The sequence below is a fragment of the Vigna umbellata genome, chromosome 3 (assembly GCF_029865625.1).
Source record: "Vigna umbellata cultivar VRB3 chromosome 3, Vumbellata_1.0, whole genome shotgun sequence".
Lineage (NCBI taxonomy): Eukaryota > Viridiplantae > Streptophyta > Magnoliopsida > Fabales > Fabaceae > Vigna > Vigna umbellata.
This window is the reverse complement of record NC_142167.1, coordinates 55,629,618-55,701,706: the sequence shown is the minus strand read 5'-3', so window position 1 is coordinate 55,701,706 and position 72,089 is coordinate 55,629,618. Positions and strand designations below refer to the sequence as shown.

The following is a 72,089-nucleotide window of genomic DNA, read 5'->3' as shown; positions in this document are numbered from 1 at the left end:
GGCACGACAGCAAAGTTGCAACATTTGCGGGACGGCGGCAAGGGTTATGAAATTAAGTTTATTGTGGAGAGGATGATGAGGTGGCAGTAAAAGTTATCAAATTCCATGTCATTATTTAAAATTTATTTCCACGTCATAAGATCACACATATCAGTATCACCACATCAGCAGACTTTAACGCCGTTTAGGACAACTTAACAAATAGGGTAAAATTTGTTTAATTTTACAAATATTGTGATCCAATTGAGACAGTTTCAAATATGAGGACCCAACTGAGATTTCCACATAAACATGAGGACCGTCCGAGGCTTTAAACCTAAAAATTATTATAGTTCATTAAAGCATGGAAATTCAATTTTTCTATATATAAAATAAAAGAAGTTAATGCCTTAATATATAATAAGTCCAAACAATTTGTTAGTCCTACTTTCTTAATGTGAAGAATGTCAACTCTTCCTATAGAATTTCTGATTTATTTATATATATATATATATATATATATATATATATATATATATATATATATATAGTGTTATTATGGGTTCATAACCAACCGAACGATAAAAGTGTAGAAGAGTGTCTAAGTTATTTTAAGCTCATGGCCGATCGATGATACCTCCCAGACAAATGAACTGAGCGGACAAACAATTAACTGCTCGGTAAAAACAGCCGTTAGGGTAATCAATAGTAATAACTGCCGAGAATTTAATGAAAATAATTGTTATTTATTGACAATTAATAATGTCATTTATTGGTTATTAATGAATCAGACCTAACGGTAAGCTCATCGTAATTTATAAATATTTGTCTGACAAAGAGGACATATAACTTTTAACTCTGATAACTAAACTTCATTATAAGATTATTATGTAAAGTCACCGACTTGAGCGTATCTTCTGCAGACACCCTCCCCGAGGCTTGGACTTGAACAAAAAGAAGAGAAAAGACAGCGCAACTAGATAATGGAACGGACAACTTTGAATGTTATTTTATTAGGAATCTAATTTCCGCCGAAACATGTATTTAAAATATATTTTATACTTATAAAAATGTGTATATTTTATTGTGACCCGTGTCATTCTCGAAATCACACGTCCATGTGTTATGTCAGCACTTCAAGCATCCTTACGTCACGTCAAAGGATCACTGAGAAAATTGTGACTTAATTACGTCTAAGTTAAAAAATATAAAAACATTTTCTTTATAAAATAAAAGAAAAATGTGAAATCTCAAACGCTAACGAAGAGGAATTTGCAGTTTTTAAAATTCCACATCAGAAGATATTTATATACTCTTGAATAAATTCACGAAACTCAATCCAAAATGGAGGTACTTCACTATGATATAAACAATAATATTTGGACACACATATATTATAACAATTGGATTTATCTGGAACGTGAATAACGCAAGCACATCATACAATATAATAATTATTCCATGATTTCTAAAACAAAAAGAGCACGTCAACTTTGTAATACAAAAGTTTTTCACTTGCTTACCTAACGCCACCTAACGCTATCATGTGTCACCTATCAACTTTTTTAGTAGATTATTAATTGGTTGCTGCATGTGAAAGTTATGTTTTCTAACCTTGCCTTCTCATATATAAACACTTAACTCTATCAAATAAACACATTCCACTGCTGCATAGTGATGGCTAAAAACGATTTGAAGCTTTTGGGTGGGTGGTTCAGCCCTTATGCCGTAAGGGTGCAGATTGCCCTTAACCTGAAGGGTGTAGATTACGAGGTTATTGAAGAGACCTTGAATCCTAAAAGTGAACTTCTTCTTAAGTCCAATCCTGTGCACAAGAAAATCCCAGTTCTCCTCCATGCAGATAAAGCTATATGTGAATCTGCAATCATAGTCGAATACATCGATGAAGTTTGGACCCATGCTCCCCCCATCCTTCCACAAAATGCCTATGATCGAGCTAATGCCCGATTTTGGGTTGCTTACATCGATGACAAGGTATTCAAATATATATATGTGTGTGTGTTAGCTTTTTCTTTCTTTAAGTTGTATGAAAAAACTTAGTTATCATCATAAGCTATAAGGTTTCATGTGATTCTCATTGAATGAGTACTAACTGTTTGAACTGGGAGTAGTGGTTTTCGGCCTTGAAAGGTATTCTTATGGCTGAAGAGAATGATGAAGCAAAGGAGGCAAAGTTTAAGGAAGCAGAAGAAGTGTTTGAGAGGATGGAAGAAGTGATGAACAAGGGCAGTGAAGGAAAGGCCTTTTTCGGAGGAGACACCATTGGATTCATTGATATTGGTTTTGGAAGCTTTCTGAGTTGGATCAGAGTGTTGGAAAAGATGAATGCAAGAAAATTGATTGATGAAAACAAGCACCCTGGCTTGATCCGATGGACTGAAAATTTTGCTGCTCATCCTGCTGTCAATGGCCTTATACCAGACACTGACAAACTTATTGAAGTTGCCAAGGTTTTTAAGCAAACATTAAAGGCTCGTGCAGCTGCAAACTAAATGGAAATTTAGAAATTTTACTTGATTTTGGTTCTAACTTTATTGGCATGAACTTTAGTTTTAAATAAAACTAAAAAAAAAAGGTTTGGGTTTAAAAATAAAGAAGAGGTTACTGGATTTCTTTGTTCTTGAGTTTAAGGATGTCTTCCATCAGAGTGTTCCAATCTCACTTTGAGATTAGAAATTTAGCCTTTGGAAGGAAATTATGTGGAATCGATTTGTGTTGTTTTCTTGGTTTTTTATCTCTCTCGTGTATGCATGTCTTACGTTGTAGTAGTATAAAATAATGGAAAATAACTGTTGTCTTTCTGGAGTTTTCTTTCAATTTCAACGCTATTATTCTCTTGAAAGTTAAATTATATATTTTTTATTCCTTGGAGCTTTTCATTATTAAATTGTAACGTTGTATGCACTATCAATTTTATACTACTAAAATACTTCACGTGGTTTTTTTCTATATTACCACACACTTGTCCTCACTAAAGATACAAGTATTATATTATCTTTCCCTATTATGTTAAAATATAATATTGGTTACATTTCTTTTCCTTTTTTCAGATATGCAATTTTATTTTCTCTTTCATACGTAACACGAATATGCATTACTGGGTTTTTAATTATGCTAAAATGTTCTTAATTTAATATACCATATATCGTTCACTCACTTATTGCTTTCTAAGTCGTAATATTTCGTTTAAAATAATTTATTAAAATATAAATTATGAAATATATATATATATATATACATAATTTTAATAGTTAGAATTTTTGACTCATATATTATTTAACGTGTAAGAATTATTATCTTAGTTAAAATTATAAAATGGTTTATAAATATTATGTTTATGATTAATAACACAATTGTTACTAAGGGTAGAATTAGAACTATTAAGTTTGGAATGTGATTAATAACAAATATAAAATGAATATGTTGTACAGAATGTAACATTACTTACTATATTACTTACTATATAAGGTTTGTTTTCTCTTCATCTCATCAACAGAGGTAACTAAAACAGTCTCTAAGACTTTTTATATTTGGAAAATCATATATGATTAATTTCATCATCTATATATTTCCATGAAAAACTCAAATACACTCTTATCTTTTTTTTAACATGAATTAGATTACGTTAAAGATTAGTATATGATTGTGACATGTGGTCAAACATAATTAGTATATTTTTAAAATTTCATTCAGTTGGTATAATAGCAACCCATACTCTTTCATGTGGGTTTTTTTTTAAATTTTGAAATTCTGATTTCTTACACGTATCAACATTACATAAATATACATAAAACAGTTGCCAATTTTCTACCGATCAATCTTTTCTATAGAGTTAGTCATTTTTTTATCCTTGTCTTTAGTTTTTAGTTTAAGATACATGCATGGAGGATTTCTCGCATATGTTACTTGATCTCTTTATCTAGTTTCTTGTCGATCAGTGGTCCTAAATACATATCCTAATCATGATTTTATGATTTGTAGGCATTTCTAGAGTTCTCTAAGCTGAGACAAGGGTAGGGTGCTTTATAGAGCTGTTGTAGCTCTCCAAACAAGTAAAGGAAGCTAATTAGTTGTTTCTAAAGTTATAGTAACTTTAAATTATTTTGATATTTTTATATTTAAATGAACATGGTATTTTGTGGTGTTAAATGAATAACATGATGAATTTGAGTATGTGATAGCATAAATGAGTTTATTATGAGTTGAATTGTATGTGTTGTCAAAGATTTTGATACGTGGTTGGATTTATATTTGGTTAATATTGAGTTTTGAAGTTATATTGAGTAGAAAACTGAGGTAGCATTGTGAAGTGGAAAATATGTTGATTTTTATGTTGGTTTTGGTCTAAAAAGGGGGTTTTTATAGGAGAAAATTTGAGGCAATGGTTAAATGAGGGAAATTGTGGTTTTGGGTCTGTTTTATAGTCATTTAGAACTTGTCTAGGCTTTGAGTTAAGAGAAATCTGATGTAGATTTGATTAGTAGTTGATAGTTTGAGTTTTGTATGGTTTCTAGTTCATTTTAGGGGTTTTGACTAGTGAAATTCTAAAATAGATGGTCTGTGTTGAAGTAGAGGGTTTGGAAGTGAGTTTAGGCAATTGCTAGTAGTCAAGTTGGTTTAGTGCACCTTGTTTCTGGTCTTTTGAGCAAATATGTTGTTTGATGTTTATTTGGAGCTCATTTAGGATTTAGTTGGCCACTTAGAGTATTAGGAACGTGGTTTAAAGCAAGAGAGATGAAATACATGAGACTTTAGTTGTAGGTTGAGTAGTTGAACCTTGATTCCTGACCAAATCATCAAATTCATATCTAATTTAAGTTATAAACCTGTTTTTAAATCATTCCCAGTGTCTAGGATGTCATTTTGATCATTTGGATAGGTATGGGGGGCAACCGAAGATAATTTGGAGATTTTTGCCCTTCTGGTGTGGCACTCAACCGCAGCCAACGATTCTTGCACGCCAAAAAGTTGAGAGCTTTGGTGCTCAGCTAAAATAGAAAGGCGCTCAGGCGCCAGTTTTGCGCGAAAAATGGCGCTACGTGACAAGGATGTGCTGCTTAGCACCATGGTCTTTTACATACTCTCTTTGTTGTGACATTCTATTGCTTTAGTGGTTTCTCTTAAGGTTGGTAATTAAATCTTACTACAAACGACTTGTTGTTTATTTATGTGTGAAAAGTTTATGTTAACGTGATGTGCTTTGTGAGAGGAATTTCTTTGGAAATTTTTTGTGGTGGTTTAAAGTATTTAGGATGTTTGTTTAACTTTATATGAAATGTGATGTATGATTAATCTATATATCGCGTGGTTGTTTCTTTTAACATTAGCTTACCCTTGTGTGTTTTTTGTTTTTGTTGTTTGTGTATGTTTTGTTTCTTTTTGCAAATGGTGATAACATCTCAATGGAATAGGTTTTGGGAGGTGATGACGTAAATGTATGGTTGGGTAGAGTAGTTAGCTATTCAAATTTTATTTTGAAAGACTTTTTATAAATATTTATTTTATTTTCTCCTTTGGTGTTGTATATAAAGAATATATTTATAGTTATTTTAGATAACTCTATGTATGGGTTTGAATATTGTGATAGTTCATACCCTATTTAATATGAATATGTTACAATTTTGACATATGTTAAGATTAAATTTATTATTATTTTTATTTTTAGTATTAATATTATTATTATTATTTTATTTTTAGTATTATTATTATTACAATAATAATTTTTATCTTAAAGATTTAAGAAAACACGTTAAGTGAATTTTGAAACCGATTAACATATATTAATTTTAGTTAATATTATCATATATTAAATTTTATTATTATTATTATTATTATTATTATTATTATTTTCAACCTTAGATAACAAATTTAAAGAAATATGTTAATCGGATTTTTAAATATATTGAGATTTAGATTTTATTATTATTTACCACTCGCACTTCAATTTAAATAATAATAAATTATTATTATTATTATTTTATTATATTTATTTTTATTATTATTATTTTTATTATTTTTATTTTTATTTTTATTATTATGATTATTATGTTTTTTTTATTATTATTATAATTAATATTATTATTATTATTATCATTATTATTATTATTATTATCATTATTATTTTTTATTATTATTTTTATTTAATATATATATTTATTAGCATAGTTACTATCCTGGATTTTACAATAGAATAAAAACAGTGTTGGTGGGATTTCAAAATTTAATATCCGTGAATTTTATTCAGATTTCAAAATTTAGTGATAAATTTTTTAATAAAATTTTGAATAGGTTAATATTTTAAATTGAATTTTAAAATTTGGTTAATTTTATGAATTTTTTAATTTAATTTTGAAATTTTTTAAGCAGATTTCCAAATTGAGTAATTTTCTAAATTGGATTTTAATGAGTAAATGAACGGATGTGTACCGTTAAGAAGAATTAGTGGTAGGTAGCTGGAATAATTGTGGGAGAGAAAAAACAAATTACTCAAAAGAACAGTTAGTTTGGAGGTGTAGGAAGAAAACTTGAGGGAAGAAGTATCTATGGACTTTTCGTTTAATGGGTCTAATATACCATAGGACCCATAACAGCTACACACTGAAATAAAGGACGAAGGTTACCCAAACTTGTAATTTAAAACTTTTTTAAAGTAAATTTATTTATATATTAAATTGTATTTTTACTCTCCAATTTTTTTTTCAACATTTTTTTGAAACTTTTCACTATCTCTAAGGATGGAGAACCCAGAACAGACCAAAAGAGAAGGTGAAGACAAATCATGTAGAACTTACATTTTTTATCAGAAAAGAATATATATAAATAATACATCACTTGGATTGTTCCAATTATATACATCATGATATTTTTGTATCCAAGACATGCTTAGATTCAAAGTATTTTAAATTTTTTTACAAATACAAAAAATCACTTTTTTATAATTATTTTATTTATAAAAGTAGATTGTCAAGGGATTGATGCAAAAATTCATTTTCAATTCAATTTCTTTTCTTTTTCTAATATGCAATTTTATTTTCCCTTTCACAACACGTAACATCAATATATGCATTACCAGGTTTTTAATTTAATATACCATATATCCTTCACCCACTTTCTTTTTAAGTTGTAATCTTTCAATTAAAATAGTTTATTAAAATATAAATTATTAAATAATCACACACACACACACACACACACATATATATATATATATATATATATATATATATATATATATAAATTTTAATAATTGTTAAAACTTTTGGATTATATACATTATTGAAATTTGTAAGGATTATTATATGATTAAATAAAATTATAAAATGGTTTTTTAATATTATATTAACTAAGGGTATAATATTTATATGAAAAGTTGATATGCAGATATTTTATACTAATATTCTGATTTGATCAATGATCAAATTAAAATTATTAAAAATTTAGAACGTGACTCACAACAAATATAAAATAGGTTATGATCCTCAATTATTGAGAAAGTAATATTAATTATTGTATTAGAGTTTTTTTTCTCTTTATTTCAATAAATAAAGATAACAAAAAATAATGTCGACCTTCTATGCTTTGAAGATTATATACCTGTGGTTAATCTTATTACTCATAGTTTCTAATGAAAAACTCAAGTACATTTCTTTTGTCATACATTTTGGATTTGTATGGCTAAAAATACGTGACTAGACACACTTATTATATTTTAGAAATTTGTTCAATTGGTATCAAAGCAACCTATACTTTATTCATATGGTTTTTTTTTTTAAATTTTCAAATTTGAGTTTCTTAAGGATACTAGTGCAATGAAGGGTTTCCATTTTAGTTAATTTACATTCTTAGTAGGTCAGGTCCAATTTTGATTTTTACAAATTTTTTTAACTCGTTTAAATCTGTGATGAATCAGGTTTAACAACTCTAATAAATATCATGGGGTGTTGCTCCCTCCACTGTATCCTTAAGTTAAAAAGATTTTTACTTTTACCCTATTTTAAATAATTTGAAACCTTAATTTTACTTTTTCAGCACCCACCCACGGAACTCTCTTCCCTTTTCTCGCACTTCCATTCCTTTTTCTTCCTAGTTTTTTTTTGGTTTGAAAGCTTCCATTACTGCCGTCGTGTGGAGGAGCATCGAGGAGCGTCCAGAGCATCAACCAGCGTGAGGAAGTATACATCAAAAACAAACTCTAAAATAAAAAAAGTAACCTTTAAAAGGAGGTGACATCTTCAACGGATGTCAACATCTGTTTAATTAAAACGGATGTCGACATCCGTTTTTCCTTAAACGGATGTTGACATCCGTTGAAGGATGTTGACATCCGTTGAAAGATGTTGACATCCGTTGAAGGATGTCACGTTTAAAGGTTACGTTTTTTATTTTAGGGTTTTATTTCAAGGTTTATTCGAATACGGGGAAGCACGACACACACTGCACCACTCCACGCACTGCACCACGAGATCGATACTGCACCACGAGAGCGATACTGCACCACGAGAGGGAGACTGCTTGATAATTCTTTCCACCACCACCAACCTTTGCAACTTGTAGTATCTCACAACGACGAAAGAAAGAGAGGAAGAAATATAATGTTAAAATGAAAGAAAAGTATTTTACTCATTGACGGGACTAGAATAGGTTATTAGTGAAATAGGTTGTGAAGGGATAAAATTAAAAAATAATAACCCTAAAAATAAAATTTTACTGAAGGACAAAATAGTAAAGGAGAGGTGGAGAGAAAAAGGTGTGGTGGTGGAGGGAGCAACACCCAATATCATGCCATAATAAATATAATTATAAGCATAGTATATCACAAATATGCCATAATAAATATAATTATAAGCATAGTATATCACAAATATCCTTGAATGTAATATATGAAAAAAATAAATAATTATTTCACAATCAATTACCATTTTTACATTTTTTGTCCCACTACAACAAAAATACTTTAGTAAGCAATGAAAAATCACAATCACATATTAGTAAAAAATCATTGCCTAAACTTTAGCAAACGAATTATGAATGAATTTTTAGTCATGTTCTAAGTTATTAGGGACTATACTAAAGGCAAATATTATTTTTTTTAGACCACAAATTTTTTTAAATCGTGGCCTAAAATATATGAATACGTAACAATGAAAAAGTTTTTACCTAATATGACATTTGGCAACACTAAAAAAAATTTCTCTAAAATATGACAATAGATAACACTTTTACAACCACTCATAATGTCCACATTTACTTATAAATACAATACATTCTAAAATGGAGTACTCACTCAATTTCTTTCATTCTCATTTTATATACTCGTTATGGTTTTACTGACTCAAGTGTCAAAAATTTTTATGTAGGTATCTCTTGTTTGATCTATGATCAACTTTTATATATCATTTTTATTCTCGTAATTTTAATATATTTCTTTGTGTTGGATTTAATTCCCTCATCACGTTGAAATAGAAGCTTTGATATTTTTTTCTTATTATTTATTTATTACATTTAATTTGGTTTTACTACTTACATACAAAAGTTCAATTATATTTTTCAATTTTCAAAATATGATATTATAATTATTTTTCATTCAATTAATCTCAAAATCATTAAATTTTAATTCACATATAATATAATTTATACAAATGAAAAACGCAGTGACAGATTACAAAATTAACAATATCAATTTCAATAAAATATATACTCTTCTAAGGTTTATAGTTTGAAATAATAATTCGCAACGCTCAAAACAACAGCACCAGTGGTCTAGTGGTAGAATAGTACCCTGCCACGGTACAGACCCGGGTTCGATTCCCGGCTGGTGCACTCAATTGTTTTCTTACGTTTTAAATTTCCAGTTTATATGTTTATTCATTTAAACACTATTGCTCTGCTTGGTAAATAGTATATAAAATATATTTTATACATCAATAAGTGTCTGGATTTTTTAGTGACTCGTGTCATTCTCTAAATCACACATCTATGTGCCATGCCAGCACTTCTAGCATGCTTACGTCATGTCAAACCATCTTATTAAGAAAATTAGCTTGCTCACGTCATGTCAAACCATCTTATTAAGAAAATTAGCTTGCTCACGTCATGTCAAACGATCATATTAAGATAATTATGTGACTTAATTACGTCTAATTTAAAAATATAAAACCAATTTTTAAAGAATAAAAGAAAAATGTGCTTTTCCCTACACTTCACTAAGTTCATCCAACACCTCCTAATTCTTTTTTAGTTCCAACTGTTCTCCTCTCAGCATCAATCAGAATATTTTGGTTTTATAAAAAAGCTTACCCATCTTCAAAGCTTCCTCTGTCGCATGTCATGCTTGAAAGCTTACATCCCCTTTCTAAGCTGTGTTCACATGGGGTTAATTTACTGTTAACGATGATTGGGGAGCGAAGAAACGAAGTGAATGTCGTGTTCGTTTGATAAGAACTGCGCGGAAGGAATAGGAGGCAATTGCGAGACGGACACCTTTTTCGTCACCCGGGGGAAAGCGACGATTTGGAGGGGATTTAGACAAAATATCTCGTGTACCCCTCAAATATTTCCTAACTCCCCAAAATCCTTCACTCTCTCTCTGGCCCCACCACCCTTCTCTCTCTCTCACAACTCTCACACCAATCTCAATCTTCATCAACATTCCATATACTCACCATTTTTTTACTCAACCTTCCAAGCATATAGAAACAAGAAAAATTGAAAAAGCGAAAGCAGGTAGCTATTTGGTGTGTGAAGGAGAGATCTGAGTGAGAAGGTTTGTGAAAGGAAGGTGGTAGCAGAAGTGTTTTAATTATATTTTTTAAATTATTTTTAATAATTATTCCAAATTTTTAATTTTTAATAAACATTTTTACAATTAAATATAACATTAATAAATATAATTTTATATTACTTTAATACCTAGGGACATTTTGGTAATCTTTAATTTCTACTAATTAAATTAAATTTTTAAAATCGTCACATCAATCAAATTCTACACTAATTCTCACAAACTTCAACCCAAAATTCACTCTTAATTACCTTCAAATCTCCTCAAATAAACACACAAAAAAATCACCCTCAAATCCCCTCAAATCCACTCAATCACTCTCCCCCAATCACCTCCAACTAAACACACCCTAAAACACTCTTCTTTTTTCTCCATCCACATCTCAAGCTTTATGCGCATTCTTCTCGTGCTCCCCTCCTTTGTCGTTTTTCACCATTTTTTTTACGTTATGAGTGCTCTTCCTTCCCCCTCCTCACTGGTGTTAGTGTCGTTGTAGGTTGTTGTAGTAGGGTATCTTCTTCTCGCACATTTCACGTACATTAAGCTTCCTAGCGTCCAAGTTAGTAATTTTGATTTCGTTAGAGCTCTAGTATATAATGCATGATGTGTGATGCTATGATAGAATATATGTATGTGCTTGTTTTCTGGTGGATCTGCTTGAGCATCCTTTTTCGGGTTGATCTGTGCTAGGTTTTTTCCGCTTCATCGTTGTTGGACGGCGTTCAGAGGAGTCGCAGGCTTAACCGTAGTTGGAATTGCGGTTAACACCTGTCGCACTTGGAAGTGCGGATAAGTGTGGCCATCAGTTCGATTTGCAATCGTAGTTGGATCTACAGTTGGGTTTTCAAAGAATGACACTGTGGGTGATCCGTAGTTGGAACTGCGGCTGAGACTAACCGCACTTGGATCTGCAGTTAGTTGTCATCGCACATGGAGTTGCGGTTTGGTTTAGGTTATTATTTTTGGTTTTTTATTTTTTTATTACGTTAGTATATTTTATGTATTTTGAACATATTGTTTGTTTGTAAAATTTGATATTGATATATTCTTTAATTTTAATTTTCATGTTAGTTGTTAAATAAAATGTAATATATTTTTGGAGTATATTTTGAATTATTTTATTTGTTTGTTAAATTTTGTTGAAATTGTTGTTTTCTTATAAATTTTAAATTTTTATATATTATTTATTATGTATATAATTTTATTTAATTTTTTTAAATTTTTTTAAATTTTTTTATGAAATTGCAATATTTATTAAATTATTTATTTAATTAAATAGTTATTATTATCTGTAAATTTTATTTTCTTACATATTATTTTTTATTTATTTCTAATTATTTAAGTATTATTTATGTAATTTTTTTGTTATTTTAATTATTTCTTTATTATTTTATTATTAATTTTATATTTTTTGATTCGTTATTATTTGTTTGAATATTTTTTATTATATAATTATATATTTTTCTGTATATAATATGTTAATAATATAATTGGTTAATAGAAATGGTTAGAACTAGATGTGCATCATCTTATCGTGGTGAGGCTTCATCCTCTCATGGTGAGCCATCATCTTCATCACATGATGAAAGGAGACGACCTACGGCATATGCTCGTAGACGCATAGAAAAATATCGCGTGGACGTCATTGATGAGTATGATCATGAGGAGTAGGAGGATTTTATACAACATGGACATGGTAAGGATGATTATGTTGAGTAGGAGGATGTTCAGCAGCAGGATGACTCTAGTGAGGAAGAACATGAAGCTGAAGGTGAAGATGAAGATGAAGATGATGGATTCCCAGGAGGTCCACATGACACCTCCTTACTTACCCACTATACCTAGCATGTTGCATTTGCCATATGTCAAGGTCGGGTTAGTCATCAACCTAAATGTTAATTGTTTAATAATTGTTAGTTTTTTTTTATATAATTGTGTGTTTTTTTGTAGGATCGAAGGAGGTTAAAGGTGATCTCCCATGGCAAAAAATTGAAGCATTTTGGAATGTACGGTGAGGCCATTGAGCCTTATATCTCCATGTCGGGGTTGGGTTCTTTAGTGAACCTCTCATACGAGTATGTCGATCATGGATTGGTCGTTGCCTTTTCGGAGAGGTGGCACCTGAAGTCTAATACTTTCCACCTCTCGATAGGTGAGATGAGTGTCACATTAGATGACGGTTCTCAATTTGCTCCACCTACCCATCATGGGTCAATTTTGTAAGGTTGAGGAGTTAGAGTATGATGAGGCTCGATCTCATATTATGGAGTTGCTTGGCGTGGACCTCACCAAAGCTTCAGCTGAGATGAAACAGTCACGCGGTCCAAAAGTTAGGCTCAGCTGGCTACGTGAGGTCTACCAGGAGTGCATTGAGTAGAAGCGTTGGGAGTGTGCTGCTCGGGCCTACTTGTTGCATCTGCTTTGATGCACAAGTTTTAGGAATAAGAGTGCCACTCTAATTCGAGTCTCGTATCTCCTTCTTTTGTGAGACTTGAATGCTTGTTCGAGATATGCTTGGGGAGGAGCAACACTTGCACATACATATGAGCAATTAGAAGATGCTAGCTTCAGTGAGGTCAGATAGATAACTGGATATTCCACTCTTCTATAGGTACATTACCATCTTGTAAGTTTATTTTAATATATTTTAGCAATGAATAAAATAATTTAAGTAATGTTTTTTGTAGAGGAATTTCACCCAGAGGAATTATTCCAGGCTGATATCGTGCTAATACACAAGCACATGGTAGGTCGTACGTTGAGATCAAAATGCATCCACAACGAGCACTGTCCATACCTATTTGATTCACTCGCTCAATTTCATCAACAATAAGTCCTAGAGCGTATCGTGAAACACGTCCAACAAGTCTTCTATAGCTCAATCCTTTGTAAGCATCACTCATTACGTTAAGACTTTTTTCAAAGGACGCCTTGATCTTATTATGTTGTAGGAGGGAGCATAGGTCTCCCATACTAGATCCCAATAATCTCTTCAGGTTCAGTGCGCAGACTCAACCCTGTCACAAAACACATTAATACATTAGACACAAATATGAAACACATAAGTAAAAAAATTGACAATAAAAATTACCTATTTGTTGTAGTGTTACCTAGATGCATAACTTTGTTCGTCCACGCCTTGACGAAGTATGTCTTGTACGGAATGATCCAAGTGCGGTTGACATAATAAAAAAATAGAGGCCATGCAGAAGAGGCATACTCAAGACAATGAACATAAGCACCAAACATCGACTGGTCGTCACAATCCATGACATTTTGCCACACTTTCATCAACACATCACATGCCTCAACATTATCCACTAACATCTTGCATTTCGCTTTAACATTTTTCATAATGTGGAATGTACATAGCATCTTATACATCTCCGAAAATACATTACTAATGGCATTTATCAAAGCAAGGTTGCTGTCAGTGACAATAACGCGTGGATCGCCCTATGATGTCAATAATAATCCTTTGAACCTTTCCAATGCCCAAGTGAAATTATTTTGGCGTTCAGTTGAAAGCAATGCAAAGGCAACTGTAAATGTTAAACCAGTTGATGTGACTCTAACAATCTCCAGCAACGGAAGTCGATATTTGTTCGTCTTGCACGTCATATCCATTAAGAAAACAATATTAAATGAATTGACCAAGTGCACTGAAATAGGATGTGTCCAAAACAGGTCACTTACCACGTCAGAATCGTCCAAACATTTACTTCTCTGAATGTATTTGTCTCTATCTAACAACATCACCAACTGCTGTGTGATGGGAATATTTGATCAGTGGAAAACTGATCTGTGTAATTACCCTCACCCACTTCATTTAGAAAAGAAGAAAACTCCGACATAAAATCAGAATTTATTTGAGAATCGAAAAATAGATAGTTATCCATCTTATATAATTAAATACGACCTACAATAAATATTACAATATTAAAATTTAATAAATAACAAATAATAAATAAAAAATTAAGGAAAACTTTTAAAATTAAAATCAAACTATAGAGAAGTTGTTTAAGCTAAAAACATTCAATGTTCTTAGTGAAAGCTTATATTTATAGACCTAGAAATGATTATTATGCTCATGTAATGAGATAGACTATTTTTCTTTCCCAAGTGGACCTTAAGTCCAATTTTCAGAATCAAAATATACTACATTTCTCGTCTTAAAGCCGCACCAATAATACAGAAATCAAAAGATACAATTACAAAAGGACCATACTATTAGCTTCTTCTAAGGGGCAAAATAAAGATAATTAGAGAAGGACATTGGGATGATGGAGAAGGCAAAAGAATGATGAGACATGAGTGGAGAAGAATCGGGGGACCAATCTACGACACAAGGTATGAAGATTACAATGGACACTAACATTTTCACTATTGGAAACTTCATAACCCATCCAACTCAGGCTTACACAAATAAGTAGTTGATTTCACGTAGCTGACAAAAACCAATGACAAAAACTATATGTTGCTATGCACACTCATGCAAGTTGCCAGACAAGTGGCTTTACAAGCATCACGGGTTACAACAGGTTTGAATTCTCCCGTCACTGAGCACAAAGATCTACCAAACGGAGGATATTCTAAAAATACTAAGAACATGAAAGCAATCGACGATATTCTAAAAATACTAATAACATGAAAGCAGTCGCACAAAAAGTTGAAAATCAACTAAGCTCAAAATTACCCAGGAGGTTTTCCTCAACCTTCGTGAAATAGAGGTCATTCATAACTAAAACTACGCAACTGACTAATAACTAACACATATTAAATAAAAAATCATATAACATAATACATAAAATACAAAACATTTAGAGGAAATTAGGCTGCACAGTGCAAACACACTTGGAAGTGCGACCCTTCAAAATCGCATGTCGAAGTGCGGTTTGGGGCAGCTGAAAATCGAAGTGCGGTTGTGTATAACCGGCGTCCGAACGACAACGATCTAAAACCATAGCTCCAAGTGCGGTTAAGTGTGTTTAATTGAAATGTTAACTTGTACGAGCTTTCTCAAGACGTTCTTCTTCTCCTCCAATGCCACAACACCACCACCACCAAGGATCACCACAAGCACATATCACCACCACCACGAATCAGAACCACCAACTCAAAACAGTTAGTCGTTCAGTGAACAAAATGCTAGTAATAGTGAAGTGAACAAAATGCTATGCTACAATGAGTGAAAGAATGGAACCACGAAGAGGAGTGCAAAGATTCATACAATCAAAAATTGGATTGTTGATAGTTAGAAAAATTGTTGGTGATTAAAATATTATTAAATAATTATTAATTATGTTTTGATTTTATTAAATAAAGGATAAAAACGTAAAATTAGGAATACATAATAAAAAGGGTGAGGTAGAAGGAGAATGACTCTGAACGAAGAGGAATTTATAGATACATTTCTAAAATCAAAAGATCACATCACCTCTCGTCATTTGACTCGGTCAAATAATTTTTTATTACAGTGATATTACTTTTCGATTTAAAATCATAATATATATTATTATATTATTTATTAAAAGTAGTGTAAAATAAATGTTTTTTTAAGATCCGTGTCAAACTAACTTTTCTCCCATTGAATTAGTACAATAATTTTTCAAACCCACTACTACCTAACACCAATGTGTATCACCTCTCAACTTTTGAGTTGATTATTAATTGGTTGCTGCATCTAAAAGTTAGTTTTTCTAACCTGCCTTCTCATATCTATTTACACTTAAAATCTATCAAATAACAAACACATTACAGTGCATAGTTATGGCTAAAAACGACTTGAAGCTTTTGGGTGGTTGGTCCAGCCCTTTTTCTCTAAGGGTGCAGATTGCCCTTGACCTGAAGGGTGTAGATTATGAGGTTATTGAAGAGACCTTTAATCCCAAAAGTGAACTTCTTCTTAAATCAAATCCTGTGCACAAGAAAATCCCAGTTCTCATCCATGCAGATAAACCCATATGTGAATCTGCAATCATAGTCGAATACATCGATGAAGTTTGGACCCATGCTCCCTCCATCCTTCCACAAAATGCCTATGATCGAGCTAATGCCCGATTTTGGGTTGCTTATATCGATGACAAGGTATTCATATACATATATGTGTGTGTTAGCTTTTTCTTCCTTTTAAGTTGTATGAAAACTTAGTTATCATCATAACTAAGGTTTCATGTGATTCTCATTGAATGAGTACTAACTGTTTGAACTGGGAGTGTAGTGGTTGAAGGCCTTAAGAAGTATTCTAATGGCTGAAGAGAATGATGAAGAAAAGGAGGCAGAGTTTAAGGAAGCAGAAGAAGTGTTTGAGAGGATGGAAGAAGTGATGAACAAGGGCAGTGAAGGAAAGGCCTTTTTCGGAGGAGACACCATTGGATTCATTGATATTGGTTTTGGATGCTATCTGAGTTGGATCAGAGTGTTGGAAAAGATGAATGCAAGAAAATTGATTGATGAAAACAAGCACCCTGGCTTGATCCGATGGTCTGAAAATTTTGCTGCTCATCCTGCTGTCAATGGCCTTATACCAGACACTGACAAGCTTCTTGAAGTTGCCAAGGGTTACAAGGAAAGAGCTCGTGCAGCTGCAAACTAAATATAAATTTAGAAATTTGTAGTTTTTTTTTTGTTTCTAAATGTTGGCATGAACTTTAGCTTAAAATAAAACTAAAAAAAAAAGGTTTTAAAATAAATAGGTTCTGGGAATTTGGGTGGCTTCTATCATAAAGTTCTAATTATTAGTATATTACACTGAATTTGATGGTTACAGTTACGTATTTATAATTGATTTTGTTATGTTTTTATTTTTTTTCGTTTTTCTTTTCTATATGGTTATTTATGTATTCTGCATTAAATACACTTGATTAAATTTTTTTAATATAATATGATGTCAGAATTATATACTCAAACTCTTAGGGCTTATTATATTATTTTGAGTGTTTTGAGTGGATTTGAGAGAGTGGATTTGAGAGGATTTGAAGATAATTTTTTTTGTCGTTTATTTGAGTGAATTTGAAGGTAAATGGGAGTGAATTTGAAAATAATTTTTTTTAATTTGTCACGTTAATACAATTTTATACTAATTCTTTCAAATTTTATTTCTAAATTTACTCTCATTTACCTCCAAATTCACTCAAATAAACGACAACAAAAATTATCTACAAATCCACTCCCTCAAATTCACTCAAAAGAACAAGACATTAGTATTACTATTATTTTGAAATAGTTGTTCAAGAATAATAGTTTTCTTAATTTCGTACTTTCATGAAGGACGTAGCTGAAGTCATTCTCCCCTATACGATTTTTGCTTAATCGGAAGAAGAAACAGTGCTTTCCACACGTTTCCTGAACAAAAAGAAAATGCTTGGTCAATTTCAGTGGCTCTATTTGTTATAATTATATTTAACGAAAATTAGAAATTAATTCCACAAATCGACATTAAAAATGATTCTTTTTTCTTTTTCTCCTTCTTCGTCGTTATATTCGCTTTATTAGTTCTTTATGTTTTCTTTTAACCCATATAACTTTTTTTTCATGACATAATATTATATAACAAATAATTATTTTCTCAATTTATAATAAAACATTCTAATAATAAAAAGGCCAACAATCCTAGAATATTTTCCTTCCTTTCCATGGCCTTCTAGATGTTCCACTCCTTGAACATATTCACTCTTTCTTCCGATCCCGACTCACACTTGATAGAAAGAAAACTTTTAAAAAACAAGTAACACTGAATAATAAATATAATATTTAAATTTATATTCACATTATTGCATTCTAGGATCAACCATCTTCAAAACAACAAAAACTTCAATTACATGATTCACAGTCAGAACGAAATCTGGTAGGAATAAATCAAAATAATGTTCCATCAACACAAAAAACCGGCATCGAAATTATTTTTTCTGAATAGTTCTTTTGATTAAAAAGTTTCAAGTTAGCCTTCCATTTCATTTTTGTTTTAATCTTGTCTATTTTTAAAATAATTATCTTAATTAGGTTAAAATTATTTTTAATGTTATTAACGTTATGTCACGTCTTAATTTATATTTCTTTTAAATTTTACAAAATTTGTTGTTGTTATTTTTTGGTGTGACAGTGTCAAGTGTTATGGTCTGATTTTAATTTAATTCTATATATGTTTTTTCTGATTCAATTTAGTCTTAACTTTTTTAAATAAAATAATATTGTCTCCTTCATCAAATTTGTTATTTGTATAAATGTTATGCTGATATTTTTTTTTATTAAAAATAACTTTTTAACATATTACATATTATTATATATTATTAACTCATGATTTTTTAATCATGTTTTTATAATAAATTTTAATATAAATATTAGTATAATATTTATACAAATAATAAATTTAGTCCTAATTAAAAGATAACCATATTTATTATTTGTATAAATGGTATTTGTGAGACCTCGGAAAATTAAACCATAATTATCATGTCAAATCTGTTATTAATGCACTGCTGAATCACCTGACTGCTTCCATAAATGCACCGAGCCACACACTCAGTCTCATTAAAACGCACTCACATTCTCTGCTGCACGCCTGCCAATTGTCACGTTAGAACATTCTGATTCTGCAGTGGAAAACAGGTGTCTGCATGAGAGTGAACGTTCGTTTGACGTTGGGAAGAAAAATGATTTTCTGAAAACATTTCTTCTCACTCTCTGCATTCACCTTCTTCCTCACGAAAACCCAAACCTCATTTTCTCCACCTTCTCTCTAGAACCTCCCAACTTCTCTCTACTGTAATTCTCACGCTTCTACTCCGATCACGTTTCAGCACCGTAGAAACGTTCCTGGAGACGTGAACGTCATTCTGGACCGAACAGAATTGGGATCGGAACTGGTAAGTTCTAGTCGCTAACCGTTCGTCCATTTGGTTTCATGCGAACCCTAGTTTGGTTGCATGCATAGGTTATAGCTCTGAGTTGCTTCTGATTTCTGGTGTTTTAGATTAAGTGAAAATTGTTGAGCGAAACCTGAGGGTAGAACGCTGTTAGAGGACGAACTAAACCTTGTCTTTTTGGGAGTACACTGCTATCCAGGTAAGGGAAGCTTAGTAACTTAATTTATACGTGCATGTTGTATGATATGAATTGGATGCATGAAAAGTATGTTGATTGAGCTTCTATGAACGATCAATGATATTAAATATGTTTTCTGTTGGTTGAATTGCATGTTGATTTTGATACGTATGAAAGGTGTATGACTATAGTATAGTTTGATTTATTAATATGATGAAATCTGTATAGTATGAGAATTAATAATGGATATGAATTTACAAGGTATGAATCACCAGAGAAATGTTGAGTTAAGATAGTTGAAAAATCTGAATATGATAATTCTCCCTATGATAAATTACGTTCGTCATCGTACGGTCTTATACCGTTCGGTTTTCCTGAAAATGACTTAGAATGGAATTCTTTCATTTGGAAAGAACTCTGATCGAGAACGAGCGTCCCCATTTGAATTACTATGTTTGAGCGTTCGGCTTAGCATAGAGATGTCGTATACCTTAAATCAAATAATATTAAATTACACCTTAAAATAAGTAACGCTCGGTCTTATACCAAGCGTTCATCCTAAATAGCGCTCGGTCTTGTACCAAGCGTTCGTTCTAAATGGTGCTCGGTCATCTACCCAGCGTTCGTTCTAATGTAGTGTTCGGTCTTATACCGAACGCTTGTCTTTACCTTGGATTTTCTTGACGGACGTAACTAGCGTTCGTCCAAATACTTCGTAAAAGTATATTGTCGCGTTCGGTCATTGACTGGCAGTCGACTCCTTTAAACTAATGGTTCACAGTGTAGTCAATTCCTCATCTTGTTGTATCTTCATCCGACTGGATTCTGCTTAACCTCTTGGGACTTAGAATATTTTGAATATTGATGGTATCATTCTAGAGTCATTTCATTCAACTGAATTGAGTAGCAGTAACGTTCGTCAAATAATCATATGTCGAGTTATTCTGATTGGCGACGAGTACTTCTCGGTCTCGCTGTTCACGTTCGTCCTCATCCTTCAGAGGGTTGAACATTCGTTATTTTGGGTATTTGAAACGAATGATGAAAATGATAATAAGGTATGAAGATTTAAAAGGTGAACATTATATGGAACGATTATACAATTATGGATTTTGGACGAGCGTTCCAGGGAGGAACGACTCATATATGTTGAATATTGGATTGGTAAAGTATGACTGTGGATAAGTTAAGACTCGCTGTCCATCCTGATGTTCCGTGATACTCATCTTCACGTAGAAGAGGGTAGTTCATGTGTGGGAACGACAGGAGGTCCTTAGTTCATCAGTTAACATGGGCGACGTAAGAACAGACTAACCTCGAGTGGCAGCTGTTTGGTGTATCCCAGTTACTACATCACTCGGGTGCAAGGACGCTTGTAACTACACAGATTCATACAGTCCGGACGGTCGTCTTATATATATATATATATATATATATATATATATATATATATATATATATATATATATATATATACACATATAAAATTTGGATGATGTTATATGTTAAACTCTGTACTTGTGTGAAATGAAATGTTTATTGTATGTTTGATGTATAAATTAAAGTACTTAAGCTTACCCTTTCGTTTTTCCTTGTGTTGTCAACTGTCTATGTACGTTCGTCCTGTCTTGCAATGATCATCCGTGTGGATGTGAGCAGAAGGCGAGGTCACTCTGGAGGACGTCATTGAAGAAGAAAATCTTGTCGAGGTGGAAGTCAAGGCCGAGCCCTAGAGCGCTCGTTTAGATTAGGGTTGTAGATGTTAGTTTTCAGTTTTGACGTTCGGTTAAATATCTTGTAAAACCGTTCGTCCCAGTTTATCCCTGTTCATGTTTTTAGCTCGTTATTTTTGTAACCAAGCCGTTCGGCTTTTGGAACCTTGATCCATTATTGTAAAGACTACACTGTTTTACTGTTTTAATGTAATTAATTCTGATTATGGTAATTACTGTATTTTGGGATGTTACAGTATTAATTAATTTATTCTTATAAAAAGCACATGCATTAATAATATATTAGTTTTAAATACTTACTTCTTTTGTAAAAACATGTATATTTAATTAGTTAACATTTTTAATTAATTAGTTTTAATCTTATAAAAAATATAGATTAACAAAACATGATCATTAATAATATATAACACTGTAATATGTTAAAAATTCATTTATAATAAAAATATCATTATAGTATTTACATAAATAATAAATTTTGTCCTAATTTCAAAAGGGATAATATTGTTTTATTTTAAAGAAACTGTGATCACATTAAATCAAAGAGACATTTATAGGACTAAACTAAAATCAAGATAAGATAATAATATTTGACACTTACTGGTGACATTTTGAAAAGTATCTTATCTCTTTCTTATTGTTCTATATTTGGATTTATTTTTTATTCTATTAGCATAGTAATTATTACTAGTTTTAAATCCTTGAAGAAGTTCAAAATTTTTTTGTTATACTCTAGGAGATTTAAACATACATCACAAATAAATCCTTAAAAATGATGATGATTCACATCTTATAAAACCTATATTATTTATCCTATTCTTTTGGTTTCTTTTAACAAGAAAATATACAAGTATCATATTATCTTTCCCCATTATGTAAAAATATAAAATAAACTACATTTCTTTCCTTTTTTTGAGATGTGTAATTTTATTTTCTTTCACATGTAACATCACTATAAATATGCTAAAATGTTCTTGATTAGTTCACTCACTTATTATTATTTTTAAGTTGTAATCTTTCGTTTGAAATAGTTTATTAAAATATAAATTATGAAATACATTATATATATATATATATATATATATATATATATATATATATATATATATATAATTTTAATAATGAGTTGGGTTCGTATTTTAACAATCTCATTAATGCAAATCAATGTACCCAAATTAAAAAATATGATACATCTTATTTAATTTGGTGAATACCCTAAATAAGTAAACACAATGAAGGGGAAGTCAATAACATAAAAATGAAGTTTTAATGTTAGAAACAAAAAAAGTCAAATATATAAATGGTTACGATCACTAAATGGTTATCAGTGGAATCACTTCAATGAATTAATTAATGAATCTCACGCAACTAATATATATGTTTAGATAATAGTTTTACCCATTATTTCCTTCTTTACCTATTTCTATCAGTTTTCCATTTTGGGAGATGTATTTTTTTTTCACTCTCGTAATTTTAATGTATATCTGTGTTGCGTTTTATTCCCCATCCGTATTATCTTCAGTTTGGTTTCATATTTATCAAAAAAAGTTCAATTAATTTTTTCAATTTTCAAGATATCATATTATAATTATTTTTCATTCAATTAATCAGAAACCATCGAAAATTTTAATTCACATATAATATAATTTATGCAAAAAAAAAGTACAGTGACAGATTACAAAATTAACAATATCAATTTCAATACATTAAAGGTGAGCAATGTTTCACTTCTAAACCGTTTTCTTCTTATTTGATAACTCCCAACTCCTAACATAAAAGCACCAGTGGTCTAGTGGTAGAATAGTACCCTGCCACGGTACAGACCCGGGTTCGATTCCCGGCTGGTGCAATGCTTTTTCTTTTTTACATTTTAAATTTACAGTTTATATTTATATATATACACTGTGGTTTGCTTGATATAATGTATATAAATTATATTTTATACATGAAACTTCATTTCTAATACTAATGTTACCATTTTCTAAACCAAATCGATGTGAAGAGAGAATTGTAATTATTATGGAGGCAAATAAAATTTAAGATACTTATATACTCTTAATAAATTTAAGAAACTCAATCCAAAATGGAGGTAATTCACTATGATATAAACAATAATATTTGGATACGTACATATATTATTATAATTGGATTTTCTGAAACGTGAATAGGCAAGCACTATAATAAAATAAGGGCCATACTGGCATGTCTTTAAAAAAATTGAAATCCATGGCTCTATTTAGAGTGTGTCGTTTGAAATTATTGTACATCTTATTTTATTAATTTATTTATTTTTAATAAGGATAGAAATGTAGTTTTGTTTTAAGATAGTTTTTCTTTTCGACAAGAGTATTGTTCATCGTCTTCTCTTCACCCAAACCATCCTATCTTTTTTGTTTTCTCGTTAGAAGTTCCATTAGCACTACAATAAAATAGTGAAATCTTGGATTTATAGGTTGATAGTCTTTTTCAATTGTCTTGTTCAATCGATGCAACAACGAAGATGCACAGAAATACATAAAAACGTGAAAATACACAAAGGTGCGAAGGTTTTGAATACTAAGGGTGTGTTGGGTGATTGGGGGAGATGATTTGGGAGAGAATGATTGAGTAGATTTGAGGAAATTTGAGGAGTATTTTTTGTGTGTTTATTTGAGTGGATTTGGAAGTAATTGATAATGAATTTAGAGATTAAGTTTCTGAGAATTAGTGTAGGATTTGATTGATGTGACAGTTTTAAAAAATTTGTTTAATTGATATAAATTAAAATATTACCAAAATACCCCTAGTTATTAAAGTAATATAAAATGATATAAAATTATAATTGTTAATATTATATAATTGTAAAAAATATTAAAAAAAGAAAAATATAAAAATTAATTTTTAACATGAAAAAATTGTATTAGTATTATTATAATTATAATAATTATTATTTTAATTATTTTTATTATTATTATTATTATTATTATTATTATCATTTTTATTGTTATTATTATTATTATGAAGTATAATGTAGATTGAAGTTTATTGAAGCATTGGAATTGAACATGAATGATTGGAACCGAATACAAAGTATTATAATTGGATACAGGAGTTTCGAATCAGATACAAGTTACTTGGAATGAGTTCCATCATCTATTTTACTTTTGCCTCATTTTGTAAGGGATAAAATGGGTTTTTCACCCATAATCACTGCAAATCTTTTCTCATCAGCAAAGATTCAAAAAGCGTTGTATCCTCCAAATACTCTTCATTCCTTTCTTTCAAATTCATTAATGTGAACATAGATTTCATCACAAATTATTCTTCGCAAATTCATGTGAATAGTGCCATCCATAAAAGTGAATCCATAGAAGTGAATACAGCATAAGAAGTTTAGAAGATGAATAACAGCAGTACCTATAAATAGGAAAAACTGGAAGATAAAATAATAATATTAAATAAAGGCGGGTGTGACTCAATAGTTTGAGAGACTTTAACAAACTTAAGAATATAACCTTTTCATTTACTAATAAAACAATTTATATTAATATATAATAATTTTGGAAAACCCAAAACAAATTTAGAATGTAATATTTTTAGTAACAAAATAATTTATTGTAAAAAACTAATAATCGCTCATAATAATTTAATTAAATATTTATTTTCAAACATATATAATTTTACAATTAATTTAATGAAAATAAATTAATACTAAAAAAAATATTTCAATGCTTATTTCTCAGGACTTTATATGTTTGGGTCCTGAGCCCTCAACAGAGAAAAAGTTTCATATATCAAAATTACATTTAGATTCTCATTTAAAATAAACAAATGAATGAAATGATAATAAAAATAATTTCAAATGATATATTATAATTATATTATTTCAAAACCCCTATAAAGTCACAACCAGGTCAGCTTTGGGTTTCTCATTGAGTTGTGGTGCAATAATTTTTCAAACCCATTGCTTACCTAAAACCGTTGTCTGTCACCTCTCAACTTTTTGATTATTAATTGGTTACCTTGTACATAAACACTTAACTCTATCAAATAAACACATTAATTACACTCCTGCATAGTGATCGCTAAAACCGAGTTGAAGCTTTTGGGTGGGTGGTTCAGCTCTTTTGCCCTCAAATGGTGTACATTATGAGGTCGTTGAAGAGACCTTGAATTCCAAAAGTGAGCTTCTTCTTTTTAAGTCCAATCCTGTGCGTAAAAAACAATTACATTAAACAAATACGAGGAATATCGGAACAAAAAAATATTTAAGTTAAAATAAAACTCAGAAAAAGTTTTAGTTTAAAAATAATGAAGATGTTACTGAGAATTTATTTGTTCTTAGAGTTTAAGTGTGTCTTCCATCAGAGTTCTAATCACATTTCAACTGTTAGAGATTATAAATTTAGCCTTTGGAAGGAAATTATGTGGAATCTATACTTACACTGCGTTTGGTTGGAGTGATTTACTGTAGACGAGAATTTACAAGGATGGATTTGCATGGTAAATGGTGTTCGGTTGGTGTGATTTGCGACGACAGAAAAGCAGGTAAAAGGACTGATTTGCGAGGATTGTTACTTTTTCAGCATCTCGCAATTTTAAAAGGATTTGCGATGATTTGTAATGAAAAGTCGTATATGTCCCTGTGCTATTTGTATAATTCCACGAGCATTGAAAAAAGCATGCATAATATACATACACGTATTAACGTATTCGGTTACATTTTTTTCGTACTTCATTCCAACAATTGCACTGTGCTATCACGAGTGATATTAGTGTGGCTTCCCATGTGAGGAGTTTGGACTGTCCGGAGGCATGCTTTGCAGCGTGGTTTAGCAGCACAGAGTGTCCTAGAGAGATTCCCTGGTTGAGACAACCATTCACTGCAAAGAAGAGATTCGTTTTTGAATTTGAAAAGAAACTCTGACCATTAACACCATTAATAAGACGATGTTGGTAGATAAGTTTTGTGTGTGTATTAACTGTGAGGGTGTGTTTACTTAGCAGAGCTTTGCGTGAGTGAGAGTTGTGTGTGTGCTAAAGAGATCTGAGAGTGAGCAGTTGTGGAGAACTTGAGGTGAGGTCATGTTTCTAGCACACATTTATGTGGTTGTTGCAGGTTGAAGACCTCTGGAAGTGGTGAACATTGAAGACAAGGGTGTTTGGAGGAGGAAGAAGGCGGTTCATGATGACCACGATAGCGGATGAAGAAGACGAAGGAGGAGGAAGAAGGCAGTTGATGATGACGACGCAAGCGGATGAAGAAGATGAAAGCTTGAAGCAGAAGAGATATTGATGTATTAAGATCCAGGGTGAAGTGTATCCGGATCCAGGGTTAGGAAGGTTTTGGTTTGTAGGTGTATTCGGTTACATTGTTTCACGTATCCAGATCCATATATGTATGAGGGTGGTGTGCGGTTTCGTATCTGGTTGTGCGGATGGCAGCTCTGTGTTGCGATTCCAGCAAGCGGTTCCCCATAGCTGGAATAGTGGCTCCGTCGACAAAGCTGAAGGTGCAGAAGCATGTAACCGGCCATCCATGGGGTGATGCTGTTATGATGTTGGTGGCGTGGCTGTCGAACGTCTTTATCCGCCATGGAAGCAACGGTGCGCGTAGGTTGAGGACAAGGTCGCAGAGGATGGAGGTGTGTTGTTACAACCACCATTCGACGGAGACATGTGGACAAATCGACGACGACGGAGACCAGGGAGATGTGTGGCATGGAGAAGAGGATGAAGGGTTGTGTGGTGGACGAAATGTGGTGGTCCTCGAGTGCAGGGTAAGAGTATGGAGGAAGCAATAGTATAGTGAGGTTGATGGGGACGGAGGTGGCATTAGGTGGAGTACGACGGTTGTGTGGAGAGTGAAGGGCAACGTAGAGCAATGTTTTGTGGCGAACGGGTTGGCCGGATATGGCTTCCGTTAAATTGTACATGCACGAGGAATCACATAGGGACACAAGTTGTTTTTCGAAATGGATTTTTATGGCAGTAGGCTTAACCATTTGTATGTGTTTGCAGGTTTTTGTAACTCCAATACTTTTTCTTCCACAATTTAAGGATTAACTCCAATACTTTAAATGATTTTGTCATCAGAAATAATAATTTTGTTCCATTAATGTGACTTTATAATTTAATATTACATTAAAATATTAAAGGACTTACATAAAGATATTTTAACAACTATACTAAATAAAGAAAATTTCCATTGATATAGGAAGTTTGTCTTTAGACATTAGTCTTTCTTTGCACCTTAACTTGGAGCAATGGATGAGTTACAATGTTGAGAAAGATAACGTTGGCATGAGGAATTGACAAGCTTCCTTAGTATGTCCTCTATTTTGTTGTCTTCAATGGGGTTCGGTGGAATGACCGGTATGGACGAAGTATTTATTCGATTTGTTGGCGTTGCATACAAGCCTTCTAGAAATGCATTGAGCTCAGTTTGTTTTAGATGAAGGACGTCTGATGGATCCAATTGGGAATGCTGAAACCAAAAGAAGGTAAGGTGGATGCAAATGATGTTCAACGTAAACAATGTCCCATAAGAGCAAACAAAGTGCAATTGTATTTTGTGGTGAACAATTCAATTACATGAACTTAAAATGTTAAATTTTGATTGTCATCAATGATGGTTGTAAAGAACACATTAAAAAGGTTAATGAAAACACACCTGCCAATTACTTGGGAGACCCTTGGTGAGTTCAGTCATATCTGGCTATTGTTGGTTCTGCTTAATAGCATCTTGCGGTTTGCTACCAGATTCTTTTGTTGCTTGTACTCTCTTGCGTTTGACCTTCTCTCGCCTGAAACAATAAATCTAATTATTTTGAGTATTTTCAGTTATGCCCTTTACTCGCTATTTTACTCATTACTCTTTCCACATAATTCCAAATGAATTGATTCTTGTTTTATTGGATTCCAGACTCAAAGATCTTTCTTTTGATACCAGACTCGTAACTTTTAGATAGCAGAGTCAACTGCAGTACAAATTTTAAGATCGACATTTTAATTACGTTTTTAAGTATTTTCAACTATGACCTTTACTCACTATTTTACTCATTACTCTTTCCACAAAATTCCAAATGCAATGATTCTTGTTTTTTTGGAATCTAGACTCAAAGATCTTTCTTTGGACACCAGACTCGTAACTTTTAGACAACAGAGTCAACTGCAGTACAAATTTTAAGATCGACATTTTAATTACGTTTTTCAATATTTTCAACTATGACCTTTACTCATTATTTTACTCATTGCTCTCTTCACAGAATTCCAAATCAGATGATTCTTGTTTTGTTGGAATCTAGACTCAAATATATTTCTATGGAGACAAGACTCGTAAATTTTAGATCACAGAATTAGCTGCAGTAAAAATATTAAGATCAGCATTTTAATCACGTTTTTCTGTATTTTCAGCTATGACCTTTGCTGATTAATTTTATAACTCTCTCCACATAACTCCAAATGAGTTAATTCTTTTTGGGTTGGACAGTAACTCAAAGATATCTCTAATGACTATAAATTCATAAATTTTAAAGCATTAAGCTAATTATGATTAATTTTTCAAATTTTCGTAAGTGTGCACAAAATTTCTAGATACCAACATGGGTGGAGAAGCAACAATACCAACTTCCAAATATAGATTACAGTTACATTATCTATTACTGCTATATAAACGGATGGATGGAGAGTTAATTAACGGATGCTACTAAACATGCCGACAGATAGAGCAACTGAGAGAAATTTGGAAAAAAAATATAAATAACAACATTGTAGGAAAATGCCCATGATTTTCAATCTCAATGAAGACAGGAACTAAGACGTAAATCTTTTACTTACATAGGAAATGCAGAAGAATTGGATTAGCAACCTAGACAACACAAAACTATAGAAACAAAACATTGATGGTAATATCTTTTAGGGGAGGAACTAGCGACTTTTAGGTGTTTATAGAACTATACAATAGAACCATACAACAAAACATAGATGGAAGGGGAAATATTCTCCCATCTTAGAGTTCCAACATTATCAATCCCTTACATTACCCAACATATTCTCACAAGAATAACAACCAAAATTAACATGGAAAGATCTTTTGAGGACTAGAGATTTTCTAATTACTATATAACCATAAAACAAAAATGTGAAGGAGCAACATGGTATTCTGCTAGAAAGTTCAACTGACCTCGCTCGGTAGGGTGAGACCCTTGACAGGATGAATCCAGCCAATAGCCACATAGACCAGGGTTTCCAATGAAACCGCAAATAAAATGTGACGTCAAACAATCAATGAATCCAAAAGAACATACTAATGGAAAGCTACATTGAATTGAAAATTAGAAGCAATAGAGATAAAAGATTCACCAAAAAATGGTCTAACCTACCAGGAGAAAACCTTGAAAAATTGTTGCTTGTGGGAATAACACCAACTAAATTTTTGTAAGATACATTAGTACAGATTTTGAAGTCAATAACCAATCTGTTAGGTAAAAGTTATATGATCTTTCCAGAGAATTATAATGCTAAATTGTCCCAAAAGTAAAATAAAAAAATATAGAACTTACATCAAAGAAAAACTAACGCAATTTACAAACGAAGACACATCCTCAGATAATTTGTTCATTTCTAGTTTTCTAGTCTCCTGTGGAATTTCAAACCAGTAGATGTGATTAAAACATGTAAGAACCGAAACAAAATTATCATTCTATCATGATTTGTCAACTCAAATTAACAAAATAAATCCAAGAACGACAAAAATAGTTGTGGGTCTATTCAAGCAATTAAAGAACTTGATCTCAATACTTTATCAAATTTAATGAACATATATTCTAAGCATAGTTTATGAGAAATTCGTCCAAAAAGACAGCATATATTGCAACAAATTTATGTATTTCTACCATCCAATGAATCAGTAGAATTTAAGGAAGTTGGTTTACTGGCAAAAGAGATTTGCAAGTCCATAAAATATCATCAACTTAAATTAACAAGAACTTACAAAGCAAACATTGAATAAGCAAGAAAAGAGCTTGCAAAGATATCATGTTCTGAAGTTGGATCGCGAGTAGGGTTCGCGAATAGTTCCACCGATGGCACTAAATCTTCTACACAACTTCAACCCATACTAAACCATACCTTGAGAGGGTCCGACGACACTCCGGCGATGCTCCGGCGGCCACCGCAAGGGTCCGGCACAGGGAAGGAAGCGGGTGGGAGGAATCGATACTCAAAACGCGCCCTTGGTTGGCTGGGCCGGAGGGAAGACAATGCCGTCTTCGGTTCGTCTGCCAACGCCGGAGCTGCGGCGACCCGCAATCCGAACTGTCTGGCTGGGTGGAAGACGACGGCGACAGGTATCCGGCGAGAGTTGTGGTGGCTGGTTCGAAGGTTCGAAGGTTCAAACACTAGTACAGGAAGAGGATACGACACCGGTTAATTTCACTCATAGGCATCGGTTTTTGAACCGAGGCATATTCAGGCGAGGCAAAAAGTGGTAGCCTTTTTGCCTCGGTTCCAAACCGAGTTATGTTGTCTGTCTCTACGGCCTCGGTTAGAACCTAAACCGAGGTAGTAGGATTTTTTTTTCTGATTCTAATTTCAAACTCCAGAACCCAAAAAACGTTAAAAATGAAACAGAAAGCCAGAGATGAAAGCGAGAGATGAAACTTAGATATGAAACTCAGAGATGAATCAAAAAATTACATATACTCAGAAGAAACAACAATATTACATTCTCAGATAAAACAACAATATTACATACTCAGATGAAACAACAATATTCCAAGACACAATACTACAACATCCAATGTCAAAATTCTCTCTACAGAAGCAGCAAAATTATATACACAGAAGCAATATTACAACAACAGAAGAAACTCAGATGAAACAAAGAAACTCAGATGAAACAGAAAGCCAGAGAAGCCAAATTTCTTCCACTGCCGCATGCCTCTGCAAACGCCTCGTCCTCCTCGACCCTAACAACAACAACAGCCTCGCCACTGCTCGCAAACCTCCATCCACTGCCGCCGTTGCCGCCCTTAAAGCCCTCTTCCGCCCTAGAAACCCTAGAAGAAAAAGGAAACTTATTATGGACCGATTGATCGGTGTAAATCAAAGTTTAATCGGTGGAAAAAGTTTCTAACGGTGAAAACAAGCTTTTAATCGGTGGAATCGAAGGGAAATGGTGAAAAGGAGAAGAAACCATAACGGAGATGATTTTGTGAGTGTAGAAGGCTTACCGTGACGATGAAAGGCTTGCGATGAGGAGATCCCTCTCTTGAGCACTGTGGAACGGCAGCGGCTTGCGGCGAGAGGTTGAACGGCGGCTTGCGGCAAGGGTTGAACGGCGGCTTGCGGCGAGAGGGAAGAGGGCGAGATGGCAGACGGCGAGAGAGCAGAGGGCAGAGGGCAAAGGGCAGAGGGCGAGAGGGCGAGAGGGCGAGAGGGCGAGAGGGCGAGAGGGCAGAGGGCAAGAGGGCGAGAGGGCAGAGGGTGAGAGGGCGAAAAGGCGAGAGGGCGAGAGGGCAGAGGCAGAGGGCGAGAGGGCAGATGAGAGTGGGACGAGGGAACGAGAGGGGAGATGAGAGTGAGATGATGAGAGTGTCAGAGGAAATGAAAAAGCGGGTTAGGTGAGTGATTTGACCGGGTAATAGGCCTCGGTTATACCCTTAACCGAGTCAATAGAGTGACCAGCAGAGGTGTATAGGCTTCGGTCTCATTCCAAACGAAGCAATAGGAAGGGTTTAGGCACCGGTTTCGTAGCAAACCGAGGCAGTAATTACGTGTCAGATTTTTCAGACTGTGCAGCAGAGGTGTATAGGCACCGGTTTTGTGTTAACCGAAGCAATATAGCTTTTAAACCTCGGGTTGAATGGGAACCGAGGCATATAACCTTGTACGCTTCGGTTTCTCAATAACCGAAGCGTATATGGGGCGACAAAATCCGCTTTTTTTACTAGTGAAATGTGCTCCATGAAATGTTCTCCAGCTTCTCTCTGAAAACATTTCAATCTCAAATTTTCGAAATAACCCTACATTTTCAATCTGCCTCCAATTCTCTCATTGCCACGTCATTCTTTCATTTAAAAAAAAATTTCCACGTGCACCAGTCACATTTAGACACACGTCCAATGTTTAAATGTTGTCAAAACAGGTTGTTCAAATATCATTTTCCTTGTAATAATGGATATTTTCAAATTCCAGTTCATCAATAGTTAGATATAATATGTACAAAGTTGTCTAATCTTTCGATCACTTCTCTTTCAACTCTTTGTTTTCAGCTTTCGAAGATCCTGTGATAGTTTCTGGTTCTTCGAAACCTTCTAGAACCACTTGCCAAACATCTTAAGAACCACTAAGAGTTTTATTATTATTGACTATATGACTTTGATGCCAATTTATTGAATAAGAACCGATAAAGTAAGCATATGTTTTTTCTTTTGTTTAAGTATTTCTCATTTTCTAAACACTGCACCGATACATTTGTAGGCTGAAAGTTGTCTTTCAGCAATATAAAGACTTAAATTCTATTAATAAATATAATAAAAGTTCATTATAGCCAAAATAACTATTTATTGACTTTTTAACCTTTTACTCTAAGAATGAAAACGAGTGAATTAAAACTATTAAAATTGATGTTTAAGTTTATTTCACCAATTTCTGCTACACACATTCAAGCATTATTATAATAAATTATAATAAAAAAATCATAGATATTATTTTGTCTTGTGAAACATATCTATTGAAACAAGTGGTGATTTTTTCTGATTTTGAATATTGGTGAAGGAAAAGGAAGCATCAAATCAATCATTACTACGGCAAACATTAGATGGTCCCGTCGTACAACTTTTTGAATTAATGAAGTAATTTGTTGGTAGCTGTTGGTAGCTAGCTGCTGCAAACTACACCACAAATACGTTATCTCTACCTCTCTTCCTCATCCACCATATAAACACTTCATTCCCTAGCAAATAACTCAACACAACAACCGCATTCAAAGCATAGTAATGGCTAAAGACGAGTTGAAGCTTTTGGGTGGGTGGTTCAGCCCTTATGCCCTAAGGGTGCAGATTGCCCTTAACCTGAAGGGTGTAGATTACGAGGTTATTGAAGAGACCTTGAATCCCAAAAGTGAACTTCTTCTTAAGTCCAATCCTGTGCACAAGAAAATTCCAGTTCTTCTCCATGCAGATAAACCCATATGCGAATCTGGAATCATAGTCGAATACATCGATGAAGTTTGGACCCATGCTCCCTCCATCCTTCCACAAAATGCCTATGATCGAGCTAATGCCAGATTTTGGGTTGCTTACATCGATGACAAGGTATATACACTTAATTTTTCTCTTGAAACTCGTGAATATACACTTAAATTCATTACATCATAAAAATATATTCTTTTTTGTTGTGGGAATAGTGGCTTCCGCCCATGATAAATATTCTGATAGCTGAAGATGATGAGGCAAAAAAGCCACACTTTGAGATAGTAGAGGAAGCAGCAGGGAGGTTGGAAGAAGTGCTAAAGAAGAGCAGTAGTGAAGGGAAGGCATTTTTTGGAGGAGATACGATTGGATTCATTGATATTGGTTTTGGTAGCTTTCTGAGTTGGACGAGAGTGATAGAGAAGATAAATGGAAGAAAATTGCTGGATGAAACCAAGCACCCAAGTTTGGTACAGTGGGCTGAAACATTTGCTGCTCATCCTGCTGTCAATGGCTTTCTACCAGAAATTGACAAGCTTATTGAATTTTCCAAGATTTTAAAGCTAAAGTTAGCTGCTGCAAAGTAAATGAATCAAGTTAATTCAGGGATGAATTTCAAATGGTTGTTCTAAGCTATGCGTTTAGCAACTATCTTCATTTAGAACTTATGATAAATTTAAAATAAAGTACAATCATTTGGAATTTGTTGTGCTTTTGAGTTTTAATGTAATGTCTCAACTTTCAAAATTTCATGACATCAATATTATTATCAGGAGTTTAGTTTAAGTTGTGACTCTTCTTTCCATTTATATATTTGTAAATATAGAATGAAATGTTTCTGAATATTTTTATATTAAAAATTTAAGATGACTTACAAGTCGTAAATTAAATAAAACTGATAAATTAGACTTCTACATAAGTAGAAAAACTTATGAATTCATTATTTTAAAATATTTTGTTAGAACTGATGCCCAGTTTTTTTATATAATCGATGTTGAAATCTGCCACATTAGAACGTTGAATAACGTGCAAAGATTGGATGAAATAAAAATGATTTGAGTGTATATTAAATGCATGTGGGACAGGATCTGAAGAGAATCACGTGAGAAGATTTGCACCATGCTAGTCAGTCCGATCCAGAGACAACAAATATCTATCGTTTTAATGTTTTCACATTGGAAAACGTTTCTTTCACAACTTAAAATTGCCAACTTTTTTTTTTTTTTACAGAGGTTTTCAATTTGAATTTTAGAGTTGGAGAATGTAATGTTAGAGATATTTTTGGAAGAGGAAAGCAGAGAGAGAAAATATCCATTTTGCCCTGTAAGTTCAAATAAGTTAAAAGTATACATTTTGATCATATAAATAAGAAAAATAAAACATCTCATTCATAAAGACAAGAAAAGATAAATACAGTTTGATATAATATGTCAAGCTTTTATTAATGATTAAATCAATTTCAGATACTAAAAATAATTTTAATTAATATGTAACTTCTTTTCTATTATAAACAGTCATGGATTTAAAATTGTATTTCAGTTCAAAATAGTAACTTCAAGTTTAATCGCCATTTAATAAAACCGTAAATCATTAGGAAAATGACACTTGAACAACCATTTTTGACAACATTTAGACACGCGCACACGTGTCTAAATTTGAGTGGTCCATTTTCATTTAATTTTTCCAACTGGACCACTCAAATTTAGACACGTGTGCGCGTGTCTAAATGTTGTCAAAAATGGTTGTTCAAGTATCATTTTCCAAATCATTTATCACACTTTTATATCAATGTATCTTGCAGCTAACAGTATAAGGATAATTCCTTTATGACAGAAACCACTAAAGTAAATTTATATCTTTGGACCAATTGCATGAATTTTGGACACACGTGTCATCCTTAGAATTTCCACATGAATGAAGTTTGGCGTAATGCACCAAATGTATGATAATATGCATCACATAAGGTCCATTGATGGTTGCTTGCATATGTGTCATGTCATGTGGCTTCCGAATGGGCAAAGGCGCCTGGTTTGTTGAACGTGGATGTATATAGCCTCCCACGTAAATTTATGGAACCATTGTTGGAAGTCCCACATCGATTAAAGATAAGGCCAAATTAAAGTATATAAGTGGGTGCAGACCTCACCTTACAAGCCGGTTTTGTGGGGATGAGTTAGGCCTCAAGTCCACTTATAACATGGTATCAGAGCTATGGTTATAGCCTATCCTAGCATTATTGGTTGTTGGGCATATTGTTCCACTCATTATCGGGCCCCTATTGGAGTGAGGGGGGTGTGTTGGAAGAGTTAGGCCTCAAGTCTATTGTTAGTGTTATCAAAACTAGTGTTAACGAGAAGATTTTATTAAATTATATTCATCTCGGTAATAAGTAAGACCACGTGCTCTGTAGCCTTCCTAGGTATTGAGCTTCCAACGTCTTCCGCAAGCTAGGGGCTGCCAACGTTCATTTTGCAACGTTTTAATTAATTAAAATATTATTTTTCTAAAAGATATTTTGGATTTTTGGATCATGGGCTTGATCCATGAACTCTATAAATAGGGAGTTCCTGTTGTATCCTGGGGGACTTGCGCAATACACCGCCGATAAGTCCTTAAGGGCAGTGATCTACACGCCTCAGGAAGTATTTTGTTCGTGATCTTTATTCTACTTTTGTCAGCTTATACAACAATCTTAAGGACTTATGGCTGACAACAACAACAACTCAATCCCGGAGAATCAGAATAATGTTTCCTAAGAAAAGGAAAATAGGCTCTAAAACCTCTGATTGTATGTTCTTAGGCTATGCTGAACATAGTGCTGCCTATAGGTTTCTAGTTCTTAAAAGTGATACACTTGAAAGAAATTCTATAATGGAGACGAAAAATGCTGAGTTTTTTGAACAAGTTTTTCCTTTAAAGGTTAGTGAGATGTCTCAACCTATAGAAAATAATAATAATAGTGATGCCTTGTGTGAGGAATTAAGAAGAAGTAAAAGACAAAGGAAGGAAACTTCATTTGGTAATGATTTCTATACCTATCTAGTTGATAATGATCCAAGTAACTTTGTAGAAGCCATTAATGCTCCTGATGCAAAACAGTGGGATAAAGCCATTAAGACTGAAATTGAATCAATTCAGAAAAATAATACTTGGACCTTAGTAGATTTGCCTAAAGGAGCAAAACCCATTGGTTGTAAGTGGATCTTTAAGAAAAAGTATCATCCTGATGGATCTATAGAGAAGTATAAGGCAAGATTAGTAGCAAAAGGTTTTACTCAAAAACCCAACATAGATTACTTTGATACTTTTTCCCCTGTGACTAGGATTTCCTCTATTCGAGTTCTGTTAGCCTTAGCAGCAATCCATAAGCTAGTGATACACTAGATGGATGTTAAAACTGCCTTTCTAAATGGTGATTTAGAAGAGAAAATTTATATGACTCAACCTGAAGGGTGTGTTGTACCTGGTCAAGAGAATAAGGTATGTAAACTTTTAAAATCTTTGTATGGATTGAAACAAGCACCAAAACAATGGCATGAAAAACTAGATAATGTATTGTTATGTGATGGTTTTTCACCTAATGATGCTGATAAATGTGTGTACTCTAAATTTGAAAATGGTGATTGTGTCATTATATGTTTGTATGTGGATGACATGTTAATTTTTGGTACATGCAATGAGATTGTTACTAGAACTAAATTATTTCTAGGATCAAACTTTGAAATGAAAGACATGGGTGATAACGCCGTTAACTGGATAGGATTGAATTGATACAAATTTCACAACATAGGTACCAAATGCCTACATTTTTAAAACCGGGTACTAAACAGAAAATTACCTCCTAACATGGGGACTAAGTAGGTAATTAAGCCTATAATTAACAAAATGGTAACATATATTTGCTTGCTATGTGACGCAGTTTTCTCTGCACATATCTTAAATGTGTAAAACTCATTGGACATTTTATTGGTTTTCCTTGTAAATATATATTGTTGCTACTCAAGTTTACAGATGTTACATAAAATTTCTGAGTGAGAGTTGACAGTGAGACTCTGGAAGAATGATTAGAAAGTGTTAGTCTTAATTAGAATCTGATAATAAAGTCCAACCCGCAATGTTTAACATTGATGCAATTTTACCTTTGAAATCATTTTACCATTTTTCTTTTGACAGAGGTGAGTGTTAAGATTTCTCTCATATTCCAGTTTACATTCTTTTGTTTATTTTTTTTATTTTTTATTTTGATTATATAGTAATTTACTCTAGCTGAATAACTTAAAAATTAATTTAGATAATTGGTATCGTTTAACCCTATTTTTACTGTCTGAGACTTTAAAATAAAGTTGAACTAGTATTTATTTATTGTTTACGTTTTAAAAGTATTGAGAAAAAAATGTGACTTCTGAATAATGATTAGAAAAAAAATTTTAAAAGGAAATAATGACACATAGATAATAAGATGCAGAAATTTGTGGTTCACGTTATAACTTATATCTTAAGAAAAAAACAAAAATCGATAATTTCATCTTTGTTGGAGGAAAGATCGAAGAACCGTAACGATTCAAATTAGTAACATAGGAGAATTTGAGCACGAAAGTTTATTAAAATAGTTACGATTTATTTATATTCAATCAAAATTTTATTATTATCAACCCATAACATTATTAAAAGTTGTAATCCTTTAAGCAAATATTTTAATTTCATTGTCAATATTTTGAATTATTGTACCTAATGTACTTATTTTAAGAAAAAGAAATCATCAGTAATTAATCTTTTTTATTCTATACTTAGTTCTAACAATCATTGTCTGTCTTCTTCATTTCGACTTTTAATTAAAATTAAAATTATTTACTTATCCAAATTTCCAATTAAAAAATAGCGTAGCATAGAAGAAAAAAAGTATTTAAAAATCATTAGCTCAATAAAATAAAGTATACAAGGATAATTTTACGTACTTATGTATTGCCAAATAAAATTATTATTGAAATTGGTAAACGAAATTTCCGTAGACTTCTTTATTGTCTTGTGTTTAATAAGTAGTACTTTTTCATAGCAAGCAATAATTCAGTTTTTGTTTTCTATTTGAAAGCTAAGCAGATTGTTGTCATTAGAAGCAATTTACGAGAATAATAGGAAGCTCAAAGCTCCCATATGTTGAGCGCAGCCTTGATGTCTTGTGTTGAGAGGGACTGAAAGGTGAAGAGGCTCACAACACATACCCCACCATTTTTGGAGCTTCCAATGTGGCCAGTGATGGCTATGAGAAGGAATGAAGGAATTTTTTTTTTCTTTTTAATTTTATCCCGTGGGGGCTAGAAGCTAGTTACCTTTTCAATAAAGTTAGTTAAGAATATGAGATGTTTGTATGTAATAAATATATTTTGTGTATGGTAGGATATCTGAGTCGACCGACTGGCAACCTAGACGACCACCAAGGATAAACAAGTCACACAATAACGAGTTGTCATATGATCATCCCTGAACGATCGTCAACCTGCTAGACAGAACGATCGTCAACCTGCTAGACAGAGCGATCGTCATATCGTACGCTCGTCATTGTCGCTTCTAACATCAGTCATCTAGCAATCGTCTTTTAGCGATCGTCTTTTAGCGATGTTTGTTGCTTAAACCAAACGGTCAACATTAGCTCACAGGGTCACGTCAACCCAATCAAAGGTAAGAGTCAACAGACGTTCGGTCAAGTTTTAGCCAAACTGGATCAATTAATCCTGATAAACTAAAGAATAAGTGGTTAGAAATATCTGGCCATGATGTCGCAAATCACGGAACCAGCTAACCAAATATCAAGCACGACCAAGCGGTTGTGTAGTCCAAGCAGTTGAGTTCTCCAACCAACCGGATTTTTAGGTAAACGATTTATCTTACTGTTAAGTTAAATATGAAAAACCAAAAGGAAAAAAGGTACGTTTTTTGGAGATAGAGAGAGAAAGGAGAAAATATTATTTCTTCTATTATTGAACTAAAAAAGTTCTATCATTCCCTTTTTTCTTACTTGAGCATCGGAGTGCCTTCGCAGGTACCCACTCCATTCTTCCTGAAGAGTTCTGTACAGGAAGAAGACGTAAAGATAACTACATTGCTGGAATGAGAGGACGTGACTCATCAGATTCGCATCTCGGCCTCAACTATTATACCGAAACATTTTGGCGCCCACCGTGGGACCGAGATTTGATATCCCAAAGAAGACCACAAAAGCTATGGAGGACAACAGCACCCGAGATTTGATCAAGCAACTGCAAGCACAGATCGAAGGCAGACACAAACCATACGAGGACAACCATCTCCGCAATTTTATAGATGCCATGGCGTTCTACACGGATAATGATCTCGTTATTTGTAGAGCTTTTTCGTTGTCCCTGAAAGATAAGGCACTCGAGTGGTATCACACTCTTCCTCAAAATTCAGTGGATTGCTTCGCCACCGTAGAAGCTCTCTATCGAAAACAGTATGCTACCAACAGAAGACCGGAGATGACTCCTACTGAGCTCGTAAACACCAAACAGGAGAAAGATGAAACCCTGAAGGCTTTCATGCAAAGATACAACGAGACGACCAGACGGGTAAAAGACGTGAATCACACATTTATAATCAGCAATCTACCCTCGTGTTTAAGGCCAAGATATTTCGCGAAACGACTGTATGCCGATCCTCCGAAGTCTATGGAAGAACTCCAGGCAACGATCGCGAAATTCATTCGCATTGAGGACCTCAGAAACTCCATGAAAAAGCAACAGCATGAAAGTCCTAACAGTGGTACCAAGAAAGACATGAAACGGTCATCCAACGTCTATAAAACTGATCGACCTCCTCGAAAAGAGTCGGGGTGGACACCCAAATACGATCGTTATACATCCCTCAACGCACCCAGGGCAAAGGTGCTCGAAGAGGCGCTGCACGCAGAACTCCTCACCGTTCGGCGGAGGGCAACTCCAAAGAATGTTGATGGCAGTAAGGCGTGTCGTCTTCATCTGAACCATGGTCATGATACCGAAGAATGTAACATAGTGAAAGATGAGTAAGAAAAACTCATCCGCGCGGGATATCTCCAAAAATATATAAAGGAGAGAACATCCACCAGAGCAGCAACTCCCAGCCGGAAGGAAACCTCCCAGTGAAGTCCCGAACGATCACCTCCCAGGGACGACCGACGAAGACGACGATCCCGGAGCCAACCCCGACACTCGAAGAGAGAGAGGTCGGTCCGAGGGCGAATCAACACAATATCCGGCGGCTTCGCAGGGGGAGGAGCATCAGTCTCCGCCCGAAAACGACATTTAAGAAACTTAAAGACGGTGCACATGGTAGATCGACAACCTCGATCCATGCCCAGCATCACTTTTACTGACGCAGATTTCCACGCTCCCGACCCTGACCACGATGATTCCATGGTCATCACGGCCGAAATAGCCCGTTACGATGTCAGGAAAGTGCTCATCGATCAAGGCAGTTCGGTCAGTATCTTGTACTGGACCACCTTCCAGAAAATGAACTTATCCGAAGACCCGATAGCCCCTTTCAAAAGAGTCGACACTCGGGGATATCTCGACCTAAGAACTCGACTCGGAACAGGCAGGGAGGCGCGAGAGCTCAGAGTCAGGTTCTTACTGGTAGAGGCAAATACTTCATATAATGCCTTACTAGGACGACCCTGCTTGAACGCTTTCGGGGCCATCGTATCCACCCCTCATCTAGCTATGAAATTCCCGACAGAAAGAGATACCATCTGTACCGTGACGGCCGATCAGCGAACGGCTCGACAGTGTTATGTCGCCGGTTTGAAGGTCACCCCTTTCATGCCACCTAGAAGAGCCAGAGGAGCCGAAACAGCGACGATTGACTTGGATCCCAGAACCAATGTAGACGAACATCTCCATCCACAAGGAGACATCAAAGCATTCTAACTGGGAGCAGATGCATCAAAAACTACGACCATCGGTGGAAGCTTGGCGCTACACGATGAACATGATCTGACGAAGATACTAAGAGCCAACGCCGACCTATTTGCATGGGTGGCCGCAGATATGCCGGGAATCCATCCAGGGGTGATTGCGCATAAACTGTCCATCTTCAGGGAAGCGCGTCCGGTTTCACAAAAAAAACGGCCATTTGGGGAAGAAAAGTGCAAGGCCATCCAAATAGAAGTCAACAAACTGATGAACGCCCAGTTTATCAGGGAAGTAACTTACACCACGTGGTTGTCGAACGTGGTCATGGTCAAAAAGTCAAACGGTCAGTGGAGAATGTGCGTGGATTTCACTGATCTCAACAAAGCATGCCCTAAGGATTCATATCCCCTTCCAAGCATTGATCGATTGGTAGATGGGGCTTTAGGACATACTATACTCAGTTTTCTTGATGCATACTCGGGGTACAACCAAATCCCCATGTACGAGCCCGATTAGAATAAAACAACTTTCATTACCGAGCGCGCAAATTACTGTTATAAAGTAATGTCGTTCGGTCTGAAGAATGCGGCTGCCACCTACCAACGCCTTATGGACAAAGTATTCCACTATCAAATCGGTAAATGCATGGATGTCTATGTAGAGACATGGTCATCCGAAGTCAATCTGTGGAACAACATCTCGAGGATTTGGCAGAAGTTTTCCTCTAGATACGACGATACAACATGCGACTTAACCCCTCTAAATGTACCTTTGGAGTCCCGGCTGGGAAGTTCTTGGGCTTCATGCTGACATGCAGAGGAATCAAGGCCAACCCAGACAAGTGTAGAGCCGTGCTAGAAATGCAAAGCCCCAAAAACCTGAAAGAGATACAAAGTCTGGTTGGCCGAATGACAGCGTTATCACGCTTCATTCCGAAATTGGCCGAACACATCAGCCTTATCCTGAAGAACATGAAGAAGGGCATCATCCAACACTGGGACGATGAGTATGAAAAAGCCTTCGACGTTGTTAAACACATTCTCACCAGCCCTCCAGTCATGGCGCGACCAGTAGCAGGATCCAACTTACAACTATACATCGCAGCATCCCATCATGATGTAAGTGCCGCTTTGGTACAGGAGACCCCCGCCCTTAAGCTGATATATTTTGTCAGTCGAACGCTACAGGGGGCGGAGGAGCGGTACTCCCAAATCGAAAAGGTCGCCCTGGCCCTGCTCACAGCTTCATGTTGACTTCGACAATATTTCCAGAGTTATCATGTGGTTGTCTGGACTAATCACCCAGTCGCCAAGATCCTCAGGAAACCCGACCTAGCAGGAAGGATGGTGTCATGGTCGGTGGAACTTTCTGAGTTTGGACTCCGTTTTGAACCTCGGGGATCCATCAAGGGTCAGCACCTGACAGACTTTACAGCCGAACTAACGCCCATACCTGACGACTCAGAGCCAAAATGACTCCTTAACGTGTACGGATCCTCGGACAAAAGAGGGAGGGGAGCTGGTATTGTTCTAGAAGGGCCAAATGGTCTAGTCGTCGAGCAAGCCATCACATTCCAATTTCAAGCCAGCAACAACCAAGCAGAGTATGAAGCTTTGATTGCTGGTCTAACCCTAGCCAAAGAATTAACGGTCGCTCGATTGGAGTGCAGGATGGATTCACAATTGGTGGTCAGGCATATGAACGGAACCTACCAGGTTAAAGACAATCAATTACTGCGCTACTTTCACAAAGCAAGCACCCTCCTCAAGGATTTTGTCGATGTTAGCATCATTCATGTGCCTAGGGAGCAAAATGCATGGGAAGATCTCCTGTCTAAATTAACTCACTCAAGGGATAGAGCACAGTTATCTTCAATCATCAAGATGACACTCGAACACCCAGTCGTGGAAGCTTTTGCCACCGATGTCTCGACACAGGAAGCTGATTGGAGACAGAACATACAGGACTTGATGATGAAGCAGGAGCGAGGAGAAAAGGTCACCGTAAGTGACTCAAAACGCATCGCGCGTTTTCTATACATAGGCGACGACCTATACAGGCGTGGCCACAGCACACCCCTGTTAAAGTGTATATCGGCGGACGAAGCAAATTACGTCCTACGTGAGCTCCACACCGGGATTTGCGACTTTCATTCAGGGCAAACGTACGCTCAGAGCGCGCATACTACGCGCAAGATATTACTGGCCAACGATCGACCAAGATTGTGAGACATTTGTCAAGAAATGTCTCTCATGCCAGGCACATGGTCATGACTTCTGCGTCCCTCCTGAAGAATTGCATGGCATCATCTCCCCATGGTCGTTCGCCCAATGGGGAATAGACATAGTCGGACTGTTGCCGATCGCAAAAGCTCATAACAAATTCCTCCTGGTGGCGGTCGACTACTTGACTAAATGGATAGAAGTCGAACCGTTGTCCATAATCAGCGCCCAACGAGTACAGAAATTCATCTGGCACCTGATATGACGGTTCGGTCTGCCACAAAAAATCATCACAGACAACGGTAGGCAGTTCATTGAGAGAAAGTTAGAGGATTTCCTCAGAAACCTGGGGATTAAACATGTGACCAGCTCGGTAGAACATCCACAAACTAATGGACAAGCAGACGCCGCAAACAAAGCTCTGCTCACTGAATTGAAAAAACGACTTGGCGAGGCTAAAGGTTTATGGGTGGAAGAACTACCAGAAGTCCTATGGGCGTACAGATGCACCCCACACGGATCCACCGGGGACACTCCATTCAATTTGACATACGTCACTGATGTCATGCTCCCAGTCAAGGTCGGAGAGCCGTCACTAAGACGCAACATCACCAACATGACCCTTAATGATGAACAATTGCAGATGAATCTCGACACGCTACCCGAGCAGTGAGAGGTTGCCACCGTTCGTGCAGCAGCCCAAAAAAGAATACTCTCTCGCCGTTATAACACTAAAGTCAAGCCTAGAGCCTTCAAAAATGACGATCTTGTGTGGCGGAAATGAGGAGAAGCGAGAAAAAACCGAGCGCACAAAAAACTAGCTGCCAACTGGGAAGGACCGTTCCGCATTACTAAGGACTTGATGAATGGGGCATACCGCCTTGAACTCCTCAATGGGCAAACCGTCCCTAACACTTGGAACGCCAGTCACCTTAAATATTATTTCAGTTGAAGTTTATTATTTTTCATGTTCATAACACATTATTTTTCTTGCTTACAATAAAGAATTTCTTTCCCATTCTTCATTTATTTCATTCTCACATGTCGAGTCCTAGGGTCAAATTTTACAAAACCGTTCGGCATGATAAATGTTCGCCCTAGAACATCCAAACCACGACGCATGAGGATACACTCCCTCTAGCCGATGTTCACCTTAGACATCCAGACCAAGGCAACCATTCGGCCTGATAAATGTTCACCTTAGAACATCCACACCATGGTACATCGGGATACACTCCCTCTGGTAGATGTTCTCTCTCGAACACCCAGGTACATTCGTCAAAGGGATACACTCCCCTGGTAGATGTTCACCCTAGAACACCCAGCACATTTGATCTCAAAGATCGCTCACAGACCTTACCAACGTCTACCTCACACTAGTATGAGGACACTTTATCGTTCACACAACAATGATAACAACACGATAGCAAATATCTATTTCATAGGTAATCAGTATCTACAAAACAAAAGTTCCAAACAAACAAATAAGAGTCCATGGCCACGCCAAAATCCTACCACCTAATTTATTACAATTTCTGGTGACCTGACCGCAGTACCTTTGGCAGCTTCAGCATTGGTTTCCTCAACAGTAGTTGCTCCACCGTCGATACCTTCTTCGGGCTCCATGAAAGCATCATCAGGAATCTCATCCAAGGGCATCAGTTGACCCTCGTACACATCCTTCTTCACATCAAAAGCTACTCTCTCAGTGGATACTTGGAGGAGATGCGCGACCTGCCACAGAGCCTTTTTAAATCCTCTCGTATGTTCAACCACTATGCCTTCGCTCATCTCCTCTCTTATCTCTTGCTCCTCAACAGCCGCAAGAAGTAGACCATCCTTTTCTTTGGTTAAAGCAGCCACGATTTTTGTTGACTGCTCTAACTCGATCGCCAACTGGTCCCTTTCTCTACGTAGCTGATCTCGTTCCCCCCATTGCTTATCCAGCTGCCTGCATGTTCATCAACAGTGTTTGAGCCTCGCTCAACAACTGCTCAGATTGTTTTTGCTTCTAATCGCAGTTAGAGTGGACGTCCGCCAGCTCCTTCAGTTGAGTCCGTGCCTTCTCTAGCTCGACCCTCAACATGCCCCTGTCGGAGGCGTATGCCATGTGCCAAGCAGCCATAGCTGTTCGACTCGCCAATTCCAACATGGCATCAGCCATCTGTTGCTCCGTCATTAATAACACAAAATTACACAATAGTTCCTTCTCTACAAGCTAAGGAAGGTGAGTACCCTCATAGGATCTAAAAATATTTTTTTTTTCTCTTATGAAAACACATAACTTTGATTGTTTCATTCTCTCTCATTCTTTTCCTTTTCTCATGTCTTTCTTATAATATACTGGGTTTAATTTTTTACTCTTTTTAGAGTTCCTTGGTAGTTTTAATATTTTCATAAATTTTCAGGAAGTTCTTGTTGTATCTTGGGAAACTTACACAACACATCGTGGATAAGTCTTTAAGAACAGTGGATCTACACGACTCGGGAAATTTTTAATGATTTTCATATCCCTTACGGGTGGTGTAGGGTTTGCAGCATACACTTAATGAAATCATTTATACAAGTGTCGAGTGGAGCCGCTTATATGAGATCTTAACATGATCTCTAAAGCACTCATACATATCGAACACATACATAATCTAGTAAGCGCAATACAACAATAACAACAAAGATTAATAGGATATATTGTGTTTTTTTTCCTTTCTCATTTCTTTTTTATATTATTATGGGTTTAATTTTTTATTCTTTTTAAATTTTTTTGCTAATTATGATATATTTAGAAATTATCAAAATGTTCTTATTCTATTATAATAAACTTATATAACACATGGCAGATAATTTCTTAAATTTACACTTTTTAAAAAAAATTATAATTTGTCAACTTTTTACAAAGTGTTATCTAATTTTTGTGGTAGACACCTTTTCATAAAATTTATTTATTGTTTGGGTATGCCAACCGAGGCTACCATTGACTTAGAATTGAATGGTGAAAATAGATAATATAGCATTAACCGTGTGAAGAAATGGACGATTATATTAACAATATTTTTAACAATTTTTTATAATAGATTACGTATGACTATTTTATTGGTTTGTACATCTAAACGGACCAATCATAAACTATCATACATTTAAACAGATCAATCATAAATTATCATACAGGTGATAAAAAAAGTTATAAAAAAAAATTGTTAAAAAGACTTTTTTCAAAATATAGCGTTAATGGTGGAACCGACTATCAAGGTGTATAACGTGAGCTTTTAAGGCTGAGCTACGTGATGTTTTTTTCTAGCTTTGCATTATGATCCTAAATGCATGCAGGTCAAAGAGCCACCACGTGGGGTCCACGATCCATTCAATATGCTTTGATTAAGGTTTAATCCTTTCGGACATTCCTATTTGTGTAGGGTTGTCTCAAATAAGTCCTCGTATTTATTTTTATCTCAACTAGGTCCTTTTTCTTGTAAAATTGACTCAATTTTAACCTTGCCGTTAAATTTAGTGGACGGCGTTAAAATTTGTGTGACTTGACTTGCTGACTGTGCAATTTTTAATGATGTGGCATAGTGTGGTGGAATTTTTATTGACGTGTGGAGTGTCCCGTTTGGATCCTGTTACCTTTCTTCCAAAAGCGGACCGTTCTCCTCCTCATCATCCTTCTTCCCTAAAAACTCAGACCGGAGCTGACTTGATTTCATAACCCGACTTGATTTTCTCTCGACGGTGTCGAGTGTTTGGGAGACGACGGAACCGGGGCAGCCAAGGTTATGGCTGCAAGGACGGAATGAGAGGATTTCCTTTGAATTCCTTAATTCCTTAATTCCTTAAATTAGGGATTTCAATCTTCCAATTTAGGGATTTCAATCTTGAGCGATTTTCACAGCATCAGAAGAAGCACCAGAGAGCCTTCTCTTCATGAACCCCACAGCATAAAGTCCAGCATACCCCAAAAGCCTTTCTGGTCTGACAATCTTCTGTGATGAAAAAAAAACATTTTTTTAAAAAAGATCTAGAACATATTCTCACCAATAAGGCACGTTACTATAGTAACCGGTTGCCAGCACCACTGCATCGACATAGAGCTTTTCACCATTGACAAGCTCAACTTCTCCACTATTGAACCTCTTAACTCCTGGCACCACTTTTATATCACCGGATCTAATCTTCGTCAAGGCACCAAGATCCAAAACCGGGGTCTTTCCCTTTGTGTTCTTCAGCTCCAAAGGACCCGTCGAAGGCCTTTTCAGCCCCAACTTGTCCATGTTCCCAAAAACAAACCATGCCAACAACAAGATAATCTTCTTTGGGCAGCCACCGCAAATATAAACGTTGATTTTCCAAATACTTCTCTGGGCAATACGTGAACCTATATCCAAAAAACATAACACCCTTGTTATTATCCGGCCACTGTGAGTTCGACGAAGAAATTATCCGGCGCGGGAGGAGCGAAGGAGGAGGAAGAAGAGAAATAAAGGGGCTACTGATTCCATGGCACCCGAGAGAGTGAGAGAGGTCATAGGATCTAAACGTGACACGGGACACGTCATTAAAAAATCCAGCACACTGTGTCACGTCATTAAAATTTGCTTCGTCAGCATGCCACGACTCAATAAATTTAACGCTGTCTGTTGAAATTAACGGCAGGGTTCCAATTGAGTCAATTTTACAAAAATAGGGACCTACTTGAGCTAAAAATAAATACGAGGACCTATTTGAGACAACCCTACACAAATAGGGATGTCCGAAAGGATTAAACCTTAGATTAACCATGAAATTGTGTGGACCCACATCCTATTTGAATATTTGAATTGTGTACGGTTACGCAAATAAAGAATAGAATGAGGAATACTCTAGATCGAATTTGTTGCCTTCCTAGATGGTTTAAGAACAATATACTTTGACATATATAATTTTTTTAAATTTATTGAATATTATATTTTTTATTTTCTTGTTTTTTAAAATATAAAAATTTATCTTTTATGATCATTTTATTTTTAATATGGGTCCAATGATATAAATGTATGTTATCCTATTATTATTTTTAAAATTATGATATTGTTCACTAACATTTCTAATGGTCTTATTTTAAACATGTCTAATTTTTTAAAAATCACAAAATTCCTGCTCTTTATTTTAATACTTTATATTTTCAATTTTAATAAAAAAAGAGACATTGAGTGTCAAAATCTAAAAACTCTTCGTAGTAAAATATTAACAGAAAAATATATCTATAAATGTGAAGACACTACTTTTCATAAACATTTTAAATTGTTTTGAAAAGATAAAATAAAATTTTATTTGGATTTTACGGTGGACATCAAGTGTTCTTACCATAAGTGTGTATAAGAGTATGAGTATTTTTTGGTGTGTATTTATAGAATTTTTGAACCCTAAAAGATTTGTTATAAAAATTGATAATATATCAAATCATATCAACAAATATAATAACTTATAGTATATATGATAATTATCAAAAAATAATAACAATAATATGATATCTATCTATACTAAATACTTTGCAAATACATAATATTAAATAATATTATGATATAACTAAATTATGAAGATTGAATCACATATATTTCTTAGAATATTTTTCAATTATTTTAAATTAGTAAAACTGAATAAACCTTATTTGATCATATACTTAATATATTTGTTGTTAAGTTGAGTATGTTCAACGTTCTTCAACACATATAACAAACAAATCAACGTCTGGGAGTTATAATGAGATTGAATTCAATTATTTTTGTACTAGTAGGGACCGGACGTCAGATAGGCCGGACGTCTACAGTGGACCAAACACGCTACTTTTTGGTTCGTCATCGAAGGTTCGGCGCAACATACCGGACGCCCATGCGTCCGAGATCACGCAACCTTACCTCGTCATCCGGATACATTAAAAGGTCGGCTGGATATGTCGTTTGCTACACATGCCACCTATAGGGGTCGGCTGGTTCAAAAGCCGAACTTTAGGAGACAGGCCGGCCAGACCGCAAATTAACCATGTTTAAGATAAGTTGAGGTTAAAAGCTATTGGGCTGAATTTGGGCCGTGATTAACTTTTCACTAATCCCAAGCCCATAGCGAAAACTATAAATACAGATCCATGGTGAGTGGTAGATAGGTTACATTTACTACACATTCATTACTGTTCGATGGAAAAACGTCATTGCTCTCAACTGACTTTGGCATCGGAGAATCTTTCGCAGGTCTCCTACCCGCAGACTGAGGAGGAAATTGAGGAGTGAGTATGGAGGACCGGACACACGAAGTACGAGCAGAGGAGGACGTGGAAACATTGGACGACACAGCCCTTCACATTCAAAACAATTTTAAAATAAAATCATAAGTTTAGGTTTTGATGGTAAAAAAATTAGAGTGAAAAAGTATTATAATTAAAATGAATATTTAACCCGTAAAATTATAATATTGTATGATTTTATACAATATTCTCGATTCAAATTAATCATGACATAGAATTGTTAAGATCGTCAAATGAAATTATAAACTTTTTAACATTATTAAACAAAATCATAAAATTGTTAAAATTATTAAACAAAATCAGAAAATAGTATGAATTTTCATTTTTTTTCTAAATTATTTGTTTCAAGTTCAACTTTTTTAATTGATGGATTAATTTTAAACAAAATGTAAATCAAATTTAAAGTTAATGCAATTAAAATTTTACTCTATTGTATGTATTGTTTCTCAGAACACTACCTAATTAAAAATTAATATAATTAAAGTTCATATTTTGTTTCAACTATATGATACTAGTTTACTTTTTTCTTAGATTAGATTTCAATTAAAACAAAAATACAAACCCAATAAGATATATATTTTTAAGTTTGTATTCATTTCTCCATTTATATATTTTTAAATATAAAATTAAGTATTCGTGAATGTTGTTTTTATAATAAATAACACAATAAAATTAAAAAAAAAAACAAATTTTAATATTATTATTTTAAAAAATAAAATAAAATAATATTTTATTCAGAAATTTTTTTATTTCTGATATAATTGTGGGGAATATGCCACCATTACAATGTTGAAATGAAATATAATGTATCAAAATTGGATAAAATAAAAATGGTTTGAGTAATTATTGAATAAGTGTGGAACAGGATATAGATAGAAGAGAACCACGTGAGATGATTTGACTATGCAGCCTGTCCGATCCACACACAACAAATATCTATTGTTTTGATGTTTTAATAAAGTGTAATAAAAATTTGTTTAAATATATTTATAATATCTAATTTTATTAAGATTTATTTTTAAAATTTTGATATATTTTAATTTTTAAATTTTAAAAATAGATAAATATAATTTTCTTAATTTAATGAAGTTAATTTTTTTATATTAAATAATATTTCAAACTGAAATTTAAATTTAAATATTAAGATAAAATATCTTTAAACATATAAAATAATATAACACAATTAAATTAAAAAATTATGTCTATTTATTTTTAAAATATAAAAGTAAAACTATATTAAAATTTAAAACAAAATCAAATTTCGTATGCATGTTAAAATTTAAAAATTAAAAATATATTTAATCTAGTATACCTTTATACATTTTGTTATTTTAAAGTAATTCTTTTATATCAACAATTCCTTACAAAACTCAATACTTTTTAATCGTATGAAAATTTAAAATTCGATGCAATTTCAATTAAAAAAAAACACATCAAAAGTGTAATTTCACTTAAATCAGTAATCAAAATGATTTTTTATATTTAAAATTGGCAACAACTTTGCATTTCTTAAGAATGTTGGGTATTCGATGTACACTGGAGAAAAGTGAATCAGAATAGGATAAATTTAATAATTTTTATTTCTCGTATATAACTTTATAAGTTTCTGCGGTCGTATTATCCTCTATTTTTAATTATTATTTTAAATTTTGTGAAAAATTCTTATAAAAAAAATTTATAAATAATTCCTTTGATTATTAGCAAACATATAAAAACATAGTTGCGTTAATTCATGGACCACACATCTTATCTGTGATTTTATGTCCACATTAAAATTAGGTTAGGATGATTTGGATCCTGGACCACTTTCATACAACATTCCAATTTTAAAGGCAGTTTTTCTTCACCTCTACAGCCACCTGCATCAACATTTTCATTCAAATCTTAACAAAACTTTATAAACCTATCATCCTTAAGTTTATTGAATTAGTTTTTTTTTTTAAATTAATAATGTAATTTAATTAAAGGATTAAATATGTTTTTTGTCTCTTAAATATCACACGATTTTGGTTTTAGTCCCTACTCAAAACTTTGATGGTTTTTAGTCCTCGTAGTTTTGAAACTCTTAGTATTTGTCCTTAAAAATGGATGACGTTAAGTTTTAGTAGATGTGGCAAACGGCGAGGCCAGATTTGATTTCAGCTGTCGTGCCACGTTGATTGTTTCATTTTCCAAGTTGAACCTAACTTCGTTCTCTACGGCGACCCAGAAGCTTCTCGTTTCTGCCCCTCGCCCTCCACGCCCACCAGCAGCACCGTGGCCAAGAAAGGGGTCTGCACCTTTTGATCCAATCACCTCTGTAGTTTACTAAAATTCTGCACCTTTTGAACCCTCCGCCCCTCCTCCAAAAATAAAAAATCGCACCTTCCTAAAACCATGGTTTATAAATAACTTAGCAAATTAGCAGACAAAAACTGTTTCTCAAATGATACAGTATGTATGAAGTTTAGATTCTGATGCGATTAAAATAGAAAGTTCCAAACCCATTAACTCTATTAGAAAGAGGGGCGAAAAAACCCATGAATGAAATTCAGAAGAAGAAGAGAAAAGCTTGTTGAGAAAGTCAATGCTAAGAACATACATACCTTGTGGCCATTGAGGAAGGGGTGAAGGCAGAGAGAAGGGAAGTGGATCATGGTCAGTGAATTCAGGGATAGAGTCCCAGCATAGTAAACTCTTGCACCCAAACATCACTAAGAGAGACAAGTATTCTTCAGAGCCCCCTTCAACAAAAAGAGAATTCTTCTGGCCATGGTACTGTTGGAGGGCATGGGCGAGGGGCAGAAACAGGAAGCTTATGGGTCGTCGTAGAGGACGAAGTTAGGTTCAACTTGGAAAATGAAACAATCAACGTGACACGACAGCTGAAATCAAATCTAGCCTCACCGTTTGCCACATCTTTTAAGGACTAATACTAAAAGTTTCAAAACTACGAGGACTAAAAATCATCAAGTTTTGAGTAGGGACTAAAACCAAAATCGTGTGATACACGAAAAACATATTTAATCCTTAATTAAAATATTTGTTCGTGTATGTAAAAAATTAATTTCATAATGAATAATAACTATAAAAACAAAAATATATTACTTTTTAAGTTTTTGTCTTTTTCTATCACATGTTCTTTATTTTTTATACGCAATTTTGATTTTGAATTGCATATCATTAAATACTTAAAATGTTTTTTATATAATAAATGTTTATATAATAGTATAATTTTAATTTAAAAATATTTCATAATATCGAAAACACTTTCATTTACTTCTTGAATTAAACTACAAAATATTAATATCCCAATTAAATATTAATTGATGTTTATATTATTATTGCAACGATAGGCTACGATAATCTTTTTCAATTATATATTATTGTTAATAAATTCGAGTATATCCGTAAAAAAATGAATTTTTCTCTTCATCAAAACTTATTGTCATATGTACCTCTTATAATTTAACATACGAATATCTCAAATTACTAAAAACACCTCAATAACAAAGTCATAACTTATTAACATATTATGTCTTGCATGTATATAAAAATTTCATAACATCCTAGTCAACCATAATCTCTTAAACGTGACATGACATGTTAATTACTAATTCGAAAATTAATAACACTTTAGAACTTTAAAATTATTAATTAAATCTCAACATATATATTATATTTTTTAAATATTTATTATCTCAATTTCTAACCGACTTGAATGTTATGTTAAAAGAATACATTTTGGTCATATAAACAAGAAGAAAAAAACATCTCAATGATAAAGAAAGGAAAGATAAATACAGTTTAATATAGTATCTCAAGTTTTGTGAGTGACTAAATCAATTTCAAAAACTAAAATCAGTTTTAATTAATATATAATTTCTTTTCAATTATAACAACAGTGTCATGAATTTAAAATTTTATTTCGGTTAAAAATAATAACTCCATACTTCATCGCCATTTAATAAACTTAAATCATCGTCATACTTATCACACTTTTTATATTAATTTATGTAGCTAACAGTATAAGGGTATTCCTTATTATGACAGAAACCATTAAAGTAAAATTTACATCTTTGAATTGAACCTGTCATTTTATGGAAAAAAAAAAACTAGACCTATTAACAACTCATATTTTTGGATTGCTTATGAGTAAAATATAAATTATTTAATACTTAAATGTATCTTATTGCGTGTTGTATTTAAATACTTTTTATAGCATGTAAAAAACAGCACAACGTTTCGTCATTCTAAATGAAATTGAACTCAATTATTTTTAAATTAAATCTTACGTTTGAGTTTTGTAAGTAGAGTGAGAAGTGTTTGTTTTTTATCAGTAAAGTAAGTTCACTGTCTCCAAAAGAGACCCCTAACTCAAGTCTCTCACGTTAATAACAATAAATACGTAATTAATAAAAATATAATTAATATATTTTGTAAAATATACTACTTATTGTTTATGAGAATTTTTATTTGGACAAGTCTAGATTTAGTGGTCCAAATACTTCTTGATTTTTAAATTACTATAGTTAATCATACGTTATAAATTATTATAGTTAATAATGTATTATGGTGATTAAGTATTTTGTAAAATATTATTGTAACCAAATAAATATTAATCAAATATATATCAATTTAGTAGTCTGTACATTATTTGCAGTTTAAATTGACTTTTAACTTGTAAAATTATATATAGTATGATTTTATATAATATTTTTAACTCAAATCTTATACTTAATCGTGATTTAATCAAATCGTTATAAATTTTAATCAAAATCGTAAAATCGTTAGGACCGTTAACCAAAATCATAAAATCATTTTTTCTAAATTATTCCTTGAACCACTTGTTCAACTTTTAGGTGAATGGATAAGTTTAAACAAAATCTAAATATAATTTAAAGTTGATGCAATTAAAATTTCACCGTGTTATGTATGTTGTCAACTACAACGTTATCCAATTAAAAAATTAATAAAGTTCATATTTTTTTTCTAGCTGCAACACTTATTCATTTTCTTAATTAATGGGGTTTCAATTAAAACAAAATACAAACTCAATTAAAAATTGAAAGTGTTTTGTGTTTTACTCTTCATCTTTTTGGCTGAATGAGTTTTAATTAAAATAAAACTCAATTAGAATATATTATAACACACTTTCATTTAAAGTAAAATCTACCATCCGTGTTTCCATCTCAAGATTTAGGATTTTGTTAATCTTTCACAATTTTAATCATAATTTCAATTTTAATTACCTTGGACAAAATACAATAATAAAATATCAATAATTATTAAAATGAGTTAATATTTCGTAAGAAAAGTTAAATGTGTTATTAATATAAAATATGTTAATAGTTAGTATTATTGAAATTATCAAGTGTGAGCCTAAATATCAAAGTAAAAATAAAAAAAATTAAGTGTTATATAAAAACAACACCCGTAAATTTATTATTTAAAGGTTTTGATTTAGATGTAGATTAATATTTGATTTGTAAGTTAGGTCATATTTCATTGTTATTATTTTTGTAGTGATTTTTATTAAAAGAAATCCAATATTATCTGATTTTCTCTTAATCACTATCCATATATCATTCTTTTTCAAAAAAATCGATCATATATTTTATTTAAAAGAAAATTCAATTGTTCACTTTTAATATGATTTCTCTCCGTTTAATTTAAAGGGTTCAAATTCATCTCAAACGAACCATTATCAATTCCCAACTTTAATTTGTTACAAAAAAAAAAAAAAAAAAAAAAAAAAAAAAAAAAACTTAAATGGTAAATAAGACAACCTTGGAATTATTACACCTTAGTTAATACTACCTTGTTCTTGGTACTTGTCAGATAAGATCGCACTCGAGTAGAGTTTCTCCTGTTGCTCTTCTTTATCTCTTACCTATTTAAATTCGAAAACCTTAACCGATGTTTTTGACTTGAGAAATTAGAAAGAGAAAGACAGAGAGAGGAAAGGAGTGAAGAACAATGGAAGAAAGTGTGAAATTGGACATGTGGGGATACCAGGTCGCAACTTCTTCGCAGGCCTGCGTTTCAGCCATCAACTCCTACTATCATCAGGTCACACATTTCATGACACCCCTTTTCTCTCTTTCTCTGTATGAATTATTTTTTTGGTTTTTGATTTTGAATTTTGTCTTTGTTGAAACTCTTTGATATCAAAACTCAAATGGGTTGCGTTTCCTTTGAATAAAGGTTCTCATCTATGGAAGAGAAAGGTCTGTGATTCTGGAAGCGGTGGCACATGACAAGCACTGTGTCTTGGCCAACATCTTGGCAGCACATTTCCTTTACTCGCATGATTATTCTCGTGCTCTCACTTGCCTGCACGCCGCTGAGTCCCATCTTGTACCTTTTCATTTGCTTCTTCTTTTTTCGTCTCTTTGAATCTTTCCACCAAAAAGAAAACCTCTTTGATGCGTTTATGTAATTCTGCTGTTACAGGATCAGGCCACCTTGTACGAGAAACTTGTTTTCGATACCATCAGTTATTTGCTATCCGAAGATAGAGACGAGGATGTAGCTCTTGAATTGCATTCCAATGTGAGTGACTCAATGGGTCCATTTGACTTATATGCAAGTCTCATCAGTTTGGGGACCAATTTGATGTAAAATGACAAAATTGGAAAACCTATCATCGAACTTTAGTGTAGTTATATATTTTTGGATGATTAAACTGATGTCTCTTTTGAGGAGGATCAAAATAAGCACAAGTATATACTCAATATTCAAGAATACGATTTCACTGTGTTCTTTGCTTTGCTGCTTCTTTATATGTTAAAATAGATCTCGGAGATTTTCATACTTTGTACATAAAGTTCGGTCTTTGTTAAGTTGAGATTGATATCTAAATTGCTGAAACTAAAGTTGTGTAGAAAATTATATTGATAAGTATAGGATGATGATCCTACCTGTACCTGAGGAGGTAGTGTGAGTCCACCTTATATTGGTTGCCAGTGTCTGTCTGAGACATCTGATGTGTTTCTCAAGATAATCTAACACTTGAGTTTGTTCTAGAGTTTTATAGGGAAAGGATGTAGGCGTAGAAGTAGATATGCCTCTGTAAGTCCTTACAAGTTGCAGATATAGTGGCGCCAACTGATGAATATTTTGGTATCAACTGCATGACTTGTATAGTAGAGAACAGGAAAGACTCCTGAACAAAAAAGTATATCCCAGAAGGCATTAAGTTAAGGGAATACAAATTAATTATTGGCTTTAAAAATTGATGTTTTAACAGGACACTTTGATCTTTTGTTATTCAGCTGTGTGGAAACTGAATTTTGAACAAGGCTAGATGACCTTTTGCTAATTGTTACTTAGAAATCTCTATCTGAAGGGCGGAGCTCACTTCTGACTTCCGAAATGTTTACCAATTGCATCTGTCTTCACAATGCTTTGGGATTCATCTGATTTGCTAACTCTCTTGATTAATGTTGCTTGTTTTTGTTTTGAAGCTTCTAAAGGAGTTCCCAAGAGATCTGATTTCTCTAAAGAGAGCACAAGTTTTATGCTTCTACATGGGTCTACCTGGTCTTTCTTTGTCTCTTATTCAACAGGTTCTGTCTAATTAGAAAACATTTCTGTTTCATTTCTCCTATAGTTGATTTGTGGAATTTGCATATAGAGGTATAATTTTATTAGTATAGTATTTTTGTATCATGCATACTGTTTAAAGAAGTTGCATAAAGTTAATATAATAGATAATGGATTCTTCTTTAACTTATATACTGGAGGAGTAAAAGGGTTTTACATCTTAAGCCCACTAAATTAGATTATAGAAAAGTTTAGTGTTACTCAGAACTGACTTTCATTATTTTTGCCTTTATTTTGGGTTGCCTGGAGAGGTTAAGATGGGATTTAGAAGCCTTTAACAGCCTAAATTTGGTTTCTTGTTAGCCATGGGAATATATAATAAACGTAGTTCTTAACCCAAAATTCTCTATTTATTTGACATCTCTTAAGGGAAAAAATAGTCTTGTTAGCTTTTAATTATTATTGTAACGTAATTTTATTATGTAAATATCAAATACTACCAAACATCAGAATATGGAACATCGTATAATTTGATTAATTAGAGTCCATCTTTATCCTACCCTGTTGTGTAATGTTATTTGCCATCCAAACAAGATGTAACTGTATATTATTTTTCAGTTAAAGGACATAGTTTGCTGCTTCTTTTTTATTATTATCGATGAAAGTTGATACCATATCCTTTTAAGTTTTACAGGTTCTACCTCAAAATGAAGGACAAAACTACATATATGGCATGCTTGCGTTCCCTTTACTCGAGCTTGGGCTTATGGAGGAGGCTGAGAAAGCTGCGAGTAGGGGATTTGAGATCAATAAGGAAGACATCTGGTCACAGCATGCTGTAGGTCAATGTAATTATTAAATATGGGAATATTCACTCTACCTTGAGTAGATGTACTTATTATTATCTTTCAAGTTTTTTACTTAACAATAAAGATTTTGAATAAACCTTAACTTATTCTCTTTACTTACATGACAAAACAAGCTTAAGCTTTCTCCTCTGCTATGTAATAGTGTAAGCAAAAAGAAAAGTGGAGGTTTAGAGAAAAAGGATCAATTAATCATTGATTAGGGAATTATCTCAAGCTTTAGTTTAGGCATAATGAAGTCACAATTTATGAACATATGATATTGTCAATTGAGAAATAAGTTGTAACAAGAAATTTCCATAAATTATATTTTTGTCCTATATTAGTGTAATAATTGAATTTTGTTATGTAGTTATGCCATGTGCTTCAGTACAAGTGTTGTTTTAGAGAAGCTGTTAAGTTCATGGAAGAATGTTCATCATCGTGGTGTTCTGCTTCATCTTTCATGTAAGAACTTTATTCATTCAATCATGGTTTTGTCTAATTTTCTATTAATCGGCTAAAGAAATTTTGTTCTTTCAGGTTGACACACAATTGGTGGCATGCGGCCGTTTGTTACTTAGAGGGTAATGCTCCTACACAAAGAGTATTAGAGATATATGACAATTATATATGGAAGGAGCTAAACAAAGATGATTCTATGAAGGCAGAGGTATGTGATTTCATAAGCTTTTGTCTTTACCAGTAGTTTCTTGCTTTCTTCCTTTTCTCATAAGTTCTAATATCTCGGAATACAGGTTTACTTAAATGCTGCTGGTCTGCTTCTGCGGTTGTATGTACGAGGAGAATGGGATATCTATGGTGATCGTCTCAAGTTGCTGGCTGAATGTCTAACTAATGAAGTAAGTTAAGATACACTCTACATGTTATATCCAATCAAGGAAAATGTAATATGGTATGACACAGTACGCAAAGGGATATGTATATATATTGGTCTGAGTTTTGTATTCTAGTTCACTTTTTGTTAGGGTAATTAACTGTATTCTCTTTCTATGTATTAAAACTTACACCAGATTTGACATTAATCTGGTGAAACTTCCAGTTTACAATTTGAACGAAAAATACATTACATATAGAACATGAGATTGAATGAACTTTCTGTTTTTAAATGTACTGTGTTTTTTGGTGATGATTTTTGAGACAGATTTTGAGCACTTGCTCAATTATCTTGTTGGGAAACTTTCTCATTTGTGCTGTTCAAGGATATTCACTGTGTGTTTCTTACGCATTTAATGGATGTATATTAAATGTTCAGGCAAACTGGCATATAGAGTGGCACTTTGATGTCTTGATACTTTGGACTTTGGCAAAGGCTGGAGAAATTTCTAAAGCAGAAGATCTTCTAAAGGGCTTAAAAAGCAGGTGGAAGTGTTATATTTTGCGTAAAGTAATTGAGATACAATGTTGCATGAGTTGTGATATATTCATGTTATCTTATTGTAGGTTTTTGAGGATGACTAAAAAGAAGCAACAAAGAATGAAGAGAGGAATGATGGTATGCTTCAGTAGCTGCTTCCATGAACACATAAAAATTTCTTTAGATAGCTGTCTAGTTCATAGCTTAAACTCTTTATTCTGTGGGGCAACGCAATAACACCATGCTTTTTTGTTACAGAAAACGAAATGTATCATTTAAGAAAGTTGATCTACTGTATGCATTATGCAGGGAGTTGAAAAAAATAGAGATAAACTATTTTTAGCCTAACAGTAGTTTGTCTTGTTCATACTTCAAACAGATTGCTTCCAAGCAATACATGACTGCTGTAAATATACAGCTGCATAGTTTTGTACTGCTGTTGTTGCTTTTAACAGTGTTCTCATTAACTAAATCTTTTCTATCTTAAATTGAAATCAGCTTGCAGAAGCACTTTATGCGTACGGAATGGGAGATGAGAAACATGGACTGGATTTACTTGATCCAGATTTTGATGCCACTGATTATAAGGTTCGACCGATAAGCCACTTTTATGTACTGTGGCCTCACCCTTGTTGATTTTGCAACCTAACAAAATATCAATTACGTTGTTGTGAAGGTCATTGGGGCATCTGATGAACAAGTGGACGTATTCAATGAAGTTTGGTACAACATGTTGCTGAATACTGGAAAAGCGTTGAAGGGTAAAATCTCGAGCTTTTTCTATGAAATTCAAACCCACGAATCTTCTTCTCTAACTATTATGATGAAATCCATCACAGCAATCGAAGTGCTGGAGAAGCAAATCAAGAAAAGAGATGGGGTCCCCTACTTGTGGCGTCTACTAGTACGTGCTGCTTTGTCTTTAACCATTGTAGTTATGGTTTTAGAGCATTTTAACCTTTGAGTTTGAATTACGATTTTTTTTTTCAGGAGAGGGGATACAAATTAGCTAACAAACCAGAAGAAAAAATTGCGAACGAGAAAGCCACGTCTTTGGAGAATCGTTACTTTAACTGAGGGAATAATCAGAACCGAATCGTGACAGGTTCTTGTGTATGTGTATGTATATTCACCATGCCAAAATACAATACTTCATTGGGTAAAATAGCATAAAAAATTAAGTGAAACATAATCCATAAAAGGCCTCCTTTTACCATAAATTCGTGTATGTCTGGACGTAAATTAAGAAACTCAAATACTGTACTTTTATTCTCAACACAAATTATCTTCTAAATTTTGATAGGATTCGTGAGAGTGTCTGCGAATGATTCGAAAACACACGATCGGAAGTTCTTAACTTTTACCAGAACATGACCTAAAAGATTTATGGCATTATGTGTTGGATGAGACTCCCGAGGTGGCGAATAAGCAACTTCGCATTGATTAAGGTTGTAGGAAAAAACAAAAGGTGGGCCTGGCCGGTGTTATGAAACCTCTAATTTCGAAACGCTGATCACGGAAAAGAAAGATGGTGCTGAGTAGTGATTTGTAAGTTGACATCGTCGTCAAAAAAGGTTCTTTGAAGACTTTTTAACCGAACTTCACCAATGTAGAACTTCCACGTCAAACCCGATGTTCCTCACCTTCGCTTTACTCCACCGTAGTAGTTGATTATCTCAAATGAAAGGAAAGCATAAAGAGAAGAGGAAGTTATTTGCTATAATTGAAGGAGTTGAAAAAATATAGTTTGCAAAAAAGTTATAAAAGAAATGGTATATTTACTGTGTGAGGTAGCACTAAGTGAGTGGTAGACGTTACATAGACACTATTGACTATTTAGCTGAATTTGGGTAAGTTCCCACAACCGTACCGGTACGGGATAACTGACATTTTCCACCCTTTGACGTTACTTAACCAAACAGAGAATAGAATAAAAATAAAAACCCTCGTGCGTTCAATTCCAACTATTAACCTCTTCATAATAACAAATTAACTTTCGAAAACAAAACTCATCATGGTTTGGGTGGGGTCAAGTCAACGTTGCCGTCCGACACAAGTGTAACTTCGCAGTCAAACTCCACATCTCCACACGGCCCCATAATAAAGAATCACTCTTTATTTCACTCCTTTGCCACCGCCGTCCGACTCCGCACCCGCCGCAACTCCTCCACCACCTCCCTTGAATCCGGCCGGTCGTCCTTATCCGCCGCCACGCAGCGGAATGCAAGTTCTGCGACGGCGGCGACTCCATCGCTGTCGCCGAGTTTAAAGACCGGATCCAGAACTTGGTGGAGCTGCCCCATCTGGATCCTGGAAACAACCAAATCCGCAAGCGCCATTTCGCGCTTGTCTCTGTTCTGGTCCACCGCTTTCTTTCCCGAGATAAGCTCCAATAACACAACTCCGAAACTGTAGACGTCGCTCTTCTCGGTCAACCGGAATGAGCGGTGGTAATCTGGGTCCAGATAGCCCGGTGTTCCTTGAGGCCCGGTCCAAACAAACCCGTTCGAAGAAGACGTCGTGTCCTGCACCACCAGAAGCCGCGACAACCCGAAATCTCCCACCTTGATCCTCATATCCCTCTCCACGAAAATATTCGACGACGTGATGTCTCTGTGTACGACCGGTGGAACCACCGAGAAATGAAGATACTCCATCACTAACGCCGTCTGTAGCGCGATGTCGAGCCTCACCTGCCACGTCAGAGATCCTTTGCGGTGGTGCAAATGCTCCGCCAGGGTTCCGTTGGGGATGTAATCGTAGACCAGGAGCAGCCCCCTCGGGTCGCTGCAGTAACCGTGGAGCTTCACCAGGTTCGCGTGGTGGATCGAGGAGAGGATGAGGATCTCGTTACAGAAGGACTTGGTAGAGAACGCGGCGGAGGAGTGGTTGCGGTGGAGGTACTTAACCGCCGCAAGGCGACCGTCGCGGAGCTGCGCGAGGTATACGGACCCAAACCCGCCATCCCCGATTTTCCACTTGGGGTCGAAGTTGTGGGTAGCGGCAGCGAGGTCGTCGTAGGTGAAGACCGGGGGCAGGAGACTGGCGGAGCGGTGGTGGTGGAGGAAGAGTGTGGTGGGGTCTTGCTGCGTAGCGGCGGAGGAGGCCTTTGATCTGGCCGAGCGGAGGATGGCGGTGGCTACTGAGATAAGGAGAAGCAGGGAGGTGATGGCAATGACGGTGCTGAAAAAGGCCATTTTGTTCGGTTTGAATTTGCGAATCCATGGTGGGGTGAGTGTGGATTGGGAGCGGTAGCGGAAGCAGAGGAATGGTTTGTTCTGGGAGGAGGAGTTGAACCCGCAGGTGCCGTTGTTGGCGCGGCAGACGGTGCAGTTAGTGAAGTACGGGTCACGGCTTTGGTCCCAGTCGAGTTGGATTCCTTTGTTGAGGAACTGCTGGAGGAAGCCGAGGATGTCGGTGAGGCAGGGGGAGTCTGAGTACTGAGGGGAGTGGTGGGTGGATCTGCAGTCAGGGAAGAGGTGGGAGGGAGTTTTGATGAGGTGGCATTGGGAGGGGCAGTGGGAGCAGTTGGGGAGGGAAGGCGGCGAGCAGGGGCGGAGGAAGGAGAGGCGAGAGCAGGTGGCAGCTGAGACACGAAAAGGGGTGGCGGAGAGGTTGATGGAGCGGGTAGGAATGGAGGGGAAGGAGGGGCAGTTAGGGTGAGGCGTTGGGTGAGGGTGAGGTAAGAGAGTTATGGAGGAGGTGTTGGAGTTGTAGGAAAGTATGGAGAAGGAGAGGTTGTTGATGGAGATGAAAGAATGGGGGCTGGAGCAGGTTATGTGGAAGGAGGGGTGGCCACAGCCTGGTGTGGAGGAGAAAGGGAAAGGTGGGTGAGAGGTGAAGGGAGGGCAGAGATTATTAGGGTTTGTGTTTGTGTTATTGGAAGAGCAAGTTTGAGTGTTGCAGGGTGTGAAGATGGAGAGGAAGAGGAAAATGACGAAGAGGGAGGAAGACATGGAGGAGAAGAAGATAGAATCATGGATGGAAGGGATCTGTTTTAACCGATATGGGATCTGGACTTGGAAGAAAGAAGTGGGGTTACAGCAACCATTACAACTACTCCTAGGTTCTATTCTATGTTGTTGGACTTGGAGAGAGAAGGTTGAAAGAGGGTCACGTGCAGCAGTGGGATAAAAGACAAATGCTCTCTTCTCAAAATAGTCTATAAGTAATCACCTTTTAAGTAATTATGTTTTTTATTCCAAGTTTCAGATGTTTATGTCTGAAATTACTTTCATAAATGAAACATAAACTTTATTTGGATTAAGAGATTTGCAAAACTGACCTCAATTTTTCATTAATTGTGTTTTGGCTCCAATTGATTCAAACAAAAATAATTCTGGAAAGATGGAAGTGTTGCGCGCCACTTCCGCTTGGTGGGGCCTTCCTGCTGACTGCCGGAATTCATCTCTCCTTTTCTGACTTCCATTTTCACTCTTCCAAGCAACTTCTTTTTTTAATTTATAAAAAAAAATACAAACAACTTACCTATTTTCAGTGGTTACCTCCACAAGTATTTTAAAATTTAGCATCACTTAAATGCACCTTACCGTTGAACGACTGAAAAATATTTTAAAACATTATGATACTTTACAAATATATTAATTGTGTGGTACATATTACATACTATATAAATAAATATAGTACTTGGGGAAATATAAAATTACAGAAAATATATATATTTATAATAATTTTGTACTTTTAGCCAAGTCAAATATAATCAAGGAATGTACCCTTTTTATAGTCACACCTATGGTTTTCAAATTAAAAATAAAAAATAACGTTTAAATGTAAGTCATCGAAACGTCAATCTTTATTAGAGATTATATATGAAAAGTGAAAAAATAAAGAAAGGAAAAAAAAACAACAAAAGTAAATTTATATTAATTAAAAATATAAAAATTAAGTATAAATGAATAAAAAGGGAAATTAATGAAAATTTGTAAATAATTTTATTAATATAATCAAATAAAAAAATGTGTTAATTTGATTATGTATAAATTAATCAAATTATCTTCCTATTAAAAAATTATGTGTGGTTAAATTTAATATTTTAACATATAAGTTTGTCATGTTACAAGTCAAGTTTAAATAAATTAAATAGAATTCTATTGTGAAATATGAGTAAATTAAAATAAGCTGCTCTGTAAAGTATCATTATTTAAATTAATTAAATTCATGCTTAATAAATTGATGTATTATCTTAAATAATAAACCTAAATTCCTATAGCAGTCACCTGCATAAAAGTAATTACATGTGGGAAGGAAAAAATTAATGCATATTATCAATTATAAATAAATAAAATAAGTAAGAATTCGAATCATGTTTAGAAAAAAATCAGAGTACATTAAAATCATCCCAGAAAAAAAAACAGAAAGAAGATAATATATAAATATAACTCAAACTAGTTCAAATTAAAAAAATAATTGAAAATAAAATAAATAAATGTTTATTCAAGTCATATTCGAAATTCTTTAAATATTTGTTTAAAAGAATAGTGGATTATTTTATATCATTTTAATTTTGATTAAGCATGTTACACTTCTTCAAGACATATTTGAAAAAATCAAACACTTATTTAAATAAGTGTTAGATTGCTCTTAATGTTGACCTTTTCAAACATATCTCTTAAAAGTGTGGGTGTTACGATAATTTCAGTTATAATATTATATTATTCTTAATTTGGTTGACTTCGAATATAAAACTTTAGTGTTGAAATACATAGATCATGAAATAATCTTAGAACGGTATTGTACAATACTTATTTTTTTGACATTTCACATATTTTGAGTTTGACAAGAAAAAACTAATCTTATAATTTTTCCTTACTTTTTCACAAATAAGAGGAAACATCCATAATGATAAGTTCATTTTACACTTCAAGTGTAAGTTTACTCGAAAATTATGAGAATGAGAATCTTTCAAATAAATTACGGGCCATATGTAGGTCGTGTGTCAACCACATGATTTCTCTAATGAAATTGTGTCCATGGTTGATTAATTTAGGTTTGGATTATGAAAAGTACAAGTCATGTTATATGAGTATGGTTTTAGCATGTAAGGAAAACTATTGAAGTCATGTGCATGCATAACGACTTCCATTTAAAAATTGTAAAATTAGAAATCATGTACCAAAGACATGACTTCTTTAAAAACACGTAATGACGAAGTTGTGCTTTAGCCTAACGACTTTCAATCGAAATTTATAAATTTGAAATTGTGCAAGTATAAGGAAATTCTCTTACTTTATCCATGTGCTTCAAGTAATTTTCTATTGCTTTACTTTCTTTTTCATCAAATTGGTCCTCTAAATTCATCATAGCTTTTCTTAAAGGTTCCATAGTTGGGAAATTCTTTTTAGCATTCCAACATGCTTCATCCAAAACATTTATCTTAAAGCAATCTTTCTTCTGAATTGGATCTTTTAAATCCTCAAAGACATTGAAATTCACTTATTTATCTTGTACTTTTACCTTTAACTTGTCATTGTCTACATTTATGATCACCCTTGTTGCTTTCATGAATGACCTTCCTAGAATCAAAGGTACTTCAACATCTTCTTCTATATCCATGGTTATAAAATCTACTCAAAAAGTATAATTTATCTACCTTGACCAATACATCTTCCACCACACCATATGGATGTTTAACAGGCTTGTCAACTAGTTGTAGGGTGATCCTTCTTGATTAAAGTTCCACATCTCCAATTCTTTTGAGCATGGATAAGGGCTTCAAATTGATAATTGGCCCTAAATCCAACAATGTTTTTCCTACTATCAAATATCCAATGGTAACAGGCAAAGTGAAATTGCCTGCATCACTAGAATTTTAAAGTAATGTTTTTTGTATAATTGCACTACCACCAGCTTCTAACTCCATTATCTCATGTTCAAAAAATTTCTTTTCTTTGTCAATAAATCCTTGATGAACTTGGCATATGTAGGCATTTGTTTCATGCTTAAGTGAAAAGGGATAATGATTTGTAATCATATAATCGTACGTCCTTCTCTATCTTTTTGGATCGGAGCATATGAGTAAGGGAGACTTGTAACAAGATAGCTTCCTCCCCTCCCAAATTTCCTTTCTTCATTGGTACTTATTCTTATAATGTATACATCGAGCTACATACCTATCAGTTTTGGACTCATTAACCATAAATTTATAACCATTATCAATGTGATATTGTTTCACGTATGACAATGTTGCTTCCTTTGAGTTAAAAGACATGCGTTCAATAAGGTAATTTTCAAATAGTTGACCCTATTGAGCCGTTTCTATGGAGTATTAGAATGATGTGGATGTACTAGGAACAATATCTTCCTCATGTTCGATGTCCAAGTTGTCATCCTTTTTCATTGAATTCATCAAAAATATTTAGGATAGTAGGTTCCTCAATGTCATGCAGAGAAGATGCCCAAAAGGGAATCAAAGCCACATCTACTGCTTGTCTGATAATAGAAGGCAAAGAATGAAGCAATTTCCTCAGTGAAGAAGTTTGTGAGACAATAGAATGTAAGAACACACTACCATTCAACAATTGGTTCACTAATATGGTTAATTTGTTAATTTTATTTAAATAAAAAATTGTCAAGTCAAATAAAAAAAAAACCCTAAACCCTAATTTAAGTGAGAAAAATGTAAAATGAAAAACATCTCAGTTTCCACTGAAGTCTGGCCTCCTTCTAACGACTTATGTTAGTTAGAAACCTTAATCACCCCTAATGACTAAACATTCACTTTAAACCCCAACGACCTCATGAGTTATGTTTTAATTCACATGCTACCAAAATATGTGTTGTTCACAAGTATGTCCATGCCCATGTCGCAAATTTCCAATTACATAGTCTTTGGCAGAGATCCTCATTTATTGAACCAAATGATTTTTTATTCTTCTACACCCTTAACATTGTACCATAACATGAATTGGTGCACTCTAAGGGCAACTTTAACGTTGCATGTTGACTCAAAGTACATATAACCAACTTTAGCAGTTGTTCATAAACCACGTGAAGAACCACACTTATGTTGGTTTATCACTATTTAATGGAAAAACTAAAGGCCCCTACCTCTTCCCTTGTCATCACCTGGAATGAAAACATGAACTTCATACAAGTAGTTGGATTATAATAAGATTGAGATGTCACATCAATTACTTTCAACCCATTTAGTCAATTTACATTATTTTGCTTCTAAGGTCCTTTATTATTACCCTAAACCATTTAAAGGTTTGAATTTTCTTTATACTGATTGTTCGTAACATAGCTTTGAGATAATGTGGAATGGATTTTTAAAATCGTAATAGTGATGGATAAGAATGATTTTTAATTTATTTTGCTGAAAAGTTTTGTGGATGTTAATAATTTCAATTTACATGATATAGGCATCATAAATTATGACTCATAATGCAAGACTACTAAATGATATGTCTCTACTATGTTTGCAAAATGAGCATATTACTAAAGATCTCTAGGAAGGAAGGTAATGAAAGAGCCATGAGACTTAGATGACATGAAATTTGACTACTCAAGAATACAATTTTAGTTAATGAGAATGTTAAAAATTTAATCCATCAAGCTGGATTTGGGCAACTTTTAAATTGTATTAACATGGATGTTAACCATTTGTTGGTAACAACATTAGTAGAAAGGTGGAGATTTGAAACTCATACCTTACACTTTCCCTATAGAGAAACAACCATAGCACTTGAGGATGTGGTTGTGCAATTAGGCATTCTTATTGACGGAGAAATGGTGATTAGAGACAGAACTAGAGATCTTCTTGTCTTGTAACCAATGGTTGGGGAATGTGTTGCCAATATTCGACAAAAAGAGGAAATACTATTAAATTATCTTGATTAAATAATACATTCCAAAAATTGTAGGATGATGCAATAATTGTTATTATTGTTCGACATACACAAGCACACATCTTAACATTGATTAGAAGTGTATTAACTTCAAATACATTCGTTACTAGGATACATTTTATGTATTTATTGCTACTAACTTAAAATCTATGTCCAAATTTTAACTGACTTTTGCAATATTAGCATGTCTTTATCGTGCACTAGATCACGACATCAACTTTAACCAAGACAATATATAAGAATGCATGCTTCTTTTGCATTGTTTGGCTTGGGAAAAAACTACATGCATATCTTCACCAATTGAATCTTTAAGTAATGGAGATATTACAACAGGGGTTGTTTTCTCCTAGCAAAAAGATATAATTTTCTTATCATGTCAACTCTTTGAAAATATACTCCCTATCATAAAATTATTTTCACTTCATTGAAAATATGCAACTATCTTTATTTTAGGTGGTCTTGGACGACTCATAGGACCAACCTTGGTTCTACTTCAGCTAGTCAATTTTGTCAAACTTTTGATCAGTTTCATATTAAGAAGGTACTGCACAATGCAAGTAACATATCATTTTATTTTCATTTTAATTTATTTTTCATATTAAATACATTTTAATCCATTTGGCTACGGTTGACTCATTATAAGTGTGACGAAGTAAGCCGATTGATTGTGATTAATATATAACTTGTCCCTCAGGAATCACTTCCTTTAACTTGCTTCACAATGGTTGAATTTCAACAAGTCAATCGGGTCATGCGATAATTTGGGTTTAGACAAAATATTTTGTCAAACACAGTAAACCTCAATCAGGCACACAAAGATGGTATAAGAGGAAAAAAATATAGATATTGGTCATACTACAATGAACGATGGATAACAATGTGGAATGATCAACATAATCGTGTCATTCAAGGAACTTTATTTAACAAAAATGACTATTTGCATGATAGTACACTATACATGCAATGGAACATCGACAACATTATCCATTATATGTCACCTTTTCTACAATCTTTTGACAATAAGGTGAGCTTATTTTTAATTGACTATTTATTTATCAACCATCTTTATTGATCTTAATTAAACCAATATTTATGTTACAATATGATATGCCACAAGAGCCTCCTCAACCTCCTATACAATCCTACCATCACCATGTTGGGACTTCTTCAAAATTTCCTCACGATCCACATCAATATTTTGGTTAGTCTAGTATGGACCAAAGTTAAATGATTAGATATGTGCACCATTAGCCTAACATCCAATCCCACTCCCCCTTCCAACAAGTTCCCTCCTCACACACGATTTCCCCCTTTCACTTAACCTTTGTTGCAGGACCATTACACATGTTCGCCATTTCAAACATGACACCACTATCTGCGCACAATCTAGGATCTTTATCAATGTTTTTTTATCCCCAAGAATGTCTTTCAAGGATCACAAGATATTGTTCACTTTCCTTAAATTGAATAGAGTGAAGAAGACAATAAACACCCTGGCAAAAAACCTCAAAGATATTATAGGAGACAAAAAAGAAGACCTACATGTGACACTAGTGGTCACGTATAAATGTATTTAAAGTATTATGTGATATAAAATTTATTCTATCATGTTAACTACAATCCTATGTCTTTCAATCTTACTACATTCTTTCATTTATCAATTTCTATTTATCAACTCTTATTTATATTAAAATTACATAAATTATACTTCATTCTCATTAAATCACGAATATCTAAATTCAAAACTTATACAAACCTAACTAACAACACATACTACTAGTAAAAAAAACTTTATCAAAACAAAAGTTATTATAACCGCTCACAACTTCTTCATAACAAAAGTCGTTATTGTTGGATAAAAGTTGACAAAAACGCAAACAAAACTTCTTGAGGCGTGTAGTTTCACTGTCCTTAAGGACTTATCCGCGGCGTATTGCGCAATTCTCCCAGGATTGATAAGTGTGAAAAAGAGTTGTTTTTACACTTATAAATGAGCTTAATCTTGTAATTATTCATGTTGTTCCTCATTGAAAAGTTGTAATAGGTAGTAGATTGTTATGTAAAATATTTTACAGGAAAGAGTGTGTTATTTGGACTCTGTCAGCCAATTTTCGCAAAGCGAAAGCCAAACTTTGCACTACCAGAAGAAGGAAATTCGCATAGCGCACCAGTACTCGCTGAGCGAATAACATCAGTTAAAGTGCAGCAATTAAGAAAATTCGCATAGCGCACCAGTACATGTGTGCTGAGCGAATTAATGAAGTTAAGTGACTTTAAATGACGTGACAGAAAGACAGAAACTATCTTCTGACACATGAACAAGGCGAGAAAAATACTGGAGAACTCAGGAGACGATCAGGAGACCTTTCAAGACATCAAGACTTCACTTTCTGCAAGGAATTACTGTAAAGAGTACGTTTGAGATGTTTAGGATAGGCTAAATTTTCTGTTCATTGGAATTGGTTGTATGACGACACATTAATGTAAATTTCCTGTGCAATATATGTTTCTGTTCTTGTTCTTTTCTTGACTTGCTTTTGATTAAACGAAAGTATAATTCTCTTTAAAAGTTCTTTTGTACTGGGAAGTATTTTTAGAAACAAAAACGTAAGAAAAGAAACTAAAAGTAACTACGCTAGGAATAACTTTTGTGCTTTTGGTCATTCTCAACATCTGAATTTAATGCAAAATTATCTGCTGAATTGATTAAGGAATTAATAATTCAATAGATAATTTTAGAACTTGTTTTTAAGGAATTAAACCAAGATACTCTTATGTGAATGCTTGAATAGAGAATCTATGTTGTCCAGGATTTTACTGTAATGTTAGTCAAAGACCAATTCCAGTGATCTTTTATCGTATTTTTCAATCTTAATTTTTTTTTACGTTGTTAATTTCATGCTAATTTCCAAATTGAAATCACAAATGTTATCATCAGTAATTGATCTTGATAAATAATTTTAATTGAATAACGTAACTCAAATTCCCTTGGGAGAACGATACTCTTAACTTAATTCACTGTATTACTTGAACGATTTGGTATACTTGCTAAAACGTTATCAAGGATACAACAGGAACTTCCCATAATATCTCTGAGGATCTTAGAACTAGCAAGGATATCCAAAAAGAGTATAAAATAAACCCATAAATATTTTTAGAAGAGGAAAAGAAGAAAGGAGAATAAAAGAATGATTTTGGTGTGTCTTGGAATGGAGAAGGAGCTCTCTATTTATAGAGCTAGGGAAGAATAAAATCAATAAAATACAATAAAAGCAATAAATAATTTGATCATTGCAACACTTAAAAATTTGACCGTTGCTAATTAATAAAAATATTCACGTTATCAGTTA

General features: G+C 33.9%; 8 protein-coding genes and 2 non-coding genes across 11 annotated transcripts; 9 read left to right on the top strand and 1 right to left on the bottom strand.

Annotated features, from left to right (window-relative positions):
• The first annotated feature begins 1,621 nt into the window (after positions 1-1,621).
• LOC124825474 (glutathione S-transferase U17-like) lies at positions 1,622-2,805 on the top strand. The gene is made up of 2 exons (XM_088108441.1): positions 1,622-1,974; positions 2,112-2,805. The coding sequence occupies exons 1-2, from the start codon at positions 1,657-1,659 to the stop codon at positions 2,490-2,492; spliced, it is 699 nt and encodes a 232-aa protein (XP_087964567.1). The 5' UTR covers positions 1,622-1,656; the 3' UTR covers positions 2,493-2,805.
• A 6,943-nt stretch (positions 2,806-9,748) lies between these two features.
• On the top strand, positions 9,749-9,819 carry TRNAG-GCC (transfer RNA glycine (anticodon GCC)). The gene has a single exon. It is a non-coding gene; the product is annotated as a tRNA-Gly (tRNA).
• Positions 9,820-16,473: 6,654 nt separating this feature from the next.
• On the top strand, positions 16,474-17,583 carry LOC124831757 (glutathione S-transferase U17-like). Its single transcript, XM_047305835.2, has 2 exons — positions 16,474-16,864; positions 16,998-17,583. Exons 1-2 carry the CDS (start codon positions 16,547-16,549, stop codon positions 17,370-17,372), a joined length of 693 nt encoding a protein of 230 aa, XP_047161791.2. The 5' UTR covers positions 16,474-16,546; the 3' UTR covers positions 17,373-17,583.
• A 5,744-nt stretch (positions 17,584-23,327) lies between these two features.
• TRNAG-GCC (transfer RNA glycine (anticodon GCC)) lies at positions 23,328-23,398 on the top strand. The gene has a single exon. It is a non-coding gene; the product is annotated as a tRNA-Gly (tRNA).
• A 10,095-nt stretch (positions 23,399-33,493) lies between these two features.
• Positions 33,494-34,511, top strand: LOC124831760 (glutathione S-transferase U18-like). The gene is made up of 2 exons (XM_047305839.2): positions 33,494-33,848; positions 33,941-34,511. The coding sequence occupies exons 1-2, from the start codon at positions 33,531-33,533 to the stop codon at positions 34,310-34,312; spliced, it is 690 nt and encodes a 229-aa protein (XP_047161795.1). The 5' UTR covers positions 33,494-33,530; the 3' UTR covers positions 34,313-34,511.
• Positions 34,512-39,943: 5,432 nt separating this feature from the next.
• On the top strand, positions 39,944-40,765 carry LOC124831749 (uncharacterized). The gene has a single exon (XM_047305830.2). The coding sequence runs from the start codon at positions 39,944-39,946 to the stop codon at positions 40,763-40,765; it is 822 nt and encodes a 273-aa protein (XP_047161786.2).
• Positions 40,766-41,044: 279 nt separating this feature from the next.
• On the top strand, positions 41,045-41,647 carry LOC148202986 (uncharacterized). The gene has a single exon (XM_088109714.1). It carries the CDS (start codon positions 41,045-41,047, stop codon positions 41,645-41,647), a length of 603 nt encoding a protein of 200 aa, XP_087965840.1.
• A 1,655-nt stretch (positions 41,648-43,302) lies between these two features.
• On the top strand, positions 43,303-43,860 carry LOC148202985 (uncharacterized). The gene has a single exon (XM_088109713.1). The coding sequence runs from the start codon at positions 43,303-43,305 to the stop codon at positions 43,858-43,860; it is 558 nt and encodes a 185-aa protein (XP_087965839.1).
• Positions 43,861-55,938: 12,078 nt separating this feature from the next.
• Positions 55,939-61,177, top strand: LOC124831761 (Tetratricopeptide repeat (TPR)-like superfamily protein). Of its 2 annotated transcripts, XM_047305840.2 has the most exons (14): positions 55,941-56,173; positions 56,309-56,461; positions 56,558-56,656; positions 57,571-57,672; positions 58,344-58,487; positions 58,868-58,962; positions 59,038-59,167; positions 59,253-59,357; positions 59,771-59,877; positions 59,959-60,010; positions 60,371-60,460; positions 60,549-60,633; positions 60,712-60,776; positions 60,863-61,177. In XM_047305840.2, exons 1-14 carry the CDS (start codon positions 56,081-56,083, stop codon positions 60,947-60,949), a joined length of 1,407 nt encoding a protein of 468 aa, XP_047161796.1. In that variant the 5' UTR covers positions 55,941-56,080; the 3' UTR covers positions 60,950-61,177. The 2 variants fall into 2 exon arrangements, with proteins under 2 accessions (XP_087964293.1, XP_047161796.1); XM_088108167.1 differs by having other exon boundaries at positions 55,939-56,173; positions 59,771-60,010.
• Positions 61,178-61,630: 453 nt separating this feature from the next.
• Positions 61,631-64,163, bottom strand: LOC124831762 (Protein kinase superfamily protein). The gene has a single exon (XM_047305841.2). The coding sequence runs from the start codon at positions 63,826-63,828 to the stop codon at positions 61,993-61,995; it is 1,836 nt and encodes a 611-aa protein (XP_047161797.1). The 5' UTR covers positions 63,829-64,163; the 3' UTR covers positions 61,631-61,992.
• Between the last annotated feature and the right edge of the window lie 7,926 nt (positions 64,164-72,089).

Coding starts and splice junctions, on each gene's coding strand:
- LOC124825474 (XM_088108441.1), top strand. CDS start 1,657: ATGGCTAAAAACGATTTGAAGCTTTTGGGTGGGTGGTTCAGCCCTTAT. Junction 1,975..2,111: donor TTGCTTACATCGATGACAAG/GTATTCAAATAT, acceptor AACTGGGAGTAG/TGGTTTTCGGCCTTGAAAGG.
- LOC124831757 (XM_047305835.2), top strand. CDS start 16,547: ATGGCTAAAAACGACTTGAAGCTTTTGGGTGGTTGGTCCAGCCCTTTT. Junction 16,865..16,997: donor TTGCTTATATCGATGACAAG/GTATTCATATAC, acceptor CTGGGAGTGTAG/TGGTTGAAGGCCTTAAGAAG.
- LOC124831760 (XM_047305839.2), top strand. CDS start 33,531: ATGGCTAAAGACGAGTTGAAGCTTTTGGGTGGGTGGTTCAGCCCTTAT. Junction 33,849..33,940: donor TTGCTTACATCGATGACAAG/GTATATACACTT, acceptor TTGTGGGAATAG/TGGCTTCCGCCCATGATAAA.
- LOC124831749 (XM_047305830.2), top strand. CDS start 39,944: ATGGAGGACAACAGCACCCGAGATTTGATCAAGCAACTGCAAGCACAG.
- LOC148202986 (XM_088109714.1), top strand. CDS start 41,045: ATGGTAGATCGACAACCTCGATCCATGCCCAGCATCACTTTTACTGAC.
- LOC148202985 (XM_088109713.1), top strand. CDS start 43,303: ATGGATTCACAATTGGTGGTCAGGCATATGAACGGAACCTACCAGGTT.
- LOC124831761 (XM_088108167.1), top strand. CDS start 56,081: ATGGAAGAAAGTGTGAAATTGGACATGTGGGGATACCAGGTCGCAACT. Junction 59,168..59,252: donor ATGATTCTATGAAGGCAGAG/GTATGTGATTTC, acceptor CTCGGAATACAG/GTTTACTTAAATGCTGCTGG. Junction 60,011..60,370: donor GAATGAAGAGAGGAATGATG/GTATGCTTCAGT, acceptor AATTGAAATCAG/CTTGCAGAAGCACTTTATGC.
- LOC124831762 (XM_047305841.2), bottom strand. CDS start 63,828: ATGTCTTCCTCCCTCTTCGTCATTTTCCTCTTCCTCTCCATCTTCACA.